The sequence below is a fragment of the Oncorhynchus gorbuscha genome, linkage group LG17 (genome assembly GCF_021184085.1).
Source record: "Oncorhynchus gorbuscha isolate QuinsamMale2020 ecotype Even-year linkage group LG17, OgorEven_v1.0, whole genome shotgun sequence".
Classification (NCBI taxonomy): Eukaryota; Metazoa; Chordata; class Actinopteri; order Salmoniformes; family Salmonidae; genus Oncorhynchus; species Oncorhynchus gorbuscha.
This window is the reverse complement of record NC_060189.1, coordinates 23611083-23683171: the sequence shown is the minus strand read 5'-3', so window position 1 is coordinate 23683171 and position 72089 is coordinate 23611083. Positions and strand designations below refer to the sequence as shown.

At 41.8% G+C, this 72089-nt stretch overlaps 2 protein-coding genes across 3 annotated transcripts in view; one reads left to right on the top strand and one right to left on the bottom strand.

The window, feature by feature from the left end:
• The window catches only part of LOC124002071 (visual system homeobox 2-like), a 7289-nt gene extending 6496 nt beyond the window's left edge, over window positions 1-793 (top strand). For both annotated transcript variants that reach the window (XM_046309323.1, XM_046309324.1), the window contains exon 5: window positions 1-793. This exon is cut by the window's left edge. The gene's annotated coding sequence lies outside the window, so the exon portion shown is untranslated.
• A 28244-nt stretch (window positions 794-29037) lies between these two features.
• On the bottom strand, window positions 29038-44338 carry LOC124001993 (synapse differentiation-inducing gene protein 1-like). The gene is made up of 4 exons (XM_046309192.1): window positions 43800-44338; window positions 41457-41959; window positions 30741-30878; window positions 29038-29867 (listed from the first exon to the last, which is right to left on the bottom strand). The coding sequence occupies exons 2-4, from the start codon at window positions 41886-41888 to the stop codon at window positions 29706-29708; spliced, it is 732 nt and encodes a 243-aa protein (XP_046165148.1). The 5' UTR covers window positions 41889-41959; window positions 43800-44338; the 3' UTR covers window positions 29038-29705.
• Between the last annotated feature and the right edge of the window lie 27751 nt (window positions 44339-72089).

Sequence of the window (72089 nt, the reverse complement as noted above, 5' to 3'; positions counted from 1 at the left end):
TTGCAGTGCCCTTGACTGTGCTCTAAACATCTGTATGGACTCAACTAGATTGATCAGTATTACAGTGTTCTCTGAGAGGTCTTTTACATGTTGAACATCCTAGATCTCTATTATACTGTTTTAAAATGACCTGCTTTATACTGGTCGTCCTATTGGAAAGATTACATATCTACATTTGTATTTTATTGACTAAGAAAAACCCCAATGCACTTTCTGTCTTTCTTACTCACGGACATTCATACAAATATTGATGCTTACATATTGTTGAAAATGGTTTCATATGGGGTTACCAGTCCATACAGATGTATATTGCTGACAACCCCTATAACTAGAAGACACCCACTTTACACATTTCTATCATTGAATATTCTTAAACTACTAATTCAGCGTGCAAAGTGCATACTTGTGTTTGTTATAACGAACCAATTAGGACATTTGTTGATATATAAGTTTGTTGATATATAAGTAGCCAATCTCGGAAACTATACTGTACTCTATATTGAATTCGCAGCATCCATAGTGTTGATGCTGACTGTGTTTCTTGTCTAGTCGCTCCACTGAAGCGACTAGACATCTGTGGGATGAGGATGTACGAAAGGGAAACCATTATTCCATTCATTTGGAACACACAATAATTGAAACGTTGTCTTACATTGTTCTTATGCTGTATATAATGGAGATAAAGACGGCTCACAAAGGCACTGTTAAAATATACTTTCGTGTAGTCTTTAAATGTTTGTGTTTTTGTTTCACAGTCTGTATAGTATGCAATACAAAGTATGAAACCATTGTTTATGAGGTCTGCTGTTACATTATTTTGTGTATTACCTCATCACAAAGCCAAGTGGCCAGGTGAACCTGCACGAGAGAAGCTGTAGGTCTATAATTATTGATATTCTTCACTACCTGGGCTTACTTATGATATTTACATCTTCCGTAAGCAGCAATAAGTAAGTCCTGGACTGCTGTACCAGACAAAGGATGCTCTAAAATCCACCAGAGTTGTCCTTGTTGTCATTCCCTGTGCATGATGCTCTGTTGGTCATGGTCATTAGAAGGTGGCTAGCTGGTCCTATAACTGAACGCTCTGCCTGTTCCCAGGGCAGCCATGTGTAGCACTGTGTTCTGTATGCAATCTGTTGCAGTTGAGAGACTTCAATCTCTCAAATTAAACTATGGGGCCGATGCATGAGGACCATATGGAAGAGCCAGTGAAACAGCCCAGATGAGAAGCTCTCAGCCTGTATTAAAGGCACCTGCTCTGATACTTACCAAGAACCTTATCAGGCTCTAGTAATGCTTTTTTATCCCTTCGTTTCAGATGTTTAGATCACTTATCCATCACAGCTTTTTTTATGTATGCACATACTGCTAGCTGCAAAGTTGAGCTAACGTATATACATTGGTTCACAAGTCAACGTGACGCAAGGGATTTAGATTCGATTTATTAAGAGTCGATGCAAGATGGGATCCATCAGATTGCATGTTGAATCAGATTCACTCCTCAGTGGCAGATGAGTGTCAGTAGGCATCAACACGTTTGCACGCCAGAATATTATAATAATCTTTGGCTACATTTACACAGGCAGCCCAATTCTGATCTTTTGTCCAATTATTGGCAAAATACCAATTAGTGGAAACAGATCGGAATTGGGCTGCCTGTGTCACATGTTAGGGGAAATACTGGAAATTTCTAACTGACAGAAACAAGCATACATAAATAATAATGATAAGGAAATAGCATTACTAGAGGCAGTATAATAGGAATATTAAAACATTCCAAATAAGTGTTGTATTTCATTTGGAATGTTAAGGATCTTGACCACTTTATAAATGGTATTAGGCCAACTGTAGTACTAATAGCCAGATGTGGGGATGCAGCCTGCTCAATACTAATCTCCTATAGTGTATCTGCAGCACTCTGTCCATCCTGAATCATCACTACTGGATCTTTGATTCCAGCTGCTCCTCATCATCATTGACCCTATATGGCTAGTGCCACTGTCATTAGATTTACACTGTTCATTTGACCCTAATTTAATTAAGTGTAATCAATTCAATGACATCTGGTGTGATAATGACTGATTTGTGTAAATAAAACACATGTTTTAGGAACATCGATTTCATTCATTGAGGGATATTCGCCACTATTGATTCAATGGTCCAGTTTATTAAAAATGCCGGAAATTTCAGATCACATAAAAAAAAGCCATTTACAGTGTACTCGGAAAGTATTCAGACCCCTTGACTTTTTCTACATTTTGTTATGTTACAGCCTTATTCTAAAATCAAATCAAATCAAATTTATTTATATAGCCCTTCGTACATCAGCTGATATCTCAAAGTGCTGTACAGAAACCCAGTCTAAAACCCCAAACAGCAAGCAATGCAGGTGTAGAAGCACGGTGGCTAGGAAAAACTCCCTAGAAAGGCCAAAACCTCTGAAGAAACCTAGAGAGGAACCAGGCTATGTGGGGTGGCCAGTCCTCTTCTGGCTGTGCCGGGTGGAGATTATAACAGAACATGGCCAAGATGTTCAAATGTTCATAAATGACCAGCATGGTCGAATAATAATAAGGCAGAACAGTTGAAACTGGAGCAGCAGCACGGCCAAGTGGACTGGGGACAGCAAGGAGTCATCATGTCAGGTAGTCCTGGGGCATGGTCCTAGGGCTCAGGTCCTCCGAGAGAGAGAAAGAAAGAATTAGAGAGAGCATATGTGGGGTGGCCAGTCCTCTTCTGGCTGTGCCGGGTGGAGATTATAACAGAACATGGCCAAGATGTTCAAATGTTCATAAATGACCAGCATGGTCGAATAATAATAAGGCAGAACAGTTGAAACTGGAGCAGCAGCACAGCCAAGTGGACTGGGGACAGCAAGGAGTCATCATGTCAGGTAGTCCCGGGGCATAGTCCTAGGGCTCAGGTCCTCCAAGAGAGAGAAAGAAAGAAAGAGAGAAGGAGAGAATTAGAGAACGCACACTTAGATTCACACAGGACACCGAATAGGACAGGAGAAGTACTCCAGATATAACAAACTGACCCTAGCCCCCCGACACATAAACTACTGCAGCATAAATACTGGAGGCTGAGACAGGAGGGGTCAGGAGACACTGTGGCCCCATCCGAGGACACCCCCGGACAGGGCCAAACAGGAAGGATATAACCCCACCCACTTTGCCAAAGCACAGCCCCCACACCCCTAGAGGGATAGCTTCAACCACCAACTTACCATCCTGAGACAAGGCTGAGTATAGCCCACAAAGATCTCCGCCATGGCACAACCCAAGGGGGGGCGCCAACCCAGACAGGATGACCACATCAGTGAATCAACCCACTCAGGTGACGCACCCCTTCCAGGGACAGCATGAGAGAGCCCCAGTAAGCCAGTGACTCAGCCCCTGTAATAGGGTTAGAGACAGAGAATCCCAGTGGAAAGAGGGGAACCGGCCTGACAGAGACAGCAAGGGCGGTTCGTTGCTCCAGAGCCTTTCCGTTCACCTTCCCACTCCTGGGCCAGACTACACTCAATCATATGACCCACTGAAGAGATGAGTCTTCAGTAAAGACTTAAAGGTTGAGACAGAGTTTGCGTCTCTGACATGGGTAGGCTCTATAGGAGAAAGCCCTGCCTCCAGCTGTTTGCTTAGAAATTCTAGGGACAATTAGGAGGCCTGCGTCTTGTGACCGTAGCATACGTGTAGGTATGTACGGCAGGACCAAATCAGAGAGATAGGTAGGAGCAAGCCCATGTAATGCTTTGTAGGTTAGCAGTAAAACCTTGAAATCAGCCCTTTGACAGGAAGCCAGTGTAGAGAGGCTAGCACTGGAGTAATATGATCAAATGTATTGGTTCTAGTCAGGATTCTAGCAGCCGTATTTAGCACCAACTGAAGTTTATTTAGTGCTTTATCCGGGTAGCCGGAAAGTAGAGCATTGCAGTAGTCTAACCTAGAAGTGACAAAAGCATGGATTAATTTTTCTGCATCATTTTTGGACAGAAAGTTTCTGATTTTTGCAATGTTACGTAGATGGAAAAACGCTGTCCTTGAAATGGTCTTGATATGTTCTTCAAAAGAGAGATCAGGGTCCAGAGTAACGCTGAGGTCCTTCACAGTTTTATTTGAGACGACTGTACAACCATTAAGATTAATTGTCAGATTCAACAGAAGATCTATTTGTTTCTTGGGACCTAGAACAAGCATCTCTGTTTTGTCCGAGTTTAAAAGTAGAAAGTTTGCAGCCATCCACTTCCTTATGTCTGAAACTCATGCTTCTAGCAAGGGCAATTTTGGGGCTTCACCATTTTTCATTGAAATGTACAGCTGTGTGTCATCCGCATAGCAGTGAAAGTTAACATTATGTTTTCCAATAACATCCCCAAGAGGTAAAATATATCGTGAAAACAATAGTGGTCCTAAAACGGAACCTTGAGGAACACCGAAATTTACAGTTGATTTGTCAGAGGACAAACCATTCACAGAGACAAACTGATATCTTTCCGACAGATAAGATCTAAACCAGGCCAGAACTTGTCCGTGTAGACCAATTTGGGTTTCCAATCTCTCCAAAAGAATGTGGTTGATCGATGGTATCAAAAGCAGCACTAAGGTCTAGGAGCACGAGGACAGATGCAGAGCCTCGGTCAGATGCCATTAAAATGTCATTTACCACCTTCACAAGTGCTGTCTCAGTGCTATGATGGGGTCTAAAACCAGACTGAAGCATTTCGTATACATTGTTTGTCTTCAGGAAGGCAGTAAGTTGCTACGCAACAGCCTTTTCTAACATTTTTGAGAGGAATGGAAGATTCGATATAGGCCGATAGTTTTTATATTTTCTGGGTCAAGGTTTGGCTGTTTCAAGAGAGGCTTTATTACTGCCACTTTTAGTGAGTTTGGTACACATCCGGTGGATAGAGAGACGTTTATTATGTTCAACATAGGAAGGCCAAGCACAGGAAGCAGCTCTTTCAGTAGTTTAGTTGGAATAGGATCCAGTATGGAGCTTGAAGGTTTAGAGGCCATGATTATTTTCATCATTGTGTCAAGAGATAATACTAAAACACTTGAGCGTCTTTCTTGATCCTAGGTCCTGGCAGAGTTGTGCAGACTCAGGACACCTGAGCTTTGAAGGAATACGCAGATTTAAAGAGGAGTCCGTAATTTGCTTTCTAATAATCATAATCGTTTCCTCAAAGAAGTTCATGAATTTATCACTGCTAAAGTGAAAGTCATCCTCTCTTGGGGAATGCTGCTTTTTAGTTAGCTTTGCAACAGTATCAAAAAGGAATTTCGGATTGTTCTTATTTTCCTCAATTAAGTTAGAAAAATAGGATGATCGAGCAGCAGTAAGGGCTCTTCGGTACTGCACGGTACTGTCTTTCCAAGCTAGTCGGAAGACTTCCAGTTTGGTGTGACGCCATTTCCGTTCCAATTTTCTGGAAGCTTGCTTCAGAGCTCGGGTATTTTCTGTGTACCGGGGAGCTAGTTTCTTATGAGAAATGTTTTTAGTTTTTAGGGGTGCAACTGCATCTAGGGTATTGCGCAAGGTTAAATTGAGTTCCTCAGTTAGGTGGTTAACTGATTTTTGTCCTCTGGTGTCCTTGGGTAGACAGAGGGAATCTGGAAGGACATCAAGGAATCTTTGTGCTGTCTGTGAATTTATAGCACAACTTTTGATGTTCCTTGGTTGGGGTCTGAGCAGATTATTTGTTGCAATTGTAAACGTAATAGAATAGTGGTCCGATAGTCCAGGATTATGAGGAAAAACATTAAGATCCACAACATTTATTCCATGGGACAAAACTAGGTCCAGCGTATGACTGTGACAGTGAGTGGGTCCAGAGACATGTTGGACAAAACCCACTGAGTCAATGATGGCTCCGAATGCCTTTTGGAGTGGGTCTGTGGACTTTTCCATGTGAATATTAAAGTCATCAACAATTATAATATTATCTGCTATGACTACAAGGTCCGATAGGAATTCAGGGAACTCAGTGAGGAACGCTGTATATGGCCCAGGAGGCCTGTAAACAGTAGCTATAAAAAGTGATTGAGTAGGCTGCATAGATTTAATGACCAGAAGCTCAAAAAATGAAAACGTCATTAAAATGGATTTTAAAAATGTTTTATCCTCAATCTACACAAAAGACCTCAAAATGAGAAAGCAAAAACAGGTTTTGGGCAATTTTTGCAACTGTCTAAAAAAATCAAAACAGAAATAACACATTTACATAACTATTCAGACCATTTACTTAGTACTTTGTTCAAGCACCTTTTGCAGCGATTACACCCTCAAGTCTTCTTGGGCATTAAGCTACAAGCTTGGCACACCTGGGTTTGGGGAGTTCCTCACATTCTTTTCTGCAGATCCTCTCAAGCTCTGTCAGGTTTAATGGGGAGCGTCGCTGCTCAGCTAGTTTCAGGTCTCTCCAGAGATGTGAGATCGGGTTCAAGTCCGGGCTCTGGCTGGGTCACTCAAGGACATTCAGAGACTTGACCTGGTGCGACTCCTGCGTTGTCTTGGTTGTGTGCTTTGGGTCATTGTCCTGTTGGAAGGTGAACCTTTCATCTGACCAGATAACCTTGTTTCTCATGGTCTGATAGTCTTTAAGTGCCTTTTGGCAAACTCCAAGTGTGCTGTCATGTGCATTTTACTGAGGAGTGGCTTCTGTCTTGCCACTCTACCATAACGGCCTGATAGGTGGAGTGCTGCAGAGATGGTTGTCCTCCTGGAAAGATCTTCCATCTTCACATAGAAACTCTGGAGCTCTGTCTGAGTGACCATCAGGTTCTCGGTCACCTCCATGACCAAGGTCCCTCTCCCCTGATTGCTCAGTTTGGCCGGGCGGCCAATTCTAGGAAGAGTCTTAGTGGTTCCAAGCTTCTTCCATTTAAGAATGATGGAGGCAACTGTGTTCTTGGGGATGCTGCAAAAATGTTTTAGTACCATTCCCCAGATCTGTGTCTCGACACAATCCTGTCTCAAAGCTCTACAGACAATTCCTTCGACCTCATGGCTTGGTTTTTGCTCTGACATTCACTGTCAACTGTGGGACCTTCTATAGACTGGTGTGTGCCTTTCCAAATTAATACATGCCATTTTGCAGACGCTTTTATCCAAAGCGACTTACAGTCATGTGTGCATACATTCTACGTATGGGTGGTCCCGGGGATCGAACTCACTACCCTGGCGTTACAAGCGCCCTGCTCTACCAACTGAGCTACAGAAGGACCACAAATTATGTTCAAATTATGAACAAATTATGTTCAATCAATTTGAATTACCACAGGTGGACTCCAATCAAGTTGTGGAAACATCTTAAGGGTGATCAATGGAAAAATTATGCACTTGAGCTCAATTTCGAGTCTCATAGCAAAGGGTCTAAATACTTATGAATAAGTTATTTCTGTTTTTTTAATGTTTTGTACATTTCCAGGTATATACGTCATCAGATACATCATCAGAGAGTGCAACAGAACATTGTACTGTCTACACTCGGTTTGTTGTTTATATTTAAACATTTTCATTAAATCGACTAAAGTCAAACTAAAGTTTTGTTCCTAAAGATTCCACGACGTGGTTAGCCTTTACGGCTGAGTATGCAAGTTTGTGTTCCTGTTTTTTTGTGAGGATTCCGCGAGTTCTAGCTGGCTGTGCTACAGACACCTGTCATCGTCGTGGGAAAGACTCATTGTTATCTTATCGTAAAAAAACTGGTTCCAGTAAGGATCCAATTTGGATACTAAAGGAGATCCTGAGGGACATTGATGAGTACCAACAGCTTTGTGCTATGGAGGAACAACATACTCCATCATGGAAAGATCCGACCACCTCACAAAATAACTTTAAACCTGACAAAAAAAGAAAAACACATTACCATTGAGGTAGAGGCTGGTGCTCTGGCTGGAATCCATGCAACACTGGAAACATTTGTGAGGAGGCAGCAGGGCTGAGGGGGAGTTTGGAATTCAGCCAGAGTGAAATTCTCACGCTCCAAAGAGATAACAAGACACTCACAGCCAAGGTAAAAATATACGATCTCAACATGGATTGTCTACTCAGGGAAAACAGGGCGATGAAGGAGTCGCTACTAGACATACAAAGTTGTAGCATGCGTGAAAATATTATTTTTCTGGGATTCCTGAGGACGCATCCAATAATCCAGAGGGCGCAATTAGAGAATTCATGCAATCCGCCTTGAAACTTCCTCTAGAGACTGTAAACAAGGTGGCTTTCCACCGAGTACACAGACTTGGTGCTGGGAGTGACAAGACCAAGGGTCCCCGACCGATCATCGCAAAATTCGAACACTACCAACAAAAGGAGCTGTTCAAAAGCAGGGGAAGGGAGCTTAACCTTTCTAGGGCAGGCGTTCCGCTAGCGGAACCCCTCGACAACTTTCCGCTGAAAAGGCAGCGTGCGAAATTCAGAAATATGTAACTTTCACACATTAAGTCCAATACAGCAAATGAAAGATAAACTTCTTGTTAATCTACCCATCGTGTCCGATTGCAAAAAGGCTTTACAGCGAAAGCACAACATATGATTATATTAGGTCAGAGCCAAGTCAAAAAAATACACAGCCATTTTTCCAGCCAAAGATAGGAGTCACTAAAAGCAGAAATATAGATCAAATTAATCACTAACCTTTGATGATCTTCATCAGATGACACTCATAGGACATCACGTTACACAAGACATGTATGTTTTTTTCAATAATGTGCATATTTATATCCCAAAATCTCAGTTTACATTGGCGCGTTACGTGCAGTAATGTTTTGATTCCAAAACATCCGGTGATTTTGCAGAAATACGCATAATAAACATTGATAAAAGATACAAGTGTTATTCACATAATTAAAGATAAACTTCTCCTTAATGCAACCACTGTGTCAGATTTTTTAAAAAACTTTACGGAAAAAGCATACGGCGCTCAGAGCCCAATCCAGCCAAATAAATATCTGCCATGTTGGAGTCACCAGAAGTTAGAAATAACATTATACAGATGTTCTCTTTTCCGTTTCATCCTTTCCCACTGAATTAAGATTATGGTAAGGAATTCTTTCCAGATAATATAAAAAATGGAAAATGAACAAATGTACAGAAAGATCAGTGCGAAGGCCAAATTACAGAGGAAGAACTTTCTGAGGCGATTAAATCCTTTCAGTCTGGAAAAAGCCCAGGGCTTGATGGCATACCGGTAGAGGTATATCAAGTTTTTTTTTATATACTAAAAGCTCCATTGTTAGATTGTTTTAACTACTCCTATAGAAATGGTAGTCAGTCAGGTACTCAGCATGATGGTCTGATTTCTCTTTTATTAAAACAAGACCCAGATGGCAAATATGAAGACCCAGTCTATCAAAAAAACTGGAGGCCCCTTACACTTCAATGTTGTGATGCAAAAATACTAGCAGAATGCAGAGCATTCAGAATTAAAAAGGGTTTTACCAGGTATTGTTCATCCTGATCAGACAGGTTTTTTACATGGACAATACATTGGAGATAATATTCAACAACTACTAGAAATAATAGAACATCATGAAACGTGTAAGAAGCCAGTAATGGTATGTATAGCGGATTTTGAAAAGGCATTTGATAAAGTAAGACTGGATTTTATTTATGAATGCCTGTATTTTTTCAATGTCGGTAATTCTCTTATAAAATGGGTAAAAATATTGAATAGCAACTCCAGGTGTAAAATAGTAAATAACGGCTAAATAACAGCTCAGAGAGTTTTGAATTGTCAAGAGGAGTTAAACTAGGGTATCCACTGTCACCATATCTATTCGAACTGCTAGCTATTAAAATCAGGTCCAATAACAACATTTGAGGATTAGAAATCTAAGGCTTAAAACAAAGGTGTCCATGTACGCCGATGACTTAAGTTTTATATTAAGTCCGCAAGCTACATCCCTGCAATGTCTCATTGAAGATCTAGATAACATTTCTGTACTCTCTGGACTAAAAACCTAATTATGATAAGTGTACAATATTACGTATTGGATCCTTAAAAAATACAACTTTTACATAACCCTGCAGTTTACCTATAAAATGGGCTGATGGTGAAGTAGACATAGTTGGTATTCATATCACAAAATATATAAATAAGCTCTCCACAATGCATTTCAATAGAAATCTTGTAAAAATAGACAAGATCCTGCAACCATGGAGAGGTAAATACTTGTATTTTTATGGAAACATTGACCTGATTAACTCCTTAGTCATATCTCAGTTTACTCACTTACTTAAGGCGCTGTCTACTCCTGATGATTTGCTTCTCAAATCTTATGAGCAAAAACTATTTTGCTTTATCTGGGACGCTAAACCAGATAAAATAAAACGTGCCTATCTCTATAATGAATATGAATTGGGTGGGTTGAGATTATGAAATATAAAAGCACTAAACCGCTCTCTAAAAGCTTCACTCATTCAAAAGTTTTATTTGAACACTAAATGGTTCTCAAGTAGATTACTAAGAAAAGCTCATTGTTGGCCTTTTTGTCTTTGTGCAGATTGCCATGTCTCATTTTCGATTAATTACTTAATTAAGTATCTCTCTTTTTCAAACAAGCATTGCAGAGGTGGCTACAATTTCAATTTCATCCCCTGAAAAGACAGAACAAATATTACAACAAATATTATGGCTGAACTCAAATGTGCTGGTTGATAAAATACCTGTATTTATGGAAAAGATGATTGAAAAGGGCATTTTGTTCTTAAATTATATTGTAAATTGGAATGGTAGAGTTATGTCCTTCATGGAGTAATCAGAATTGTATGGAAAGGTCTGTTCAATCCAAGAGTAGAACCAATTGATTACAGCATTACACCAAAAAGGGAGGAGGCGGGTGGCAGCGGGACCAGGCAGGGAACTGGTCTGTCTGCCCAATATAAAGGATCAAAACTGGAGGAGGCAGGTGGAAGTGGGAGGAGGCAGCGAACTGGTCTGTCTGCCCAATATAAAGGATCAAAACTGGCGGAGGAATAAAAATAGCATAAATAGGAAAGTTTACCAGCTTCATTTGAGGACCAGGATATTGACAACTGTGCCATACAGATTGTATTTATTTTCAACTCGCAATCTGTGGATTCTATTCGATTAGATAGATTGAAATTGTACGTTAAACATCACAGCATAGTTGAAAGATATGTGTTGCGTAGAAACCCGAAGTGGGTGGCCAGCAGAGATAGATGGGATGGGCTGAGGGAAGCTGGTATGTGGAATTGGAGACAAGTGGTAGTTGCTGTGGTCAAAGATAAAAGTTTAAAAAATTTAAATAATAAAGTCTAAATAAAACATAATAAAAAGTCCATTTGAATGACACTAAGTGGCAGTGTTTTTACAACTAATGCCAGTTTTCCTGAGGCTGATGCTGTGCAGGTGTTTGTACACATGCATATATACACACTCTCCTTTAAATAAAGACATACAAGAACACACACATACATGTAATAGTGCCAGACATGCACACAAACATATACAGTTGGCATTGATGTTATGATTTTAGTTGTCCTTGATGTCCTTTGTTTTAAATGTATTATTTTATATATATATATTGCATTGTTGTTTGCTGTTTTCTTCTGTCTTTTCATTTTTTCTCTTTAGTTCATTCTCTTGGTTGTTGGTGCATTGGGGGGTTCTTGGGGGTGGGGAATAGAATTAATTGTATTTTTTATTTTTTATTTTTCTTCCTGGGGGGGACTGTGGGAAGGGTCTCGAATGGTTGAGGGACAGCTATTGGGGAACTGTGGGGGGACCTTGGAGGGTTCGGGTTCACGTTTTTTGGCCTGGTGGTAGATCGGTCAACATGCCCTTGAGCAGGGCATTGACCCTGGATGCTTCTGTGTGTCGCTCTGAAAGGGAATCTGTTGGATGACTGGTATGATGTAGTTGTTGAGCGGCTTCACTGCAAGTATATTGTATGTTTAGAATATTCAATAAAAAAAAAATTAAAAAATATTTCTGTTTTTTCATTTTTTATACATTTGCAAAAAATTCTAAAACCTGTTTTTACTTTTTCATTTTGGGGTATTGTGAAGATTGATGGGGAATTCTTTTGAATGTAACACATTTTAGAATACGGCTTTAATGTAACAAAATGTGGACAAAGTCTAGGGGTCTGAATACTTTTTTAAGCACTGTATACACATCTAAACCGTTGTAATACTTTGAATCTTAATATCCACTCTGGTTTATGTTTGGTGGATCAAAAATAATAATCTCACAGGGATAAACAAAATGAAGTAGGCGTCCTGAATTATAAAACTAGGCAAAGAAGTTAATGGGTAAAAGTTTCATAATTTCATTTGAACATCTGCTGTAGAAATGAGACTTAGCTGTTTGAGAAGATATTTGTCTGTCAGAAACATTATACAGCTTTGTTGTTGAGTTATCCTTACAGTTTAGAGGGACAAATGTGTAATGCCACGTTGTGGATCCTCGGAATCCTGACAGTATAGCAAATAGTGAACTGGACCCTTAGCCACAATACATAAACTCACAAATTAAATTACTTGGGCCAAATCATATGCAGAGTGAAGATTATTCATCTAAGTGCAAAACTATTTAATCCTCTGAACATGGAATGGATGCCTCCGAGGGATCAGATTTGTTGATGAGCAAGCTGTTTATATTAGTTATGAGGAGGTAATTCAACATATTTCTTCTGATGGACAGATCAAACTCTTTAAACTGTAAGATAAGAGGTTTATGTAAAATAGTCTTCTTAATACAACATTTAGAGTGATTGTCTTGGTCAAATAATGCATAAAGTATAAGATTTTTTTGTTAGTAAATCTATGAGATGAGGCAGCTGAAGCTCATAAACCATGTTACTAACAGCAGATTAGGGTCAATTGAAGATGTAACACCAACATCATTTCCTATGGCAACAGCTCAGAGCAGTGGCAAATGAAAGTGACCATCGCAAGATCATTATACATGTCAATAACCCATTTCCAGTCCACCTTCTCATTCCATCAGTCTGTTCATTTCAGAGGCAAACTGCACTGCAAGTAGAGGACTAAAAACTATGGATCCTGGTTCATCACAAGAGCAATTCAGACCTTACTATCTGTATATCACTGCCTTTATAGTCAGCAGCTGATGCCAAATCAGCAATTGATCTGTTAATAGTGGTTACATTACTGGGACCTCCATTTAGGGGTACTTTAGAAAGTCCTTTTATGGTAGTCATAGTGAATTTAATTAATAAACGAACGTAAACTTTATAGAAACATTGCTATATATGTGCATTATATTTTTCAATAGATGCAGTTGCTTGTAAATTGACATAATTTGACAGCAGCCGTGCAAATGTAGTGTTGTTCTGCCATCTGTTGGCCACTCCAGGGAATGCATCTAAAGCAGTGTTTCACTGATGGTGAGATGATGGGTTTTGAGGACTAGAGTTTTTATACTCTTGTAGTTACTACAGTTAACTCCCAAAATTAAGGAAACACTTGAGTAAATGAGGGATACAAAGTATATTGAAAGCAGGTCCTTCCATACAGGTGGGGTTCATTAGTTAATTTAGCAATTAACCTCCCATCATGCTTTTGGGCTCCCGAGTAGCACAGCGGTCTAAGGCACTGCATCTCAGTGCAGTGCCATAGGGCTGCACACATTGTCCCATTGTCCCAGCATCGTCCAGGTTTGGCCGGTGTAGGCTGCCATTGTACATAAGAATTTGTTATTAACTGACTTGCCTAGTTAAATAAAGGTTAAATATATATATTTTTAACGTAGGGTCATTTATAAAAATGCCCAGTTGACCATTATTTTGTCTACAATGGCTAGAAGAAATCTCAGTGACTTTGATAGAGGGGTCTCAAAGGAGCATAGGGGGTTTAAAGGGTGTGTGTGTGAGTGTGTGTGTGCTTGTGTGTGTCTCAGTCACCAGATCTCATCCCAATTGAACACTGGGATGAGATCTGGTGACAGCGTTTTCCACCACCATCAACAAAACACCAAAATATGGAATTTCTCGTAAAAGAATGGTGTTGCATCCCTCTAATTGAGTTCCAGACACTTGTAGAATCTATGACAAGGTGCATTGAAGCTGTTCTGGCTGTTCGTGGTGCCCAACGCCCTATTAAGACACTTTATGTTGGTGTTTCCTTTATTTTGGCAGTTGCCTGTATATGTATGTCTGTCTATGGTCAATATGCTCCAGAGGGAGCAGAAGAATAAAGTCAAACTAGACATTCAACCTCATGCATACTTTGAGTTAGTTATGAATTTTAACCTACTAGCTTGCCGTTCTTTGTTTGCTTGTTGTTTTCAACACTGTTGAGATTAACCACAAAAATAATATGGAGAAATGTGGTGCTGACTTCTTCTATTATTGTTCTCCTCATACCTTGTCATGCTGTCCATCAGGGGGAATATACTGTAGCAGGAGAAAATGGACCGTAGAAAGGAAAGGAGGGCTTGAATATGTGGCATTTACCACTAGATGGTCATCTTGAATATATGGCATTCACCACAGGATGGTCATCTTGAATATATGGCATTCACCACAGGATGGTCATCTTGAATAAAAGCGTATGGCATTCTTGAATATATGGCATTCACCACAGGATGGTCATCTTGAATATATGGCATTCACCACAGGATGGTCATCTTGAATATATGGCATTCACCACAGGATGGTCATCTTGAATATATGGCATTCACCACAGGATGTTCATCTTGAATATATGGCATTCACCATAGGATGGTCCTCTTGAATAATATGTGGCATTCACCACAAGATGGTAATCTTGAGCTTTACATGAAATTCAAAAGGAAAATAGAATTTATTACATAATACAGTAAACACAACATTTGAGAACCTGTCTTTGGAAACTGTTTATGCCTGTAAATGGTATTATTGTAATTACTATATTGCATTTACTCATTGTTACACTGTAGGGTAAGGCCGGGATGTAGAAATGAAACTAATATACTAATGAATGAATGAACGTGATACTCCATGAAGCTAGGGTTATGGTTATGGTTGGGGTTGAACCGGGGTGAGGAAATGAATCTAGGGTTTGGGTTATGGCTAAGGTTAGGGTTGAGCTGGGGTGTGGCCATGAAGCTACGGTTAGGCCTAGGGTTAGGGTTGAGCTGGGGTGTGGACATGAAGCTAGGGTTAGGGTTGAGCTGGGGTGTGGACATGAAGCTACGGTTAGGCCTAGGGTTAGGGTTGAGCTGTGGTGTGGACATGAAGCTACGGTTAGGCCTAGGGTTAGGGTTGAGCTGTGGTGTGGACATGAAGCTACGGTTAGGCCTAGGGTTAGGGTTGAGCTGTGGTGTGGACATGAAGCTACGGTTAGGCCTAGGATTAGGGTTGAGCTGGGGTGTGGACATGAAGCTACGGTTAGGCCTAGGGTTAGGGTTGAGCTGTGGTGTGGACATGAAGCTACGGTTAGGCCTAGGGTTAGGGTTGAACTGTGGTGTGGACATGAAGCTACGGTTAGGCCTAGGATTAGGGTTGAGCTGGGGTGTGGACATGAAGCTACGGTTAGGCCTAGGGTTAGGGTTGAGCTGGGGTGTGGACATGAAGCTACGGTTAGGTCTTGGGTTAGGGTTGAGCTGGGGTGTGGACATGAAGCTACAGTTAGGCCTAGGGTTAGGGTTGAGCTGGGGTGTGGACATGAAGCTACGGTTAGGCCTAGGGTTAGGGTTGAGCTGGGGTTTGGACATGAAGCTACGGTTAGGCCTAGGGTTAGGGTTGAGCTGGGGTGTGGACATGAAGCTACGGTTAGGCCTAGGGTTAGGGTTGAGCTGGGGTGTGGACATGAAGCTAGGGTTAGGGGTTGAGCTGGGTTGTAGATGTGAAGCTCGTCTTAGGGCAGGGTTGATCTAGGGTGTAGATGTGAAGCTAGTGTTAGGGTTAGAGTTGATCTAGGGTGTGAACATGAAGCTAGTAGGGTTAGGGTTGATCTAGGGTGTGCACATGAAGCTAGTAGGGTTAGGGTTAGGGTAGGGCTAGGGCTAGGGTTAGGGCTAGGGTTAGGGTTAGGACTAGGGCTAGAGCTAGGATAAGGGTTAGGGTTAGGGTTAGGGTTAGGGTTAGGGTTAGGGTTAGGGTTAGGGTTAGGGTTAGGGTTAGGGTTAGGGTTAGGGTTAGGGTTAGGGTTAGGGTTAGGGTTAGGGTTAGGGTTAGGGTTAGGGTTAGGGTTAGGGCTAGGGCTTAGGGTTCTTCATGTCATAGTATTCAATAGAGGAAGTGAGATGGAGATCAGGTGGATAACTGTTTGGGTTAGGGTTAAGGTTAGGGTTAGGGTTAAGGTTAGGGTTAGGGTTCTTCATGTCATAGTTTTCAATAGATGGTTAGAGTTAGGGTTCTTCATGTCATAGTTTTCAATAGAGGGTTAGGGTTAGGGTTCTTCATGTCATAGTTTTCAATAGAGGGTTAGGGTTAGGGTTCTTCATGTCATAGTTTTCAATAGAGGGTTAGGGTTAGGGTTCTTCATGTCATAGTTTTCAATAGAGGGTTAGGGTTAGGGTTCTTCATGTCATAGTTTTCAATAGAGGGTTAGGGTTAGGGTTCTTCATGTCATAGTTTTCAATAGTTAGGGTTCTTCATGTCATAGTAGGGTTAGGGTTAGGGTTCTTCATGTCATAGTTTTCAATAGAGGGTTAGGGTTAGGGTTCTTCATGTCATAGTTTTCAATAGAGGGTTAGGGTTCTTCATGTCATAGTATTCAATAGAGGGTTAGGGTTAGGGTTCTTCATGTCATAGTTTTCAATAGAGGGTTAGGGTTAGGGTTCTTCATGTCATAGTTTTCAATAGAGGGTTAGGGTTAGGGTTCTTCATGTCATAGTTTTCAATAGAGGGTTAGGGTTAGGGTTCTTCATGTCATAGTTTTCAATAGGGGTTAGGGTTAGGGTTCTTCATGTCATAGTTTTCAATAGAGGGTTAGGGTTAGGGTTCTTCATGTCATAGTTTTCAATAGAGGGTTAGGGTTAGGGTTCTTCATGTCATAGTTTTCAATAGAGGGTTAGGGTTAGGGTTATGGGAGGGTTAGGGTTCTTCATGTCATAGTTTTCAATAGAGGGTTAGGGTTAGGGTTCTTCATGTCATAGTTTTCAATAGAGGGTTAGGGTTAGGGTTCTTCATGTCATAGTTTTCAATAGAGGGTTAGGGTTAGGGTTCTTCATGTCATAGTTTTCAATAGAGGGTTAGGGTTAGGGTTCTTCATGTCATAGTTTTCAATAGAGGGTTAGGGTTAGGGTTCTTCATGTCATAGTTTTCAATAGAGGGTTAGGGTTAGGGTTCTTCATGTCATAGTTTTCAATAGAGGGTTAGGGTTAATAGGGTTCTTCATGTCATAGTTTTCAATAGAGGGTTAGGGTTAGGGTTCATGTCATAGTTTTCATAGTTTTAGGGTTCTTCATGTCATAGTTTTCAATAGGGGGTTAGGGTTAGGGTTCTTCATGTCATAGTTTTCAATAGAGGGTTAGGGTTAGGGTTCTTCATGTCATAGTTTTCAATAGAGGGTTAGGGTTAGGGTTCTTCATGTCATAGTTTTCAATCAATAGAGGGTTAGGGTTAGGGTTCTTCATGTCATAGTTTTCAATAGAGGGTTAGGGTTAGGGTTCTTCATGTCATAGTTTTAGAGGGTTAGGGTTCTTCATGTCAGTTTTCAATAGGTTAGGGTTCAATAGAGGGTTAGGGTTAGGGTTCTTCATGTCATAGTTTTCAATAGAGGGTTAGGGTTAGGGTTCTTCATGTCATAGTTTTCAATAGAGGGTTAGGGTTAGGGTTCTTCTTCATGTCATAGTTTTCAATAGAGGGTTAGGGTTAGGGTTCTTCATGTCATAGTTTTCAATAGAGGGTTAGGGTTAGGGTTCTTCATGTCATAGTTTTCAATAGAGGGTTAGGGTTAGGGTTCTTCATGTCATAGTTTTCAATAGAGGGTTAGGGTTAGGGTTCTTCATGTCATAGTTTTCAATAGAGGGTTAGGGTTAGGGTTCTTCATGTCATAGTTTTCAATAGAGGGTTAGGGTTAGGGTTCTTCATGTCATAGTTTTCAATAGAGGGTTAGGGTTAGGGTTCTTCATGTCATAGTTTTCAATAGAGGGTTAGGGTTAGGGTTCTTCATGTCATAGTTTTCAATAGAGGGTTAGGGTTAGGGTTCTTCATGTCATAGTTTTCAATAGAGGGTTAGGGTTAGGGTTCTTCATGTCATAGTTTTCAATAGAGGGTTAGGGTTAGGGTTCTTCATGTCATAGTTTTCAATAGAGGGTTAGGGTTAGGGTTCTTCATGTCATAGTTTTCAATAGAGGGTTAGGGTTAGGGTTCTTCATGTCATAGTTTTCAATAGAGGGTTAGGGTTCTTCAGGGTTCTTCATGTCATAGTTTTCAATAGAGGGTTAGGGTTAGGGTTCTTCATGTCATAGTTTTCAATAGAGGGTTAGGGTTAGGGTTCTTCATGTCATAGTTTTCAATAGAGGGTTAGGGTTAGGGTTCTTCATGTCATAGTTTTCAATAGAGGGTTAGGGTTAGGGTTCTTCATGTCATAGTTTTCAATAGAGGGTTAGGGTTCTTCATGTCATAGTTTTCAATAGAGGTTAGGGTTAGGGTTCTTCATTTTCAGAGGGTTAGGGTTAGGGTTCTTCATGTCATAGTTTTCAATAGAGGGTTAGGGTTAGGGTTCTTCATGTCATAGTTTTCAATAGAGGGTTAGGGTTAGGGTTCTTCATGTCATAGTTTTCAATAGAGGGTTAGGGTTCTTCATGTCATAGTTTTCAATAGAGGGTTAGGGTTAGGGTTCTTCATGTCATAGTTTTCAATAGAGGGTTAGGGTTCTTCATGTCATAGTTTTCAATAGAGGGTTAGGGTTAGGGTTCTTCATGTCATAGTTTTCAATAGAGGGTTAGGGTTAGGGTTCTTCATGTCATAGTTTTCAATAGAGGGTTAGGGTTAGGGTTCTTCATGTCATAGTTTTCAATAGAGGGTTAGGGTTAGGGTTCTTCATGTCATAGTTTTCAATAGAGGGTTAGGGTTAGGGTTCTTCATGTCATAGTATTCAATAGAGGGTTAGGGTTCTTCATGTCATAGTTTTCAATAGAGGGTTAGGGTTAGGGTTCTTCATGTCATAGTTTTCAATAGAGGGTTAGGGTTAGGGTTCTTCATGTCATAGTATTCAATAGAGGGTTAGGGTTAGGGTTCTTCATGTCATAGTTTTCAATAGAGGGTTAGGGTTAGGGTTCTTCATGTCATAGTTTTCAATAGAGGGTTAGGGTTAGGGTTCTTCATGTCATAGTTATTCAATAGAGAGGTTAGGGTTCTTCATGTCATAGTTTTCAATAGAGGGTTAGGGTTAGGGTTCTTCATGTCATAGTTTTCAATAGAGGGTTAGGGTTAGGGTTCTTCATGTCATAGTTTTCAATAGAGGGTTAGGGTTAGGGTTCTTCATGTCATAGTTTTCAATAGAGGGTTAGGGTTCTTCATGTCATAGTTTTCAATAGAGGGTTAGGGTTAGGGTTCTTCATGTCATAGTTTTCAATAGAGGGTTAGGGTTAGGGTTCTTCATGTCATAGTTTTCAATAGAGGGTTAGGGTTAGGGTTCTTCATGTCATAGTATTCAATAGAGGGTTAGGGTTCTTCATGTCATAGTTTTCAATAGAGGGTTAGGGTTAGGGTTCTTCATGTCATAGTTTTCAATAGAGGGTTAGGGTTAGGGTTCTTCATGTCATAGTATTCAATAGTATTCAGGGGTTAGGGTTCTTCATGTCATAGTTTTCAATAGAGGGTTAGGGTTAGGGTTCTTCATGTCATAGTTTTCAATAGAGGGTTAGGGTTAGGGTTCTTCATGTCATAGTTTTCAATAGAGGGTTAGGGTTAGGGTTCTTCATGTCATAGTTTTCAATAGAGGGTTAGGGTTAGGGTTCTTCATGTCATAGTTTTCAATAGAGGGTTAGGGTTAGGGTTCTTCATGTCATAGTTTTCAATAGAGGGTTAGGGTTAGGGTTCTTCATGTCATAGTATTCAATAGAGGTAGTGAGATGGAGATCAGGTGGATAACTGTTTTAATTTCCATCAATACATTAAAACATGATCAAACAAGGCTATGTCACACCTGAATAAAGATGATTTCATACAGATTTGTATTAAAACCTTAATTTTCATGTTTTTCATTTACTGTGGCCAGCTGTAACACACATCATTACATTTAAAAACAATCATATTTAGCCTATCAGTACTTTCGATTAGAATCTTTATGATAGAAATTACTATAGATTATAAAAGGAGAAGGAACATAATAAGAAGGAAGAGAAACAACAACATTTTGCCACTATATGCAACTCAAACATGTGAGTAACCCTAAGCAGTGTCAACAGAAAGAGGGGAGGTATGCTTTAGTCTACTTATGGAGCCATGAACTTCTCAGCCAGTGGTTCTTGATGTTGCGTTATTGCCATGCTATGGAAGTTGAATGGATAAAATCACTCTAATCTAGTCATGGGGTAATCTTTGAGTTGAGAGTAGGGCTTCTGTCCCTGGTAACCTTCACTTCCACTACACAGCTCTGCAGGACAGAAGAGACTTAATAATTGTTGCCTGGCCTGGCCAACACTTTAATACTGAAAATATCTTGTACAGTTAGCATTGACAGCATGGTCTAGAAAGATTTATGATGTGTGGCAAGACACCAGCAGCCCACCCCCTGAGCTGTGTATTTTCAGCAAGCCATCTGTGGACAGTTTTGGGTGCCAGTTCTCATCTGCCAGACTAAAATAACGTTATTTCCAGTTCACTTCAATAATACCTTAAAAAAAATCACCCGTCACATGATCCACCAGACCAGCGTAATGTTGACCTGATGTGTGCTGCTAACTCAAATGTAGTGTTAGGGTTAATAGTAGTAGCTAATTAGAAACGTTCCCATTTGTCTGTCCCTCTTATCGCTCAGCTGCATTAGACTCAAATCACTCCACAGCTGGCACAAGACAGCAGTTTTGAGGGACGTTCAGAGCACAAAAGTGTCCAGTCACTGTTTATCATGGAAAGGAAAATAAGCGAAAAGAGATAGAGTTTCCTTGTTGCCTGGGAGAGATAAGTCAAGCCCAAAATGTGCTGCCTGTTATCATCCCAGAGAGTGTTCTGGCAAATGCTGTTGCCGTGGAGAGGAAGATGTTGCTGTGCAGCTAAGGTGTGAGGGCAGATAAGCATGCTTGTGAACAGGTTCAAAGACGCACTGGACTCTGAAGTGAAGCTGTGGCTCTTGAAAGAAGCTGGGCTTTATTAGAGATTGATGCTGATGGCTAGGCTGCTGAATCTGTATGTCTTCGTTTCTTTTTTTCTAAAGAAGATAGTGTGTTTTGGAAGCACAGATTTGGCTTCAAAACCAAAGACAATCCTTGAGTTGTAAAACAAATACTGGGGCCACAGTGAAGCTCTATATGAGTTCCCCTTTTATTTAGATTTCTGTCATTAAGAGGCCAGCAATATGAGTTGCCAAGGACTTACCACGACCGAAGACATTTTATTAAGTTTATATCAAAACATAAGAGGTTTGATTTGAGTCTAGCTGGTATAAAACAGTTCATTGACAACTGAAAGCATTGGGGTGCTAAATGGGTCATATTCCAAAAAAAAACATTTTGGTGAATTTAAGTCATATTATATCTTTATTGTATCCTCAACGATAACGTAAGTATATTAGTATAAAAGACGGCTATCCAAATCATGAAAATGGATGTTAACTATTACAATAACTTTAACATTGTCTTTGGTCTGCTCATCCCAGATGATCTGTGGAAGGAATATTATAAAACATTACAATAGTGATATTGAATGTGTAAAGAAACATCATATAATTGCAGATGACACCTACGACATATTCAAACGACCTCAGTGCAAGATCCGTCCTTACACTTTGACCTTTAATGTCCTACTGTGTAACATTAATGTCATAATTAAACGAATATAAAATAATCATCTCTGGATGAACATCAAACTGCATTAGAGCATCTGTCATCTACACAATTGACTTTGAAGCTCCAATTTGGGACAATTCAAAGCTGTGGTGCAGCATAATAAGGGTTGTGCAGTTTTGTCACCAATAAGACACAGTATTTCACAATTCACCCTTTTTTCTTACATAGTCTATTCTGTAGGAGGATGTTTTCACAAGGGATATGTCCTTATGCTGTTGCCACAGAGATGAAGAGTTAGCTGCTACAATTTGTTAACGGGGAAACTTAGTCAGGTTTTCCCGATGTTGCAGAAACCCGTCCTCTACACTAAAAAGGCCTTGGGCAGGTAACATGCCTCTGGTAATAATATAACATAGTGCCTGAAGAATTCTTTTCACAGAATGAGCTATACTCCTATAATAGCTAATAAAACAGACCGGAGAACATTGACCCTCTCACCCAACACTGCAAATATTCGCTCAAGATAGCAGAATTTAGAGTTATACATGGCAATTAGATCATTTAGATCAGCATTTCTTTCAGACTGTTGTTCTTTAACTAAAAAACAAATATCTTCACTGCAGGTAATCTTGAAATGGTTTTAATGCACTGTGAAGAATAAGACATTGGCAATCATGTAAATACATAGGGAAATGCATGACCACAGCTAACTAACGTCAGAGTAAGATACATTGTCTCATCTTGCTATCAGGAACATGCTAGTAATATTGTAATATATTGTAATATATGCCATTTAGCAGACGCTTTTATCCAAAGCGACTTACAGTCATGTGTGCATACATTCTACGTATGGGTGGTCCCGGGGATCGAACCCACTACCCTGGCGACAGAGGATATCATTTGCAGGCAATTGTGACAGGTACTGTAGGGATAGCATAGTGTAAATGGGGCATGGCTGTATGAACGTTCAAATCTTAATATACATAGTGGCTCTCTAATATTTATTTTGTCATTCCACTCCTTTACAGTTCCTTATCCATGTTGTTCTCTTCCATTTCCTCCCTCAGTTCAATGTGGATATGCCCCATTCCATTTCCTCCCTCAGTTCAGAGTGAATATGCCCCATTCCATTTCCTCCCTCAGTTCAGTGTGAATATGCCCCATTCCATTTCCTCCCTCAGTTCAGTGTGAATATGCCCCATTCCATTTCCTCCCTCAGTTCAGTGTGAATATGCCACATTCCATTTCCTCCCTCAGTTCAGTGTGAATATGCCACATTCCATTTCCTCCCTCAGTTCAGTGTGAATATGCCCCATTCCATTTCCTCCCTCAGTTCAGTGTGAATATGCCCCATTCCATTTCCTCCCTCAGTTCAGTGTGAATATACCCCATTCCATTTCCTCCCTCAGTTCAGTGTGAATATGCCCCATTCCATTTCCTCCTCAGTTCAGTGTGAATATGCCCCATTCCATTTCCTCCCTCAGTTCAGTGTGAATATGCCCCATTCCATTTCCTCCCTCAGTTCAGTGTGAATATGCCCCATTCCATTTCCTCCCTCAGTTCAGTGTGAATATGCCCCATTCCATTTCCTCCCACAGTTCAGTGTGAATATGCCCCATTCCATTTCCTCCCACAGTTCAGTGTGAATATGCCCCATTCCATTTCCTCCCTCAGTTCAGTGTGAATATGCCCCATTCCATTTCCTCCCTCAGTTCAGTGTGAATATGCCCCATTCCATTTCCTCCCTCAGTTCAGTGTGAATATGCCCCATTCCATTTCCTCCCTCAGTTCAGTGTGAATATGCCCCATTCCATTTCCTCCCTCAGTTCAATGTGGATATGCCCCATTCCATTTCCTCCCTCAGTTCAATGTGGATATGCCCCATTCCATTTCCTCCCTCAGTTCAGAGTGAATATGCCCCATTCCATTTCCTCCCTCAGTTCAGTGTGAATATGCCCCATTCCATTTCCTCCCTCAGTTCAGTGTGAATATGCCCCATTCCATTTCCTCCCTCAGTTCAGTGTGAATATGCCACATTCCATTTCCTCCCTCAGTTCAGTGTGAATATGCCACATTCCATTTCCTCCTCAGTTCAGTGTGAATATGCCCCATTCCATTTCCTCCCTCAGTTCAGTGTGAATATGCCCCATTCCATTTCCTCCCTCAGTTCAGTGTGAATATACCCCATTCCATTTCCTCCCTCAGTTCAGTGTGAATATGCCCCATTCCATTTCCTCCCTCAGTTCAGTGTGAATATGCCCCATTCCATTTCCTCCCTCAGTTCAGTGTGAATATGCCCCATTCCATTTCCTCCCTCAGTTCAGTGTGAATATGCCCCATTCCATTTCCTCCCTCAGTTCAGTGTGAATATGCCCCATTCCATTTCCTCCCACAGTTCAGTGTGAATATGCCCCATTCCATTTCCTCCCTCAGTTCAGTGTGAATATGCCCCATTCCATTTCCTCCCTCAGTTCAGTGTGAATATGCCCCATTCCATTTCCTCCCTCAGTTCAGTGTGAATATGCCCCATTCCATTTCCTCCCTCAGTTCAGTGTGAATATGCCCCATTCCATTTCCTCCCTCAGTTCAATGTGGATATGCCCCATTCCATTTCCTCCCTCAGTTCAGTGTGAATATGCCCCATTCCATTTCCTCCCTCAGTTCAGTGTGGATATGCCCCATTCCATTTCCTCCCTCAGTTCAGTGTGAATATGCCCCATTCCATTTCCTCCCTCAGTTCAGTGTGAATATGCCCCATTCCATTTCCTCCCATTTCCTCAGTTCAGTGTGAATATGCCCCATTCCATTTCCTCCCTCAGTTCAGTGTGAATATGCCCCATTCCATTTCCTCCCTCAGTTCAGTGTGAATATGCCCCATTCCATTTCCTCCTCAGTTCAGTGTGAATATGCCCCATTCCATTTCCTCCCTCAGTTCAGTGTGAATATGCCCCATTCCATTTCCTCCCTCAGTTCAGTGTGAATATGCCCCATTCCATTTCCTCCCTCAGTTCAGTGTGAATATGCCCCATTCCATTTCCTCCCTCAGTTCAATGTGGATATGCCCCATTCCATTTCCTCCCTCAGTTCAGTGTGGATATGCCCCATTCCATTTCCTCCCTCAGTTCAGTGTGAATATGCCCCATTCCATTTCCTCCCTCAGTTCAGTGTGAATATGCCCCATTCCATTTCCTCCCTCAGTTCAGTGTGAATATGCCCCATTCCATTTCCTCCCTCAGTTCAGTGTGAATATGCCCCATTCCATTTCCTCCCTCAGTTCAGTGTGAATATGCCCCATTCCATTTCCTCCCAGTCAGTTCAGTGTTCAGTGTGATATGCCCCATTCCATTTCCTCCCTCAGTTCAGTGTGAATATGCCCCATTCCATTTCCTCCCTCAGTTCAGTGTGAATATGCCCCATTCCATTTCCTCCCTCAGTTCAGTGTGAATATGCCCCATTCCATTTCCTCCCTCAGTTCAGTGTGGATATGCCCCATTCCATTTCCTCCCTCAGTTCAATGTGGATATGCCCCATTCCATTTCCTCCCTCAGTTCAGTGTGAATATGCCCCATTCCATTTCCTCCCTCAGTTCAGTGTGAATATGCCCCATTCCATTTCCTCCCTCAGTTCAGTGTGAATATGCCCCATTCCATTTCCTCCCTCAGTTCAGTGTGAATATGCCCCATTCCATTTCCTCCCTCAGTTCAGTGTGAATATGCCCCATTCCATTTCCTCCCTCAGTTCAGTGTGAATATGCCCCATTCCATTTCCTCCCTCAGTTCAGTGTGAATATGCCCCATTCCATTTCCTCCCTCAGTTCAGTGTGAATATGCCCCATTCCATTTCCTCCCCATCAGTTCAGTGTGAATATGCCCCATTCCATTTCCTCCCTCAGTTCAGTTCAGTTCAGTGAATATGCCCCATTCCATTTCCTCCCTCAGTTCAGTGTGAATATGCCCCATTCCATTTCCTCCCTCAGTTCAGTGTGAATATGCCCCATTCCATTTCCTCCCTCAGTTCAGTGTGAATATGCCCCATTCCATTTCCTCCCTCAGTTCAGTGTGAATATGCCCCATTCCATTTCCTCCCTCAGTTCAGTGTGAATATGCCCCATTCCATTTCCTCCCTCAGTTCAGTGTGAATATGCCCCATTCCATTTCCTCCCTCAGTTCAGTGTGAATATGCCCCATTCCATTTCCTCCCTGTCATTTTTTAGAGGGAAATGAAAGCTCTTTTGATTTGACACTCATTTTCATGTAGACACAGTCAAGCAGCAGTGATAGGATTCTGTCTGAATCAGAAAACGTTACAATGTCTAGACTGGAAAGGTGTTTTAGACCAAATAAGAAATACAAAGTGCATAAAAATACAGACAAATGTATGATTCTCAAATAATATATCTGCCCTGTTCTGCATATTTATTCTGCTCAAAAGAAGGGAATTAACCAAATACAATAATGAGTTACCACAGTTCAAACACATCCTGCAGTTATTTACAAAGTTGTATTCCAAGTGGGGTGGATGACTTACAGTAAACAGTATGAATCAGTTTGCTTCTGGTGGTCTGAGCTTTCCTCTCTATTGAACAGAGAACACATGCTGCACTCACTCACTCACTCACTCACTCACTCACTCACTCACTCACTCACTCACTCACTCACTCACTCACTCACTCACTCACTCACTCACTCACTCACTCACTCACTCACTCACCCACTCTCACCGACCTTCAACACCCCATACAGAATTCCTTGATGAGAGGAGCTCTTTTGACCCCATCCTCTACGCTGGGCCATTCCCTCCATTATAGTCCTGAGCTACTGAAAAGGGAGTGGGGCTGAAAAGGGAACAGATGAGGTCACATTTAAACCTGCACACTTCCTTCCCCCGAGCCATTTACCAGGTCTATATCTATTTCCCACCTTGAATGAAAGAGCACCAATGCCACTTTCCCATAATGGTGGTCAATGGTCTCCTTCATCTCAAAGTAGAACGGTTAACATTAGCTGTTTGCTGTGACTGCTTCAACAAGAATTCAGCTGGAGGTGCCCTTGACAGGTAGGTAGGTAGTTATCTGCATACGTCATTTCTATTCATCACTGTGCATCACTGAGTTCAAAGATTATATCATATCCTGTGGTTCATGTTCTTATTCAAACTCACAAAGAGGGAACTCAAGGACATGTTAAGAGTTAAGAACGTCTCCCGTGTATTTGGGTCATTATGCTGGCGTTGAAAGAGAGTGTGAGAGAGAGCAGGAGAGAGATACATATATACCGTAGAGAAGGGGGGGAGGAGAGAGAGAGAGAGAGAGAGAGAGAGAGAGAGAGAGAGAGAGAGAGAGAGAGAGAGAGAGAGAGAGAGAGAGAGAGAGAGAAAAGATGGGCTTGATGGCTCTCCAGTCTCCAGGTGAATAAAATACTGCACTCGTTTTGTTCTGACATCCTGACTCCAGAATGTATTCTTTGTGCCTGAGCTTTCAGCTTCTTGGCAGAGTCACCTCATGAGAGATGCCAAACGCAGATAACAGAATAAGCCATGCCAGTGTGGGGAGAAGCTGGGAGGTGAGCAAATTGACTAAATACAGTACCAGTCAAACGTTTGGAAACACCCACTCAAGGATTTTTCTATGAAATAGCACGTGGAATCATGTAGTAAATTACCAGTATTTAATATATGAGATTCTTCAAAGTACTGTAGCCACCCTTTGCCTTGATGACAGCTTTGCACACTCTTGGCATTCTCTTAGCCAGCTTCATGAGGTAGTCACCTGGAATGCATTTCAGTAAACAGGTGTGCATTGTTAAAAGTTAATTTGTGCAATTTCATTCCTTCTTAATGCGTTTGAGCCAATCAGTTGTGTTGTGACAAGGTAGAGGTGGTATATAGAAGATGGCCCTATTTGGTAAAAGACCAAGTCCATATTATGGCAAGAACAGCCCAAATAAGCAGAGAAACAACAGTCCATCATTACTTTAAGACATGACGATCAGTCAATCCGGAAAATTTCAAGAACTTTAAAAAACAATTCAAGAGCAGTCGAAAAAAGCATCAAGGGCTATGATGAAACTGGCTCTCATGAGGACTGCCACAGGAAAGGAAGACCCAGAGTTACCTCTGCTGCAGAGAATAAGTTCATTAGAGTTAACTGCACCTCAGATTGCAGGCCAAATAAATGCTTCACAGAGTTCAAGTAACAGACACATCTCAACATCAACTGTCCAGAGGAGACTGCATGAATAAGGCCTTCATGGTTGAATTGCTGCAACGAAACCACGACTAAAGGACACCAAAAAGAAGAATAGACTTGCTTGAGCCAAGAAACAAGAGCAATGGACATTAGACCGGTGGAAATCTGTCCTTTGGTCTGATGAGTCCAAATTTGAGATTTTTGGTTCCAACCGCCCTGTCTTTGTGAGACGCAGAATAGGTGAATGAATGATCTTCCCATGTGTGGTTCCCACTGTGAAGCATGGAGGAGGAGGTGTGATGGTGTGGGGGTGCTTTGCTGGTGACACTATCAGTGATTTATTTATAATTCAAGGCACACTTAACCAGCATGTCTACCATAGCATTCTGCAGCAATACGCCATCCCATCTGGTTTGTGCTTAGTGGGATTATCTTTTTTTTTTCAATAGGACAATGACCCAAAACTCACCTCCAGGCTGTGTAATGGCTATTTGACCAGGAAGGAGAGTGATGTTGCTGCATCAGATGACCTGGCCTCCACAACAACCCAATTAAGATGGTTTGGGATGAGTTGGACCGCAGAGTGAAGGAAAAGCAGCCAACAAGGCTCAGCATATGTGGGAACTCCTTCAAGATTGTTGGAAAAGCATTCCTCATGAAGCTTGTTGAGAGAATGCCAAGAGTGTGCAAAGTTGTTATCAAGGCAAAGGGTGGCTACTTTGAGGAATCTAAAATCAAAAATATATTTAGATTTGTTTAAAAAAAAATTGGTTACTAAATTATTTCATGTGTTATTTCATAGTTTTGATGTCATCACTATTATTCTACAATGTAGAAAATTGTACAATAAAGAAAAACTGTTGAATGAGTAGGTGTGTCCAAACTTTTGACTGTTACTGTAACTCACATTGTTCAACAGTGCATTCTGATGTCCCTCTATTACACGGTCAGTGATGCCTCTCTCCACAGAGGAAGACAGGAAACAGAAAACTCATTATTCAATGTATTTATTCTGACAGGATATACAGTGCACAATAAACACAGTTTTCTTTGTCTAGAGTCTATTAAGGGATGGCAGTTGATTCTCCTGGACTGGACTGGCGAACAGTTTGATGAATAATCATGAAAGTACGCCTTCTTGGTTTTGCATTTCAGACACAATGGCAGGTTCATTATAACTCACTGTGGCATGAAAATCAATACGACCAAAAACACCATCTGCACAATAAGTATTTACAGAGAACAGCTACAAATATGGACGAGGCCTCCATGATCACAATGCAGATCAGTGAAGGTGGTTAGCTCTGGAATTTAGGTAGTACTGTATCATCACATCTACTTCACTATCTTTCATCTCATTCATGTAGAGGAGCAGAACAGTCATTGTGGGACAATAGTTCTTCTTTCCTTTAGGGGTTTTCCCCCATTATTTTGTGATCCTCAAAAATCCTTACCAGGTAGATAGACCTAGAGAAAAGTGGCTGTCTCTCCCCCTGGTCCTTCTTGTCCTCCTCCTCTCAGCTGCTCCAAAACCAAAACATCCCTGCAGAGCCAAATGTAGACTGGTGCTTCAGGGTTGCCATAGCAGGGAAGATTTCCCAAGCACTCTCCCCTGTAGCCCTGGTCCTGCTCCTATATGTGTCCCCTAGACTTGGACAGGTAGGCTACAAGGGCCACCACCACCCCCACGTACATCCCTGCCCCAATGGTGATGGAGAGAGCAGCGAGGAACAGGGCTCTTCTGGAGCTACGGCCTGCCCTAGAGAAGTCTCCCTTAGCCATGGCCTTGCTAGTCTGAGACAAAGGAGAGAGAAATTAGTCATGATTTCATATGACTGAGAAAAATTTGAGTAGGTGTAAATTCACTGTAGGGAGAGAAAACAATACATTTCCCGGGGAGCCATTAGTTGCTATGGCAATTATGTCACTACCATTTTGACAGTAACTAATGTGTTGTTTAGATGTTTTTGGATCCCTCTGAAAAAGACTGGCCCATAACCCATTTGAATCCTTTATTAGGGTCATTTTGCATTTTAATTGTCTTTGCAATTAGTTTGAGAGGTGTTGCGATCCACTGAGATATATTGTAGTTGGATGAAGGGGCAGGAAGGGGACCTGCTGCATTCAGGACCTGCTCACTAAAGTGCTGCTATTTATAGATAGACCCGGGGTTCAATATAATCACAATGTCACAATGGCGAGAGAGTCCCAGGGGAAGCAGATCATGTCTATTCATTATCTACTGAAAAATACATGTAGCTAGATAGTCTCTGCTAGACGGTCATGTGGGCAATGTATTGCTAACATAAAATAACATGTATTATGAGGCTTTTGATTGACTAAATGACAATAAAATAAAACATACTGCATATGTGGCACAGTCAACCTTTAGTTTTAACTGTACACAGTTTACATTTCTCTCTCAGTGGTATTGCTGCTTGTGTTCACAAGAGTAAAAGAGGACAGAACCTATGCGGTTTACGCAGTCAATGGTCTGCAATAATTGGTAGAGGGCGGCGGGTGTAGAAAATGGGCTGTGTTAGCACTTGAGAGACAGAGAGAGCACTTGTGCCTACTGACCTTCCAGAGAGTCCTGGGGGATAATTAGCATTAATAACAGGGTAGTAGCTATAAAGGGGTGAAGTGGGGCCTGGGTCCTGGACTCACCCTCTGGGAGAAGTAGAAGGCAGCGATCCCTAGGGGCCAGAAGCAGCAGAGCATGGAGAAGATGGCCAGGCCCAGGTGGTCCCGAGGGGGCAGCATGATGAAGTTGTCCTCACTCTCAGTGTCACTGGAGCTGTCGCTCTGGGAAGGAGAAAAGGAGAGAGGGGGGACCGGACAGGCCTGGTATGTGAGCTACTCGTGTCATATTCTACTGCCACAATTGGATGCGTTCTCAGTATAGTTTGTGCTGTGAGTAAGCGTGTCCCACCAATAGGGGCACATCACTTTTATTTATAAAACAATACTTAGCAAGGTGGTAGGATCAGATTAGAGAACATTGTTCCATGGACCTGAATCCGACTCTGCACTATAGAGATACTGTCAATAATGTGTGATCCCACACCTTGCTGTTACCGTTGCTGTAACACCTAACAGTTTGACATCAGATGACAAGAACCACCAGGCAGATCTGCCCTTGTTCTGCTTACATGTAGGACATGATGGGCTCAGTCAGGCAGAGAAGATTTGTATTTCTATCAACACCCATGAGCGGCATGACAGATAACACTGGATTAACAGATTGTTTCATCCCCACCAGATGACAGGAGAAACAGGAAGAACACATTGCCATTTATGTGCTAAATTGCCTCCCTTTCTCCACACGCACCCCACCACCCCTCGTCAATTTGCCCGTCTTGCTTGAAAGGCTGTGAATGTTCTGAGGGCCAGTGTGGTCTCTTCCCATACTGTACCTTGATTTTCCTCAGAGGCCCCTGGGTAGCTGAGGGGCTAATGAATAGGACAGTCAGACGCTGCTGTGGGCACTCTGGCACGGGGACAAAAGTGAATAGCAAAACACGAGGAGCCACATCACTGGGATGACCTTTAACAAGAGATGGCCTCACCTTTGCAGTTCTCCCAGAGCGGGAGCTGCTGTTTGTTTAAATGAATGTCCCTCCATCAGGATAGGATTCATTTGTTAGTCTTGTTACTAACAGGGATCAAACAAACCTGTGGGACTGAGGGAGGATAGAAAATGGAAATGGATGTTCAGGGCTGAAAATAAATGAGCCAATTTAAAAAGGACGAGAGGAGAGAGGAAGAGGCATGGAGAGTGCGTAGACAAAGTGGACATAGCAGCAAAACCCTCATCTCACCCTCTCACCCATTGGCAAACATGATAGAGAGAGGGATAAGCATTTTGAAGTGTCCTTGCATTGTGCATGAAATGCTACAAGTACTGTGCTTGTAGAGAGAAAGTGACAGAGGGCCTAAAAGGTATTACATAATACTTACCATATATAGCCACGGAAGCTATGGCAATTATGTTAGAAGTTACACACAGAGACCCACATGCATAACCAATGTTCATGAGACTTTTTCCCACAATTGGCATTTGAAATTATCTATATCATTCCTGGTGTACACCTGAAGCACCAGGTGAGATTCTCCACATCCAAGCACATTTATAATGGATTCCCATGCTCCAGTGGACACATTTGTAGACTGGGGCCTAGATTCAACTGTGTACTGGGAAAAGGCTGGCCTGGGGGCCGTATGTGGCCCGCGACCTGATTCAACACAGCCCGTGGAATCATGCTCAGATCACATAAAGAATTTGCGATGAGAAAGTTTTGAAAAACATATTTGTAATTCAAATGAAAAGCCCAATGTGTAATGATTTAACTCCCACTACTTGTGGGTCAATTATTTGGAAGGCACGTATAAATAATAACTGCACGAGGACAGACAGTGACTGGCAGGCTGACACACACGTCAAATAGCAGCTAGCTAGAAATTGCTCAAAAATGGGTTTTTCAAAGATTTCAAAGAAAAGGAAAGTAGACCATGTGTAGACATCAACATGTTTCTTTATTGAGGTATCAGGGAAAGCTGCGTGCTTAGTGTGCAAAGAGAGCATCACTGTCCTGAAAGACTACAACTTGTCCCGACACTTCCAGGCGAAGCACGCAGAGAAATATATCAGTGTCTTCTGAGCAGAAGGCAAGTGCATCGAAAGAGTTGCTTTCTCAGTTGCAAAAGCAGCAAGGACTTTTCACAAAATTGCATTCACCAAAGACGGAATGGCGAGAGCTAGCTATGCACTGTCCCACAAAATTGCTAAACATAACAAGTCATTCGCTGAGGGCAAATTCATGAAAAAAAAATGTATTGACTGCAGCAATACTTTGTCCCGACAAGAAAGAGCTGTTTGAAAATATTTCCCGGGCAAGACGAACAGTGACGGCGTGTTGAGGGCATCGCAGAGAATATGGAACAACAGTTGAAAGACTGGATTTCACCTATTTCTCCTTGGCCCTGGATGAGAGCAGTGATACACATGACACGGCGCAGTTGTTGATATTCTTATGAGGCATAACCCCAGACTTTGAAATTACAGAGGAGCTCGCTTCAGTGCAGTCAATGAAGAGCACAACCACAGGGAAATATTTATTGGAGGTTAATAAGTGTGTAGGCAAAGCTGGGAGTTTTGAAAGTTATCCAGTGTGACCACTGATGGGTGCCCAAACTTGACAGGAAAAAACGCTGGCCTTTTGAAAATGATACAAGATCAAGTAGCTGAGCTGAACCCAGATCAGAAAATAATTTTCCTGCATTGCATTATTCATCAGGAGGTGCTCTGTAAATGTGTTCTGAAATTGAGCCATGTTGTGGATACAGTCACTCAAGATGTAAACTTCATAAGAGCAAAATCTTTAAACCACAGGCAGTTTGTCTCACTTTTGGAAGAGACAGTCGGGTCATGCAGATCTACCCTACCACACAAACGTGAGATAGCTGATTTTGGGGCTGATTTTGGGGAAGGTGCTTAAAAGGGTGTGGGACCTGAAGTCGGATATTGCTGAGTTTCTGCAAATGAAAGGAAAATATGTGGATTTCCCTCAAATTCAAGATAAAGAATGGTTGGCTGATTTTGCCTTCACCATGAACATCATGGCCTTCATGAATGAACTGAATTCCAAACTACAAGGGAAGGGCCTTTTTGCACATCTGATGCACAACCTTGTCAAAGCCTTCAAGGGAAAATTACTCCTCCTCACCAATCAAGTAGAAGCCAACAATCTCACCCACCTTCTGACACTACTAGTCTGTTCCCTATCAGATGACACTACTAGTCTGTTCCCTATCAGATGACACTACTAGTCTGTTCCCTATCAGATGACACTACTAGTCTGTTCCCTATCAGATGACACTACTAGTCTGTTCCCTATCAGATGACACTACTAGTCTGTTCCCTATCAGATGACACTACTAGTCTGTTCCCTATCAGATGACACTACTAGTCTGTTCCCTATCAGATGACACTACTAGTCTGTTCCCTATCAGATGACACTACTAGTCTGTTCCCTATCAGATGACACTACTAGTCTGTTCCCTATCAGATGACACTACTAGTCTGTTCCCTATCAGATGACACTACTAGTCTGTTCCCTATCAGATGACACTACTAGTCTGTTCCCTATCAGATGACACTACTAGTCTGTTCCCTATCAGATGACACTACTAGTCTGTTCCCTATCAGATGACACTACTAGTCTGTTCCCTATCAGATGACACTACTAGTCTGTACCCTATCAGATGACACTACTAGTCTGTACCCTATCAGATGACACTACTAGTCTGTTCCCTATCAGATGACACTACTAGTCTGTTCCCTATCAGATGACACTACTAGTCTGTTCCCTATCAGATGACACTACTAGTCTGTTCCCTATCAGATGACACTACTAGTCTGTTCCCTATCAGATGACACTACTAGTCTGTTCCCTATCAGATGACACTACTAGTCTGTTCCCTATCAGATGACACTACTAGTCTGTTCCCTATCAGATGACACTACTAGTCTGTTCCCTATCAGATGACACTACTAGTCTGTACCCTATCAGATGACACTACTAGTCTGTTCCCTATCAGATGACACTACTAGTCTGTTCCCTATCAGATGACACTACTAGTCTGTTCCCTATCAGATGACACTACTAGTCTGTTCCCTATCAGATGACACTACTAGTCTGTTCCCTATCAGATGACACTACTAGTCTGTACCCTATCAGATGACACTACTAGTCTGTACCCTATCAGATGACACTACTAGTCTGTACCCTATCAGATGACACTACTAGTCTGTACCCTATCAGATGACACTACTAGTCTGTTCCCTATCAGATGACACAACTAGTCTGTTCCCTATCAGATGACACTACTAGTCTGTTCCCTATCAGATGACACTACTAGTCTGTTCCCTATCAGATGACACTACTAGTCTGTTCCCTATCAGATGACACTACTAGTCTGTTCCCTATCAGATGACACTACTAGTCTGTTCCCTATCAGATGACACTACTAGTCTGTTCCCTATCAGATGACACTACTAGTCTGTTCCCTATCAGATGACACTACTAGTCTGTTCCCTATCAGATGACACTACTAGTCTGTTCCCTATCAGATGACACTACTAGTCTGTTCTCTATCAGATGACACTACTAGTCTGTTCCCTATCAGATGACACTACTAGTCTGTTCCCTATCAGATGACACTACTAGTCTGTTCCCTATCAGATGACACTACTAGTCTGTTCCCTATCAGATGACACTACTAGTCTGTTCCCTATCAGATTACACTACTAGTCTGTACCCTATCAGATGACACTACTAGTCTGTTCTCTATCAGATGACCAGCGGGAGAAGTATACATCCCTGCTGTGTGCTTTGAACAGTGAGTTGTCTTCTTGTTTTGAGGATTTCAAAGTGTTGGAAAATGACATGCTGTTGGTTTCCTCTCCTTTCACCTTCAATGTGGATAACGCTCCCACTGACCTGCAACTTGAGCGTATCGATCTTCAGTCTGATGCTGTGATTGGAGAACTAGTGAGGTTCTATGCATCTCTCGATGAATTAAACTTTCCAAAGATTAGGAGCCAGGCTCAGAGATGTTTGTACTGTTTGGGTCAACCTCCTGTATGTATGTGAACAGACATGTAATGTTGAGCTCCCTCTCTTTCTTGTGTTTTTGTACATGCCCGTTAACAAGAGTTCTCTCCGTGGTGCTGAAAGCACAATGTATCTTTTTCTCCGTGTAGTTTATTGCATGTTTAATAATGAAAATACCTACCAGAAAGAGAACATTATTTGTGGTTTATTTCTGTGCATGTTAAAAAGTCAAATAAGTAGCATATCTGGACATGATTTACAGTAGATATATGTCAACACAGTCAAACACATGATGTATAATCCTGTAATATGATTCTGGCCCACGATGGCAGAAATATATTCTAATGTGACCCTCCATGGAAAATAATTGCCCAGGCCTGGTCTAAACTCTAGAACCTAACCCGCTTACCCCTTCAATGTATCAGGATACATATGGAAATAAAAGATGACTGGTCATTGGTCAGAATAATCAGATCCGATCGGGATGTCATGGTCTGGGCCAAAAAATCCATCAGGCTGAAATGTGGACCACCACCCAGGACAGTGGATCTAATCCCAGGAGCTAACCCAAAACAATGGCGCCGCAGTAGCGACAACTGGAGTGGCAGACGGAGTGGCCTCCTTGTCAGGCTCCGTAGACATGCACATCGTCCACCGCTCCAGAGTATACTACTCGTCAATGTCCAGTCTCTTGACAACAAGGTAGATGAAATTCGAGCAAGGGTTGCCTTCCAGAGAGACATCAGAGATTGTAACATTCTCTGTTTCACAGAAACATGTCTCTCTCTCTCTCTCTCTCTCTCTCTCTCTCTCTCTCTCTCTCTCTCTCTCTCTCTCTCTCTCTCTCTCTCTCTCTCTCTCTCTCTCTCTCTCTCTCTCTCTCTCTCTCGATATGTTGTCGGAATCGGTACAGCCACCGGGCTTCTCCATAACATCGCATCAACAGAGATAAACACCTCTCTGGGAAGAGGAAGGGCGGGGGTGTATGCTTCACGTTTAACGACTCATGGTGTAATCATAACAACATACAGGAACTCAAGTCCTATTGCTCACCAGACCTAGAATTCTTTACATTCAAACGCCTGCCATATTACCTCCCAAGAGAATTCTCATCAGTTATCGTCACAGCTGTGTTCAAGATTGTTCTGATCACACGGACTGGGATATGTTCCAGTCAGCCTCAGATAACAACATCTATCTATATGCTGACTCGGTGAATGAGTTTATAAAGAAGTACATTGGAGGTGTACCCACTTTTACTATTAAAACCTACCCTAACCAGAAACCGTGGATGGATGGCGACATTCACGCAAAACTGAAAGCGCAAACCACTGCATTTAACCATGGAAAGAGGTCTGGGAATAAGGCTGAATATAAACAGTGTAATTGTTCCCTCCGCAAGGCAATCAAACAAGTGAAATGCCTGTACAGAGACAAAGTGGAGTCGCAATTCAACGGCCCGTATGTGGAAGGGTCTACAGGAAATCACAGACTACAAAAAGAAAACCAGCCACATCACAGACACCAACGTCACATTTCCAGACAAACTAAACACTTTCTTTGCCCGCTTTGAGGATAATACAATGCCACCGTCGCAGTCCGCTAACAAGGACTGCGCCCCCCCTCCTCTCCTTCTCCATTGCCGACATGAGTAAAACATTTAAACGTGTTAACCCTCGCAAGGCTGCTGGCCCAGACAGCATCCCAAGCTGCGTCCTCAGAGCATGCACAGATCAGCTGGCTCGTGTGTTGTGTGTTTACGGACATATTCAATCGCTCCCTATTCCAGTCTGCTGTCCCCACGTACTTCAAGATGGCCACCATTTGTCCTGTACCCAAGAAGGTAAAAATAACTAAACTAAATGACTAAACTAGCACTCACTTCTGTCATCATGAAGTGCTTTGAGAGACTAGTCAAGGGTCATATCACCTCCACCTTACCTGCCACCTTAGACCCACTTCAGTTTGCATACTGCCCCAACAGGTCCACAGACGATGCAATCGCCATCACACTGCACACTGCCCTATCCCATCTGGACAAGAGGAATACCTATGTAAGAATACTGTTCATTGACTACAGCTCAGCATTCAACAGCATAGTACCCTCCAAGCTCATCACCAAGCTGGAGACCCTGGGTCTCAACTCCGCCCTGTGCAATTGGGTCCTGGACCTTCTGACGGGCCGCCCAGGTGGTGAAGGTAGGAAACAACATCTCCACTTTGCTGACTCACAGCACTGGGGCCCACAAGGGTGCATAGACAGCCCCTCCTGTACTCCCTGTTCACCCTTGACTGCGTGGCCATGCACGCCTCCAATTCAATCATCAAGTTTGCAGATGACACAACAGTAGTGGGCTTGATTACTAACAACAATGAGACAGTCTACAGGGACGAGGTGAGGGGGGTGAGGGGCAAACTACCTGCCCTCCGTGACACCTACAGCACCCGATGTCACAGGAAGGCCAAAAAGATAATCAAGGACGACAACCACCCGAGCCACTGCCTGTTCACACCTCTACCATCCAGAAGGCAAGGTCAATACAGGTGCATCAAAGCTGGGACCGAGAGACTGAAAATCAGCTTCTATCTCAAGGCCATCAGACTGTTAAACAGCCACCACTAACTCAGAGAGGCTGCTGCCTACATTGAGACCCAATCACTGGCCACTTTAATAAATGGATCACTTGTCACTTTAAACAATGCCACTTTAAATAATTCCACTTCAATAATGTTTACATATCTTACATTACTCATATCATATGTATATACTGTATTTTATACAATCTATTGCACCTTTCCTATGCTGCTCGGCCATCACTCATCCATATATTTATATATACATATTCTCATTCACCCCTTTAGATTTATGTGTATTAAGTAGTTGTTGGGAAATTGCTAGATTACTTGTTAGATATTACTGCTGTCGGAACTAGAAGTACAAGCATTTCACTACACTCGCATTAACATCTGCTAACCATGTGTATGTGACCAAAAAAAATGTATTTGATTTTATTTGGGAGCCGCTTGTGGATTTGACAGCTCTAACTCAGTTCCACCTCCAACACCGCAAAAACAACTGCTTTGCAGGTGTCGGCTTACGCGTATCTGATACAATCTAGCCCCTAGGTGTGGGCAAACTGACAGACACTGGTGCATTACACTAACACCCAATCTGAGAGCCAGTGAGTCAGCCAGTGAGCCAGTCAGCCAGTAGTGGCAAGCTGAGCTACCAGTGCGTTTTGAGGCCAGTGTAATTGATGAGACTCCTCCACTGCCCTGGTCTGTTAATTATCCTCAGGCTGCTCTACCAGAAGGCTTGTTAATGACAGCAGAGGACACTGGGCACACCTTCAGGGCACACAGTGACGGCCATGGCCCATGTCACTAGGCACTGGCATCATCCACCCACACCTAGGTCTAAATCTCATTTTGATACAACAGTAGCTAAGATGGGGAGAAGTCTGTCCATAATAAAGGGCTGATCTACCTTCTTAACAGCACTATCAACAAGGCAGGTCCTACTTGCCCTAGTTTTGTCGCACCTGGACCAGTCGACCAGTTGGCTCAGAACAGGGCAGCACGGCTGGCCCTTGGATGTACACAGAGAGCTAACATTAGTAATATGCATGCCACACACACGCACACACACACGATAACATACGCATTATACACACACGTACACATGGATTTTGTATTGCAGATATGTGGTAGTGGTGGAGTAGGGACCTGAGGACACACAGTGTATAGTGAAATCTGTGAATGTATTGTAATGTTTTTACATTTGTATAACTGCCTTCATTTTGCTGGACCCCAGGAAGAGTAGCTGCTGCGATTGGCAGGGATGGGGATCCATAATAAAGACAAATACAAATATAAAACATTGCCAGAGAGTTGACCAAAACAAAATAATTGAAATAGGTGCCATTGAGGCCATGGTCCAGTCATGTGTTATCGTGTGGAATAGTTAAATCCATCATATCCCTGTATTCCTACTGAAAACCATGTCTTGTCTGTATACAGATGCAGGGTTTCCGGAATCATTTATGATGAACACAAACACGTGTAGAATAACTAATCGCAGATATTGGCTTTGACATGTAAGATCTATCATCTGGCTCTTTCCCTCTTGTCTTAGTGTGCTGAGAGCATGTTCACTTTAAAAGACTTCTGCAGAGCTCTGATCTCCACCTGGCTGCCACACTCACTCCATCTCCAATTCCTGGAACTACATCTACCAACACACAGTGTACCACACACATGCATGCACATGAACGCACACGCACACATACACACACGCACACACACACACACACACACACACACACACACACACACACACACACACACACACACACACACACACACACACACACACACACACACACACACACACACACACACACACACACACACACACACACACACACACACACACACACACACACACACACACACACACACATGTATACACACACACAACTGCTTCGAACAGAGGGGTAAACCAAGAGAAGCAGCTGCCAAAGAAAAGTCTTAAAGTTTGTAATGGGAAATGTTTATTTTATGTGTCCACATAACTGAGTATGTGACTAACCTTGTGAAACTATGTGAATCTGTCTGACTATAATATCCTGTTCTTGGGAGTATCATCCTGCATCCTTGTATAGATAAAGTAACAGGAAACTATATAGATATACGCTTATCATCCAATGCTTCGGAATTCAGACTGTCTACAGTGCGCTATGTAAATCTGTTACACTCTGAGCTCAGAAATAAAGAATCTTGGTTTGATTTGGACTCCAGCAGATCCTTATTTTCTATATCAACCACAAGTTAAAATGACTAAATGGTGAGCCTATCATTAGCTGATGTATTGGTGACTAAACTAAATGTGCTCCTGTTATTTCACGGAAAACATTGATTTTGCATAAAGGACTCAGGGGTGAAAGATGTGTGAAACCCCAATGAATGCGCAATCATACCACTTACATCTGAAAAATGTGCCAAAATGCTTGATTTTTAAATTTATCAGATGAATTTGTTCTGTGAATCGACCTGGAATAACTGATCTGCTGAGTTACCTGTGTCTGGGCCATGTTTCAGCCCAGTCTCTACTTAATAATACTTTCAAAGCACTGCATTCTGGCATTAATCAATGTATCTTCTGTGCGTCTATCCATCTGCTAGTGACAGGAGCTGGACCGATGGTAAGACCAGTTAGGGATCCCTCCCCTGCTGCCAACTCACAGCACTGGGTATTTCACAACCCTACTGCATGAAATTAGATGTAGCCACTTTTCTAAAGAAGTTGCTCTCCCACTGTCACCCTTTTTATTTGCAGTGGTTAGCAGAAAAACAGAAAAACTATCGCTCTATTGGATTTGTAAGTGCTATAAAATACATAAAATTTTCCATTTAGTGAACAGACGGTTAGATGGAACAAATAGGCATGAATCATGCTCGCAGCTTTAACAGCCTATTAGCAAGAGGTAGGGAGCTTTGTTAATTAACATGAACAGTATTGAGTGCCCTGACCGATTATTCTGTTAATATACATCCCCTACAACTAATAAAATACACACAATTTGAGGTAACCTTGATATTTTATTTGTCCTATTCGTTTTCTATGTCCAACTGCTCTCCACTAATGAAAAAAAGCCTTTTGATTTGAACAACGCTCAATGTTTTGCCTGTATGAGCATCATCACATCCCAAATCCAAAGTTCTAGCCGGTCACTTATAGTTGGTTGCCCTCTGTGTGAACTCTCACCTCATACTCATGTCCCTCCTCCTCCACCTCATAGGAGACTGTTTGGATCTTCACATCCTTCTCTCCCAGTAGTTTGTCCTGGGGGTCCTCTATGGGGGCTCCCTCCACTCCCACTACACTGTCCTTGTTCTCTGTGAAGGTGGTCTCAGAGCTCTCGCTCCTAGAGTCCTTGCTCTGGAGGCTGACATCGTCCTTGTACAGGATTAAGTTGGGCCTATAGAAGGCCTCCACTGCCAGGTGCAGAGAGGTGGCATCCAGGAACTGCTGGGCCTTAGTCTTGCCGTTGCTCCCAGTGACGAAGTAGCCAATGATGTTCTCCTGGCACTGACGGTTCGGGTAGTCGCCCTGGTAAGCCTGGTAGTCGTTGTGGACCATGTGTCTGCTGCTGGTCTTATCTAGGAGCGGGTTCTGCAGCTCACTCAGACTCTCCATGGTGGGGGACAGAGAGGGACTTCAGGGAGATCAGAGTGGATAGACTGCAAACGTTGATAACAGGCTGGGAGCTAGAAAGGACAAGACAGGTATATTTATGGAAAGTGGGATGAGGTATGATACGTGATGACATTCAATTGTACGAAACTCTCACTGATGCATTTACAATAGAATCAGCTAAATGCATCTATATAGGGTGTTGATCAGAAGAAGCTGATGCAGCACACGTAGATTGGAGACATGGTTTCTGGGCTGGGAATATTCTTCACACAGTATTACACCTCACATGGCATGAATCACCATATTACCATCTGTCACTGTTGCACATTTCATGCCGCTGAATTCATATACAAATGGTGGTAAAAAGTCCACCGTCATTTTCCAAGCTCCCTCCATACCAACAAGTGAGATGAAGACAGATGTTGGAGGATTTTTTAATGCATACTGATCATAGTGCTAAGATACCCTCTATGAACTAGTTATCTCTTTAGCGTTGGAGTACCCAGTTCTAGAAGTGGAGGGAAGCCTCTCATAGGTCATGAGTAAGCTGCAGTTATGTTGACTGTTGAGACACTTGACTTTTAAAAAGCTAAACAAAGCACGAAAGGAAATAGCAATGGTATTTTCGCGGTAAGTGTCTTCTCAGGATGTTATTTCAATAATGTCAGTAACAGCGCCAGGGGAGCGTGTCGCCAGGGTAACATGTCCTCCTGTGAGGTAGTTTGTTGTTTTAAGCAGTATGATTCATGCGCTCTGAAATGCTGGGAAAACTCACCACTATTCCCTCTCTCACTAGCAGACAGGGAAATTAGCATAAATAGAACTAGTAGCCAACGAAAGCGTATCAGCTCAGTCCCAGAGGAGGTCAATGAGATGACCTTCTTGTACAGCTAATTAATCTTTCCACCCAAGCTTACTCACTGAGGCTCTGATGAGAGGGGAGCATATAAGCTTAATTTTCTCTCACGCATCTCAGGCAATGACAAAACCCAGTGAGCATATATCCCGTATCCTATAGCATAATCACTGCATCTTATATGTCTTATATGGAAGGATGGCATTAAGATGGCTATGTCAGATTAGTCATCGTGTAGCTGTTTCTGTGTGGAAGAAGAAGGCTTGGCGGGACGGAATTCTAAGTATGAATTTATCCTTCATTCTAGGAAATGTTTTGGGGGATTCATGAGCAATATCACAGAACATGTACATTACGGAGCTTATCTAAGGGATGGAGAAATAATGTCATTTCAGCCTGGACCTTTGACTCTATGCAAAATCATGTCCATGTGGGAAGATTCCCACAGCACGCAAGTGCCTTCTCTGCATGTCAAGGCAAAGCATCAATTATGGTTTGTGTCTTTTCAGTGTGCTGCCTTCGCTTTAGAATTACAACGTGATTCTCATATGCCTTTGAGGATGCATCTCTGTTGCTTTTCAGAAAAAAAGGAATGTTCCCTTCACAGTACATTACACAACAGAGAGCATATTTTATGTCCACTAATAATTCATCAGACAGACAGTGACATGCACTTATGTTTATATGAGTCTCTGGTTGGAGAGCTCAGTTTAGTAAGCGTGAAGGGGGCTCATGAGCTGCTCTCTCTCTCGTTGATTAATGTGAGTAGAATACATTTTTGAGAGGTGACAACAATGATCTGAAATGACAAATCATTTCTAGCAGTCTTTTACAGTGCTTAGTCCAATTTGGAAAACAACTATGGCTAATTGAATGGCCAATTCTGAAATGTCACACATTCATTCCTATTCCACACGTTCATCAATCGCAGTCTGTCTCTATAAATACGTTATTACATTAATTATTCATATCTAATGGAATTGAAAATGCATGACAGTATGTAATGCAATTAATTCAAGGCAATTCAAGGTAATCAATTAGTCCATCGATCTTACCTATTCTACAAGATCCTGCCACGGACTGCCTCAATAGCATTCCCGTTTTACTGTTGTCCAGGAGCTGATGGAAGGGGAATGGGGTTCCAAATCATACCCCGGCAACTATGTTGTTCACATAACATTGGAGACATTGATAAAAGACAACGAGGACCAATGTGCAGGTAACTTTCAGTCTCTGCTGGAGCATGCAATGACGAACCGCGCTCTCTGTGCTGACAAGACAGACCGCTGCGTATTGGAGAGGTGTTGATTACGCACACTCACCACATAGTTTCACTTCCGCAATAACTCTCTAAATAACTATCAATAATAGCTAAAGCTCATATAAAGTACGCTGAATATATGTTTTCCATCCACTGCGATAGGCTACAAAGTCGGTTGTAGCCTAGTCTACTGAGTTTGCTTTGTCGTAAAATCACCGCTGCTCATGTGTTTCAGTGCGCGGTGCCGGTGATGATGCCTCCAGCCGCAAGCATCATCGTATGGACAGACACTCTTGATGTTCTACATAGTATCGACTGACACAGACTTCTATGTTCCTTTTCTCTCGGCGGGTGACTGAGTATGACTGTAGTTTCAGTAGCCTACTCATTTTACTTCTAACTTCTCTGTACTCTTTTTCTTGTTTTAGGCATAACCTCCCCCATACTTTTTCTTGTTTAGGCATAACCTCCCCCATACTTTTTCTTGTTTAGGCATATAACATACTTTTTTCTTGTTTAGGCATAACTACTTTTTCTTGTTTAGGCATAACCTCCCCCATACTTTTTCTTGTTTTAGGCATAACCTTTTTTTCTTGTTTAGGCATAACCTCCCCCATACTTTTTCTTGTTTAGGCATAACCTCCCCCATACTTTTTCTTGTTTAGGCATAACCTCCCCCATACTTTTTCTTGTTTAGGCATAACCTCCCCCATACTTTTTCTTGTTTAGGCATAACCTCCCCATACTTTTTCTTGTTTAGGCATAACTCCCCCATACTTTTCTTGTTTAGGCATAACCTCCCCCATACTTTTTCTTGTTTAGGCATAACCTCCCCCATACTTTTTCTTGTTTAGGCATAACCTCCCCTTTTTCTTGTTTATACTTTTTTTCTTGTTTAGGCATAACCTCCCCTTTTTCTTGTTTATACTTTTTTTCTTGTTTAGGCATAACCTCCCCCATACTTTTTCTTGTTTAGGCATAACCTCCGCCATACTTTTTGATGACATCCTGCATTTCTACACAATCCAACATGCCGTCTCTATTTAGAACAAAAAGTAAGCAAAAATGCCCACAGCAATCAAGCTAGGTAAGAGATCATTATTACATATGTTTAAGTGATTAATAAGACTGAACTAGATCAAAGGTAATTCAATAATCCATTTTGTGTTGTACCTTTAACCAAGAGCCTAACAAATGAACAACTCTTTAAACAATACAAAGACCTTAGATTGTCTTTATTAAAACATCAAATTTCTAATTTCAGCCAGACTGACCAGCATCCCGAGCAGCCTCCCCACCAGTCTAGTCAATATCTCAACTCTCTAACAACACAATTTCCTTCCCAGTTCACAGCTTAAACAAAATGTATTCCCAAGAGAACGGTTTGTAAAACAACAAAAAACACAAACACCTCAAATAAAAGAAACGTCCCTTTTTCAGGTCCCTGTCTTTCAAAGATAATTAGTAAAAATCTAAATAGCTTCACAGATCTTCATGGTAAAGGGTTTAAACATTGTTTCCCATGCTTGTTCAATGATACATAAACAATTATGAACATGTTGTTAGTGTCTTAACAACCGTTCAGCAGGTGCATGTTCATAATTGTTTATGTATCATTGAACAAGCATGGGAAACAGTGTTTAAACCCTTTACAATGAAGATCTGTGAAGTTATTTAGATTTTTACTAATTATCTTTGAAAGACAGGGTCCTGAAGAAGGAACGTTTCTTTGTGTCATTGGGAAAAGGCTCTCTCAACCCTTGATACAGTTTTGAAATCAACTTTGTTAGACTGCCTTAAAATAGCACCTGGCTTGTCCAGTGTTTGCTGCACAGAGAGAATAAAGTGTTGTATCCGATCGGTAGTTTTTCAGTTCCACAGACTGGTCTTCCCTGACTGCCTGACGCTGCTGAGACCCCTGTCACCATCTGATCCTCCTAAAACGAGGCATGACAAAGAATGACATTCATATTATTCAAGAATAGAATCAATGGTTCAATAATTTAAATGACCATTATTCCCAGATCCCAGACTGTAGCTTTAAATTGCTGTCCTGTAACTACAGTAGGTTTACCCATCAATTCAAGATGGAACATTTTATCATTCACTGATATTTTTAATATAGTGCAAAATTCACCTGAGCTCTATAGATAGACTGGTCTTCCCTGACCGTCTGACCCTGCTGGGACCCCTGCCACCATCTGATTCTGCTAAGACATGATGGGCAGTGTTGTGTACTGACTGTGCACAAGAGGGCTGACTGTGCACTAGAGGGCTGACTGTGCACTAGAGGGCTGACTGTGCACTAGAGGGCTGACTGTGCACTAGAGGGCTGACTGTGCACTAGAGGGCTGACTGTGCACCCTACAGAGATCATTGCGGCGTGGTTGTCATTTTGTATGCTGCCGGCAGTCAGACAGACGACTTCGGGATGAAGATATTTTTGTTGTCCCACAGATTATTTGGAAATGGTCCTCTTTCTGCTTTGTCTGCGTTAGCCTACCTATTTTATTGAAAACACATATTTTTTTCGCATTATTCACTACTTCAACAGTAGCCTACCTCTCCTAGTTGGGAGTTAGAGTTCAAGTACACCTAGTAGGACTATGTGTGGTCTCATTGAAATAGAGGAGGCTGCAAACCTGGGTGGAAAATCACGTGGCAGTTAACTTAAATAGGAAATTAACTTAAATATGATTTGACTGTAGTTTACTCCAGTGTCTGTAAATAAATAGGCTATTGATAATGGAAAAAAGTGGAGGGCGCTCAATCAACATGATTCATAGTGTAATCAAAATGTTTCATCAGCAATGAAAAGGAAAAGGCACAACGCGCACATAGGTTGTGTCCTTTCATTTTTAAAAAGTATTGATTACTATTTTTTTGTTGTCTATACCTAAAACAAGGTATGCTATATTCTATAGGCCTATACAAAATATACCAAGTGTCACTGTCATCATTTTTACTGCTTCAAGTTCAGTAGCCATACCTGCTAACATATTGATACAACAGTAGCTAGGATGGGGAGAAGTCTATAATAAAGTGTTGCTCTGTATTCTTAACAGCACTATCAACAAGGCAGGTCCTACAGGCCCTAGTTTTGTTGCACATGGACTACTGTTCAGTCGTGTGGTCAGGTCCCACAAATAGAGACTTAGAAAAATTGCAATTGGCTCGGAACAGGGCAGCACGACTGGCCCTTGGATGTACAAAGAGAGCTAACATTGATAATATGCATGTCAATTTCTCCTGGCTCAAGTGGAGGAGAGATTGACTTCCTCACTACTTGTATGTGTGAGTTATTGACATGTTGAATGCTCCGAGCTGTCTGTTTGAACTATTGCCACACAGCTTGGACACCCATGCATACCCCACATGACATGCCACCAGAGGTCTCTTCACAGTCCCCAAAGTCCAGAACAGACTATGGGAGGTGCACAGTGCTACATAGAGCCATGATGACATGGAACTCTATTCCACATCAGGTGACTCATGCCAGCAATAAAATTAGATTTAAAAAACAGATAAAAAAAGACTTTATGGAACAGTGGGGACTGTGAAGCAACACAAACATAGACACATGCATACAAACACAAGATAGCATACACACATGTACACATTGATTTTATGTTATAGACATGTGGTAGTAGTGTAGAGACCTGAGGGCACACACTTAATATGTTGTGAAATCTGTTATGAATGTATTGTAATGTTTTAAACATGTATATCTGCCATAAATTTGCTGGATGCCAGGAAGAGTAGCTGCTGCTTTGGAAGCAGCTTACGGGATCCATAATAATAGAGTAGGCAATGGCCTATGCATGGGCAGAGATGTTCTCCTTTCAAGGGGCCTAAATATTGACACCCATATTTCTCAGTCTGAAAATCTTCCCACTCCTAAAAGGTAGGCTATAAAATAGGTCACGAGAAAGTGCAAGTCTCTCCTACTGTGCTCTCTTCAAACTACATCTAGCATATTGGCTGACACAGCCCAGTAATACTAGCCTAACATAAAGGCCATATGAGAATCTCTTGTAATTTAAACTATTTCTTAAGTTATTTTTGTGCATTTGATATTGCCTATAGGGGCAAAATTGCTGGAACCATAGCGGTCAAGTAAGCTGTGCTTCACGTACGCCTAAAATAACATTGCGGGAAAATAACATAGCGGGTGAAAGTCTGACAGAAAGCCAGCAGGTGTGCGGATGGGGCAAGGGAGTGGGATTCTTCATCCCGCGCAGACCTTTACTGTGCACCATGACAGTGAAGCCTGTAATGTTAGAGCTGTTTAATTACTGTGTTGGTTTGAAACGTAGGGAATTAGCTGGGGAAACAGACAGATCAATAACGTTTGGAGAATCTATTAGGCAATGACTTAAACATTTACAGGATGCAAATAGCTAAATCCAACCACATCCGCAACAGAAGTTGCTTAGTGCCAATAAATACACTACATGACCAAGAGTGGCTGCTGCCAACACACTGACTCATCTCCAGCCACTTTAATAATGGGAATTGATGGGAATTGATGTAAAATATATCACTAGCCACTTTAAACAATGCTACTTAATATAATGTTTACATACCTTACATTATTCATCTCATATGTATCCGTATATACTGTACTCTATATCATCTACTGCATCTTTATGTAATACATGTATCACTAGCCACTTTAAACTATTCCACTTTGTTTACATACCCTACATTACTCATCTCATATGTATATACTGTACTCAATACTATCTACTGCATCTTGCCTATGCCGCTCTGTACCATCACTCATTCATATATCTTTATGTACATATTCTTTATCCCTTTACACTTGTGGTTATAAGGTAGCAGTTTTGTAATTGTTAGTTAGATTACTCGTTGGTTATTACTGCATTGTCGGAACTAGAAGCACAAGCATTTCACTACACTCGCATTAACATCTGCTAACCATGTGTATTAGACAAATACATTTGATTTGATTTGATTTAGTTGCATTGCCATACGGACTAATAAAAACTCACATTGCACTGAAAAAACGTCAGAATATTGATCTTCAATCATTTGGCTGATGGTTTCATCATTTGATTCAGGTCTAGTGTGATTGAGGCAAAAGGAATAGCTAACAACAGACAATGTTTGGCCAGCTCTCTCTCTCTAATGGTACATCATTTACCAAAATAAAATAAAAAATATATTATAAAAAAAGAAAAAAAAGTGAAAGCTAGCCAAATTCCTTTACTTTTGTTGAAACATGACAAAACAAAGGCTACAAAACATTTCCATACAAACAACTTCTCTTAGACAGTAATAATAGCCACCTCATATCCATATGAACAGATAGCTAGAGGCTAGAGCTGACCTGGCTGTGATAGCTACTAACTAGCGTAGCTAATTAATTCAGTCTACAGTGGATGAAACATTAGCTAACATTAAATGTCAGTTACAATACTAGTTCAGCCCTGCAAATAAACACTCGTTTAGTTTTTTTCTGTTAAGTTAAACAGTAGGTACCTTGTCAGGTACATCAGTCAGCTAAAGAGTAGCCAGTTTCTGCTCTGCTTGCCTTTACAACTTGGTGAAAGAGCGCAACACATACACATTGAACTACTGTATGCTCATGTCTCCCATCCAGCCAGCCAGCCTTCCAGAAGCTTTGCCTTCAGATAGCCTGTCAGCCCGGTCCTAAATCCAGCTAGCAGAACACTCCAAACAGCCTACACGACTGCTCGGAGGCGTCTGCATGGTCCTACACACACTGTTTCTGCTGTATCAAATTAAAATAATAAAACTGGGGGGGGGGGGTTCAATTTAAGAATGTGTCTGGGGTGTTTCACTACCCAGTGATAGTGTATTTTAAATTTCCTCTGTTTCTGTAACAGTGCCTTACATAATCTACCATGCAAATGGTCTATGTCTGAGTCTGAGTCTGAGCTCAAGGACATGGGCAAACTTAAAATAAATCAAACCCTAACATTCAGGTGCTGTGCATGAGAAACACAATAATACTTTTAAAATCACTGCATTTACATTTGATACATTTTTTAGATAAAACTCATGCATTTATCATAAGCCTGCCAATTTGGTTGTCCTTTATGCCCTCATAAGCGTCTTAAGATGTCATGCCTTTAATTTATCATTGTAAATAGTGTTGACATAACATTAATATAGATGGGATTTGAATGCAAGCATAGCAAAACAGTGACGTGATACATTCTGCACACTGGAATTAAGCTTTAATACTTTTGACATGTCACCAGGAGAATCTATTAGGCAATGACTTAACAGGATGCAAATAGCTAAATCCAACCACATCCGCATCAGAAGTTGTTTAGTGCCAGTAAATACACTACATGACCAAAAGTATGTGGACACATGGAAGGCTGTCCAATAGATGTTGGAACATTTCTGCAGGGACTTGCTTCCATTCAGCCACAAGAGCATCAGTGAGTTTGGGCACTGATGTTGGGGAATTAGGCCTGGCTCACAGTCGGCGTTCCAATTCATCCCAAAGGTGTCAATGGGGTTGAGGTCAGGGCTCTGTGCAGGCCAGTCAAGTTCTTCCACACCAATCTAGACAAAGCGTTTCTGTATGGACCTCGCTTTGTGCATGAGGGCATTGCCATGCTGAAACAGGAACAAGCCTTCCCCACATTGTTGGTAGCACAGAATCGTCTAGAATGTAATTGAATGCTTTTGGTTAAAATTTCCCTTCACTGGAGCTAAGGGGCCTAGCCCAAACCATGAAAAACAGCCACAGACTATTATTTCTCTCCACCAAACTTTACAGTTGGCACTATGCATTGGGGCAGGTAGCGTTCTCCTGGCATCCGCCAAACCCATATTCGTCCATCGGACTGCCAGACGGTGAAGCGTGATTCATCACTCCAGAGAATGCGTTTCCACTGCTGCAGAGTCCAATGGTGGTGAGCTTTACACCACTCCAGCTGACGCTTGGCATTGCACATTGTGATATTAAGCTTGTGTGTGGCTGTTTGGCTATGGAAACCCATTTCATGAACCTCCAGATGAACAGTTCTTCTGCTGACGTTGCTTCCAGAGGCTGTTTGGAACTCTGTAGTGAGGGTTGCAACTGAGGACAGACCATTTTTACGTGCTTCAGCGCTCAACTGTCCCGTTCTGTGAGCTTGTGTGGCCTACCACTTCACGGCTGAGCTTTTGTTGCTCCTAGACGTTTCCACTTCACAATAACAGCACTTACAGTTGACCGGGGCAGCTCTAGCAGAGCAAATATAATGAACTGATTTGTTGGAAATGTGGCATCCTATGACGGTGCCACATTGAAAGTCATTGAGCTCTTCTGTAGGGCCATTCTACTGCCAGTGTTTGTCTATGGAGATTGCATGCATGGGTGCGTGCTCAATTTTATACACCATTCAGCAATGGCTGAAATAGCTGAATCCACTCATTTGAAGGGGTGTACACATACTTTTGTATATATAGTGCATATTTCTGATCGTCATCAAACTAACTAAATACACAAGTTACTAGACACAAAAATTGAATAATTTTCCTAATTCAGAAGCCAAGCTATCAACATATTGCTTGTTTTCTTTCAGTGCCTTGCATGATAGAAGCTAGGGGTTGTTTCCAGCTCATGACTATAGTCTCTCTTTAGTAGCTTATTTTCCATAGAAAAACAACCACATTCTTTACAATGTGTGTCTCTATGTCTGCCTCTCCTCTGTCAGATGCGCTGGGTGAAGCAATAACATTCTGATGGGGACTTTATGAGGGAAACATGAGGCTGCATTTACAAGCCTGTGGTCTCTGATGAGCTGTGTCTGTCACAGAGTCACCTTGTGTTTAGATGGACGAGGCGATGGGGCAAAACCAAACAAGCCCCCCCCCCCTCAAATTACAAACCCTTTGCACTGTAGAAAAATGCATACTCTGCCCCATAATAGAGTTAACTGAAAATAATGTTTAGGACCACAAATAACAATAACCGTAATCGTTCATAAATGTGGACATCGACTTTGTCACTTCAGCATGCTTTTTATGGCACTGTCGATGTCACGTAGCGCTACTGGCCAGAAGGTTGGGTTCGCAGACTACCATGGACAGTTCACTCTCCCTGCCTGTTTTACTACATTATGATCAGAGCCGGCTGCACATAATGATCAGCTATGTGTAAATCAGATGTAAATCAAATTTTAAATATGTGTTTATATTTAGAATTATATTAAATATATCCAACGTATTTTCCACCAACTGGTTTCTGTGCCAATGCACCACACAACCAATATGCAAGGCATACCGAGTTCGGGCGCTTTAATATCATGGTTTGCGTTTTCAACACTACAATCAAATAGACTATGTCAATCTCGACAAACAGAAAATACATCCATCCCTGTAGGTTTACACAGTTTCAAAGGCTTGTCTTGACAATCTCCGAATGTCATTAAACTGTTTGCAACAGATGTCTCTTTCCTTTCATCAAATGTTCAGATGTTCAGACAGTTTAGATGCTGGAATTATATTTTGGACGAACGTGCGCAGGCAGTCTACAGGATACTTTTGAAGTAGTCTAATCAGATGAAAACACTTTGACTGGTTGTGTTTATGACACATATAAAAGGTAGTGCATTTAAAAAGTTAAATGACAAATATTTGGGCGATATTGAAGCGTTCTAGGTGTGCGAGCCGCGAGGAATAGCCGCTACAATTGTAGAGGAGGCAGCGCGGGAAGCTTTCCTGAATAATTGGACCTGCCGGGAGCATTTGTGGCTTGTATGACGACCTGGGAGAATGATGATCTGCAACAGACAGCGCATCTCCGTATCAGAAGTAGAAATACAGCCAGACTCGCCTGCTATTGAGCCTTTATAGACCTTAGAAACTGTGGAGAGTAGACCCACATCTGATCCAAATGGAATGAAACATTCAAATCACAGGGATCTTCAAATGACATTTTCACTGCAGCCTATGAATGGTGGATAGAGGGCAGGATAGGCAGTTAGACTGGTAGACTATATTGACTTGTTGTATAGTAATAGTTAGCCAGCAGAATGTATAGTGCATAAGGGAAGCACCAAACACCTTGATCTAGGGAAGGCACATGCAAGCAGATGAGGAAATGTGGCTAGGATGGAAGAAATTATATAGTAAAACCTGCAAAAGGGTGAATATAAACCAGGGAAAAACACTGGTTTGGCAAAAATAATACGGTTTTTGACAATCCTCAGCTAAATTGTAGATTTAAAAAGTTGTCAATAAAAGACCCATTGCAGTAACACTTTGATAACTACATGGCAATATTTGTCAATTTATCCATAAAGTATATTAGTAGTTCAATCTTTGCCATCTAGGTATAGCTGGACACTTGTTTGTGAAAATGTATGGTGTTCAACCTTGGCCACCTTCTCTGTTCCATATTCTACATTTATGTCCTGTGTCACCGAATGCAATTTGTCAAACCAATGTTTATGGTCTTACCTTATTTCATAGTCTTCAAAGTAGGAAAATGGAGTTTGATTGGACCATGCTTTATAAACATTTTTCCTAGAAATAAACAAGAAAATTCAAGAATATTTCATTGAAGCTGTGAGGCTTAGGACCTACCATATACCGTGTTTGTTTGATAGTGAGGCATTTGCCCACCTCTCTTTGATTTCCCAGCCAACACTGAGACCCTGGGCTTGGAAGTCCTCCCTAACACCCATTAACGGGCTTTACTCATTTAAACACTGTTGGGAATTAATCGGCTTAATCCTCTTTGCAGAGGAAGTATTAAACCACTTAATTTGATCTGTTCTCGCCAGCTTTTGTCAAGAAAGGAGGGATTTAAGCCGCTTTCCTCAAGGATCATTCTGGGTATTATTTCCTCTGATTGAGCACTTTGACAAAGCACACCAATACCACCTCTGACCACTGAACCCACCTCAGGAATGGATAAAACAACCTACAGGATTGAAGAGCTTCTGTCAGGACCTGTTTAAATGGCCAGAATCAAGGTTGGGAAATATTAGCAGAAGTCTAATAGCGTATTAGTGGTATAATACATCTGTTACTGCATCTTCTATTCTAGAAACACCCTCAACTCATGTTCACTATATCAACTTCCTACCTTGGTACAAGTATCTCTGATCTATTTATCTCCTGGTGATCACTGTGAACATTAGACACTGTCTGACAATATGATCCATTAAAGTAAAGAGGTGTCAGCCCTAAGAGAAGGTTGTGATCAGACTCAGGCCTCAGCCAGCCACTGCTGCAAGATTACGGACATTTGGCAAATGAGAAGACGTTTTGGCAGGAACAAAGTTCATCTCTCCTTCCAGAACCAGAGTCACAAAACACAGCCACGCCCCTTAAAAAACACTTTCTGGTGAAGACTATGTCATGGTCAAGCGTATCCTCAGATGCTGCATCTGTCTATTGATTGAGGTACAATGAGAGGACCAGGAAGTGAATTCGTTTTCTGTCTAGGCATAAGCAGTGGAGGTAGAGTGAGCAGACGGTGATTGGAGGAAGTGATAAGTCAATAAGGATCATGGGTTGTCCAATAAATAACCTATCCAGCTGTTTTATGGCCAAAGTGACACTTTTCTCTTAACTAAGCAATAAATCTTGTTTGGGCATTGGAGCTGACAAACAAACAAAAAAAAACAAACCATTTGGAAGGATTTCTGAATGAAGGATAAACATTTAGTAACTTATGGTTGTGATAGTAAAGCCAACCTGCATGTAATGAATGAAGCTGCTATATGGAGCATTTAGATGGATGGATTTATGGGCCTTATAAACATGGCAAGGAAATGAGTGTGTCTCTCCAGCTGTCATAATGAGAATGTATGAGTCAGAGAATGCCCAAGTTTATGAGAAGCAATTTCATTTAGCATCTGAAAGTTGTACTGACTCTTCAAGGTCTTCTCCGAAAATTAAATCAAAGCATTTATGGTTCCGCTGGATGGGGGCCCATGCAGGCACTTGAGGAGTATGTGAGTTAGAAAATGTGTGGGGAGCAGAGAAGGAGCGGCAGAGGCCTTCGGCAATATAATTATCTCTCACACAAATGTATTAAGTGGTCCTGCAAGGAGAAAGCACTCAGAATCGAGGGGAAAGGTTGAGGTTTGTTATCCTGGATTTCTGAGAGGAGGACTGCTCACTAGCTCCTCTCATACAGTACCTGAGGCACATCCATATGGAGAGATGAGTCCAGACTAAGAGATAACACCCTGCCTGAAACGAATCAGTCCATCAAGGACAATTTTGGGTTGAGTCACTGACATGATCTTCCTGTATATATTTGAGTCCCCTGGATCTCGTGCAGTGGGGAGATCTTTGTGGGGTATACTCGGCCTTGTCTCCGGGTGGTAAGTTAGTGGTTGGTCTTAAATGCTCTTAAATGCAAGTAAAACTAAATGCGTGCTCTTCAACCGATCGCTGCCCACATCTGCCCGCCCGTCCAGCATCACTACTCTGGACAGTTCTGGCTTAGAATATGTGGACAACTACAAATACCTAGGTGTCTGGTTAGACTGTAAACTCTCCTTCCAGACTCACATTAAGCATTTCCTATCCAAAATTAAATCTAGAATCGGCTTCCTATTTCGCAATAAAGCATCCTTCACTCATGCTGCCAAAAACACCCTCGTAAAACTGACTATCCTACCGATCCTTGACTTTGGCGATGTCATTTACAAATAGCCTCCAACACTCTACTCAGCAAATTGGATGCAGTCTACCACAGTGCCATCCGTTTTGTCACCAAAGTCCCATACAGTATACTACCCACCACTGCGACCTGTATGTTTCATTTTCGTCGCCAAACCCTCTGGCTCCAGGTCATCTATAAGTCTTTGCTAGGTAAAGCCCCGCCTTATCTCTGCTCACTGGTCACCATAGCAGCACCCACCCGTAGCACGCGCTCCAGAAGGTGTATCTCACTGGCCACCCCCAAAGCCAATTCCTCCTTTGGCCGTCTTTCCTTCCAGTTCTCTGCTGCCAATGACTGGAACGAATTGCAAAAATCCATGAAGCTGGCGACCCATAACTCCCTCACTAACTTTAAGCACCAGCTGTCAGAGCAGCTCACAGATCACTGTACCTGTACATAGCCCACCTGTAAATAGCACATCCAACTACCTCATCCCCATACTGTTATTTTTTATTTTTTGCTCCTTTCCACCCCAGTATCTCTATTTGCACATTCATCTTCTGCACATCTAATTGCTAAATTGTAATTATTTCGCCACTATGGCCTATTTATTGCCTACCTCCCTTATCTTACCTCATTTGCACACACTGGTATATATACTTTTTCTCTATTGTGTTATTGACTGTATGTTTGTTTATTCCATGTGTAACTCTGTGTTGTTTTGTTTGTGTCGCACAGCTTTGCTTTATCTTGGCCAGGTCGCAGTTGTAAATGAGAACTTTTTCTCAACTAGCCTACCCTTTTTTTTAAATATCCCTTTACTGGTGTGGGGGCTATGCTTTAGCAAAGTGGGTGGGGTTATAGCCTTAGTCCCCAGTATCTATTCTGCAAGAGTCTATGTGCTGGGGGTCTATGGTCAGTCTGTCCTATCTGGGGTAATTCTCCTGTCTTATCTGGTGTCCTGTGTGATTTTAGGTATGCTTCCTAAAATTCTCCCATCTCTCTCCTCTCTCTCTCTATCTCCCCTTCCAGAGGACCTGAGCCCAAGGAACATGCCTCAGGACTACCTGGCCTGACAACTCCTGGCTGTCCCGATCCCCAGTCCACCTGGTCGTGCTGCTGATCCAGTTTCTGGTGTTCTGCCTGCCACTATGGAACCCTGACCTGTTCACCGGATGTGCTACCTTGTCCCAGAACTGCTGTTTCAACTCTCTCTCTCTCGACCTCCGAATGCTCGGCTATGAAAAGCCAACTGACAACCACTGTGATTATTATTTGACCCTACTGGTCATCTATGAACATTTGCTCTTTGGGGTTTTAGGCTGGGTATCTGTATAAGGACTTTGATATAACTGCTGATGTAAAAAGGGCTTTATAAAATACATTTCAATGATTGCTTGATCTTAATATAGGTTCATATGCAGTTTGTAGAGTTATTAGTCCAGTGAATGTAATCAAATATCTGGCTGTGGTGCAGTAGGAGTCCTGCCCTGGAGAATGGGATGAACACAGATTCATTATATTCTCTGTACTGAGAGTTGATCGTTTCATTAAAGGTGCGCCAGTGAGAATTTATTTGGACAGCAGAGCTTTTCGGCATGAATAATGTGGTGCCCCCTGGATCATCAGTATGATAAATTCCTCTAAATGCAGTAGCTAATGTCGTGTCAGCGACGCACTCGAAACACTATAACATTTGATCACATCTGATAAAATACCTAGGCCTACAGCCAAAAGTAGAATGTTATGGGTGATGTGTGAATATTTGAATGAAAGCAATTGAAGCCAGGTGTTTGACAGGGCTGTGCCCTCTTTCAGTCCAGATGTAACATGTGGGTGACCCAGGCCAAATCCCGATGCAGTCTCCACAGTGTGTATTCTCCTGACTAGGTCTAGTGCATCAGACCGACAGACGGGGCCACCCCTTCCACCTGGGCCTTGGTTTTATTCACAGCCCGAACTAATCAGCCTCAATAAAAACGGAAATTAAAGGTGCTCAGCCTTGTCAGAGCTGCTCTTCCTGATGTGTCATGGGGGCAGGCTGCATATGTAAAAGATTTTAGACAATAATAGAACGTATTGTCATGTGTAATACTGTGTAAGATAGCTCTCAGAATACTCTGAACAAAATTATAAACGCTAAATGCAACAATTTCAAAGATTTCAGTGAGTTACGTTCCACATAAGGAAATCAGTCAATTGTAATTCATTGATTAGGCTCTAATCTATGACTGGGAATAAAGATATGCATCTGTTGGTCACAGACACCTTAAAGAAAAGGTAGGGGCATGGATCAGAAAACCAGTCAGTATCTGGTGTGACTACCATTTGCCTCACGCAGTGGGACACGTCTCCTTCGAATATAATTGATCAGGATGTTGATTGTGGCCTGTGGACTATTCCCTCACTCCTCTTCAATAGCTGTGCGAAGTTGCTTGATATTGGCGGGAACTGGAACACGCTGTCATACAGTCGATCCAGAGCATCCCAAACATGCTCAATGGATGACAGGTCTGGTGAGTATGCAGGCCATGAAAAAACTGGGACATTTTCAGCTTCCAGGAATTGTGTACAGATCGTTGATGAAACATGAGGTGATGGTGGTAGATGAATGGCACGATAAAAGGCCATCACATAATCTCTGTGCATTCAAATTGCCATCGATAAAATGCAATTGTGTTTGTTTTCCGTAGCTTATTCCTGCCGATACCACAACCCCACCTCCACCATGGGGCACTCTGTTCACAACGTTGACATCAGCAAATCGCTCACCCACATTATGCCATACACGTGTTCTGGGGTTGTGAGGCCGGTTGGACGTACTGCCAAGTTCTCTAAAGCGATGTTCAATTCTCTGGCAATTCTCTGGTGGACATTCCTGCAGTCAGCATGCCAGTTGCATGCTCCATCAAAACTTGATACAACTGTGGCATTGTGTTGTGTGACAAAACTGCACATTTTAAAATGCCTTTTATTGTCCCCAGAACAAGGTGCACCTGTGCAATGATCATGCTGTTTTATCCTCTTCTTGACATGCCACACCTGTCAGATGGATGGATTATCTTGGCAAAGGAGAAATACTCACTAACAGGGATGTAAACAAATTAATGCTCAAAATATGGGAAAAATAATTGTTTTGTGCAGATGGAACATTTCTGGGATCTTTTATTTGAACTCATGAAACATGGGACCAACACTTTACATGTTGCGATTATATTTTTGTTCAGTATATATTTTCCACACACTGGACAATGGACTAAACATATTACAGTGGAAATTATTTTGGCATGAAAAGATTACGTTTGAAGGAGGGTCACAGTCAGCTTGTATAAGATTTGTTTAAGAATAGGGAAATCTGAATTTCGTGTAGAGTTATTTATAGAGGTCCTATGTGTTTTGGCTATCCTTAAAGGAGATTGGAGCACAAGAGCCCAGGTACATTGAGAAGGATGGCATGTCATGGGAAACTATTACTAGAGGCGGTGGAATAGCTGGCATGGGTCATAAATAAGTGAGCGTTTGGGGGGCTGCTCTGGGTCAGGCACACTGAGACACTCCCTGCAGGGGTGACTCATCACCCTGTCTATTTGAATCATGTCAGCTGCCTGGGTCTTTGTGTTCCCATGGATGCTCACCACCTCTCTCTCTCTGACTGTGGGGGTCTGCATCTTCCCCTGTCCACCTTAGTGTTGGGTCTAGAGAATATTTTTCAGACACCCTCTCACCCACCCACCCACTCAGTCCTCTCCTGGTAACTGAGTCCAAGACACATAATGCCTGTCAACTTTACGCGTGATGAAACGATCTATACGGTCAAGCAACCTGTCGGTTCCAAGTGGAAGAACACCTTTCTCCGTGCACTGTAATTTACCAATTGATATGAGTTAGGTCAATGAGTTAGCCATTTGGATAAGTGGATTGCTTTATGTCTGGATTTTAAAACGTGGAGACAAACGTGAAACCAGTCATATTGCAGCAAACTGGAAGCATGTCAAAATATCACCTTTTCCACAGTGAAGTTTATGAAATGGTGGCCTTATAATTTGTGAGGAAATTTGGAGTCATACGGAAATGACAATATAGCGCCAAACCTACCAAGTTGATTTATGATTTCTAGAATCATACATATTCTGTATTTTTTTTTAAACAATTTGTATCGTGTTAAGTATTAGACACTATCGGTAGCCACCGTCAGTTATAATCACATACATTAATAACTGTCACTGACTTGTGTTAGTTTCCTTACATTTTGCATCATTCTGATGCATCGTTAGTTTACCACACGCTTATTTGGTTGATCCTGAGGATCGCTAGCATTATCGGATCATATTGGACTAACGTATTACAAGTTATCCAATAATTAGGGACATGTAGCCTATTTGAATCATGATGGAAAGCAGACCACACGTAGCAGTTTAAACCTGGAGCCGGGCACACCGCTATCATCAGAGTTCCATGATTCGTGAGAATTAGGGTAGATTTATAGGACTGTTGTTCAACCCCGATTGTACACTTTTTTTCTACCTTCCAATATTTCATGGCTTAAACAGTTGAATATGGCAACTGTAAGGATGAATCAAACCACTGCATTTTTGAATCACCAATATATTTAATGCAGGCTCTGGGCACTATGCCTATCCCTGAGTCCCTTTACTCTTATCAGCAGCTTTGATTTGAAAGCAGTTTCAGAGACCTGAAGGATTTTCCATTTATGAAGCTTACGCAAAGTCAATGGAGGAGATGTAGAGAGTGCCATTACTTGACCAGCTGTTTTCGATCCAGACTGCCACTGTAGGTTGTGCTGTGACTAACAAACAGGGGAAGTGTCTCTCTCCATTCAAGGTTCACCATGGTGTTAGTACAGAGCAGCTACTTGTTAGTCTATTTATAAATATTGCGCATTCTCCATGCCCCATGCTACAATCCATTATTCCCAGAAACATATAATGGGCAACAGAAGATTTGCCCAGTTTCCACGGTGATGCTCCATTCTTTCTATAATGTTCACATCTAAAAATCCATGCTCTCTGTCACATGACCTTCAACTGTGTCAATACTAGCTCAGTCTCCCACGCAGCCACTCAACATGATCTCTGTATATTTGCTCAGGCTTTTAAAAAAAAATCTATAAACTCACATGCCCACAAATTGACCCCCCAGAAACAGATGTAAGCACTGGGGTCCCTGGTCAAAGAAGCTGGAGGCAGAGGAACAAAATTCTTAACTGCTCATCCATTTCAACAGGCTGGTCAAAACTCTGTAAATTATAACTCGGCCCTTTCATGTTCACATGTTCATCTGTCTGCAGACAGCAAACACTGCAGTTTATACTTTATATCTCAGAATAGGATGACAGCCACACTACGGGTGATAAAATATAGGGCTACTGTAGTCTTATGGCAAAATACTTATAGCCACAGTATTGGATGGAGAATTTATAATGGAGCTGCGGGCTTCACAGACTCTTTAAGACCAAACATAATAGGGAAAAATATTCATGTAATTTGGCAAAACAAAAGGTATCGGTGCACGTATCAGGTCTCAAGAGACTGATTACTGGAAGTGTCTACATGGTCTGAGTAGAGATGATGCTTGACAACATGTTATTGCTGTGCTTTGACACATCTTCCTGTTGTTAAACTGAATAATACATGTATTCTATGCATAATTCATTAGCAAAGGAAGGTTTGCAAATAAATGAATGTCTATATATACTGTATAAATAGCTCAGTCATTTGTCATTCTGTTTTCTGGAGTTTAGCGGTTGAGTTGGCGAAGCATCACTATTGATTGTTTATCTTCAACATGAGCAGAGCTACGGTCTATTGTCTGCCTCTGTGAGTGTTTAATAAGCTCACCACTTCATTTCACTGAGTGCATCCCAAATGACACCCTATTCCCTATGGAGTGTACTACTTTTGACAAGAGCCTGGTCAGAAGTAGTGCACTACAAAAGGTATAGGGTGTCACACCCTGATCAGTTTCACCTGTCCTTGTTATTGCCTTTACCCTCTCCAGGTGTCGCTTGCTTTCTCCAGTGTATTCAACCCTGTGTTTCCTGTCTCTCTGTGTCAGTTCGTCTTGTATGTTTCCAAGTCAACCAGCGGTTATCCCGTTTGCCTGCTTTTTGCATTCTCCTTTTTCTAGTCCTCCCGGTTTTGACCCTTTCCTGTTCTGGACTATGTGCCTCCCTGCCTGACCATTCTGCCTGCCTTGACCACGAGCCTGTCTGCCACTCTGTACCTCCTGGACTCTGATCTGGTTTTTACTTTTTTGCCTGTCCACGACCATTCTCTTGCCTACCCCCTTGGATTAATAAATATTGTAAGATTCCAAGCATCTGCCTCCTGTGTCTGCATTTTGGTCTCGCCTTGTGCCTTGATATAGGAACCAACTTGGGACAGATTTGTGTTATTGTGAAAATAATGTGACCCTGTTACGCTCAACACCTGGTGAAGTCCTCTGCAGCCAATGGTATGGTAGAGACAATACATCACTGTCCAATCACAAATGGACTGGCTTTTCATTTCAGTAGTGAGAAGTGAGATGAATACCTGTAACCAGAGTCTACGGAGGCTGATCAGGGTTTACAAATTGTAATAACTTCCCAGCTAATCCATAAAGATAAAAGACATTGCAGTCAAGTCCAGTCCAGTAGCACAGGGCCTGGTGAAAGTATACATATTTTATTGAAGTGTTCATTTTAGTGGTCAGCAAATTGAGTGATGGCTCGGCTAGAGATTTAATCAGCTCTTTTTTTTTAAATCTCTCAGTCACGGCATAATGCCATATTTCCTTCTTGACATTGACTTCTGAAATCCTAGTATGCCGTTATAGAAAAGTAAGGAAAATGTACATAATGTCCCTATTGACCCCACAGTTTTCACCCTATCACTGGCAATAAAGGGGGAACAGGTGTTTTATACAAGTTCGGAATCCACTCCTGTAACACCCAAGGACATTTATGCATTATTTATGGCAAGATCTCTCACCAGTTTTTAACCTCATACACACTCTGTTCATCTAACTATAGTAGAGGAAACATACTCTTGTAACTCAGGTTTCTATGTTAAAATAGTTTATTCACAATGTTAAAGAAATGTCAATCTCTTATTTTGATTATAGACCCACCGTACAAATTGGTCAGAACAATTATTTGCAACACCATTTCCCGGTGTTAATATCAGTTACATAACGGCTGTAACCGAGCAGCACCCACACACATCCTCCTGCAGCTGAAGTTGTGTGGTGCACTGTGCACTAATCTATGGGATGAAATAGTTTTCTTAAAATAGTATGACAAAGTGGGAGCTGTGGTTTCCATGGTTACCCAGTCTGTGGGAGAGGCAACCAAAACATTCAGTAGACCAACCTCGCCAGTAGAAGTTGGCCATCTGAATTACTACGGTATATCCACAATTATAGGAGACAGAATTATACTGGCTGTGTTGGCCATGTCTGTGTCCGATGTGACTAATACATGCTGTAAAATCACACAAGCTTCATCAGCAAACCAAGTAAACTAACTAAGCCAAATATGTCCTCCGATTTTCTATTTCCGAAATATCCGATGAGCTACATTCGGTGTGTATTGTCATTCTTTCCTTATGCTGGGTATTTGGAGCATTGGAGAGTTTAAGAGTTTGTGACATGCTAGGTGAGAGGTTTCCAGGCGCTGTTATCTATAAATAAAGAGCTGGGACTGCTGTAGCCAGAGCTGTCAACTCACATTACCTGTAGATTTCTTTCTCCTCAAATGCTCTTAGCACTTCTGATGGCAGGGGGTAAAGGTCATGATTGGCTCAGGCATTCATTTTACAGACAACCCTGATCAACAACATTTAGGACTGTGACTCAGACTCATCCAATAATGATGATAGAATGTTCTATGTATCCACTGCAACTGTTTTAAAAGCGTGACAATTGTCTATCAAGGCTATGATGGGAACGGTTTATTATCATGAAAATGCAGTATTTTTTCCCATGTCTCTATGATGTTACTGCTGGTATAATTTTCCTTGAGATCTATGCAGAGGGAGCCATCATGCCAAATTAAGGAGAACAGTTGGCATCTCCCTGTGGCTTGGAGGCTCACAGATGGCAGGGAGTTGTGTGGTGGTGTTTTAACTCCTTACTACTTGCCTCAAATTAACTTCGGTCCATCACGATGGTGACTCCAGGGATGTTTTTGACGTTCCTCAAAGATGAAGGAAAATAACAGAGAGGTGGGAAGCATATTTTTATGTCAACATGTCTGGTCGTGTTTTCTTTCCCTTTTTCTCTCAAGGTAGTGTTTTCTTTTTAACGACATAGGTACATGTCCATCACAGACCGATATGCCATGATGAGTCCACCCACTCATGCAATTTAGATCCCATAGTTCTCAATGGCCTAGGTATCTCTTTCCCGTTCAGGTGTGAATGTGTGGTAATGTCCTCTCCTGAGCAGTGATGGCACAGTCCTAGTGACAGTAACCCAAGGTAACGCCTTGGTTATGTTCCACTGTGGGCTGCTGTATTACTGCTGTCAATGTGCATCACCTTCCCTATGAATCAGGCCCTTTGAAAAACCCATGAGTTATTGTGTTGGAATGAAGTCGAAAATGAGGTCTTTATTTGGCTGGGGTTTGTCTGGGACTAGAAGGCCACATTAAAATACTCAAATACAGCTTGTTAGGGGAGATACTGTGGGCCTGATGAGCCTCCACAGAGCACCGGATTACACATGCTGAGGGGATGGAAGTGAATGTACAAAGTACAGTACAACACACAAGCTCATTTAACCCTTGTCTGTAATCATCACCTTTCTGTCACTCTCCCCATCATTCACTCTTCAGTAGTTTAATGTGATATGATGCTGATCACGTTCAGTTGCTTGCTGTTTCCTTTTTAACCCCTTTCAGTGAAGGACATCTGACCTTCTAGGACTAGAGATCCTATTCTGGATTCTACAACCCTACACACCCTACAGTCAAAATACCACATAGACTACTACATACCCTACATCTCATACAAACAGGCCGTGTCCTAGTTTGTGTCAGTAAAGAAGAGTAATTGCTTGCTGTATTTCATTAAAGGCCTGTGGCTATTGTAATCAGCCTCTGTGGAGAGGTGCTGTGCTGGGAAGTGAATGGCCTTCTCTCACCGTCCCCTGGAGAACTACCATGCCACTGAGACACCATGGAGCTGGAGCCTTATCTACTGGCCCAAGGTGGCACTGGGGCCAGCACTGCCCGTGGGTATAAAGAGGGCATGGGGACGTCATCAGCTGCTGCCCAGCTCAGTCATGTTCTGACCTGCATTGTCCAGTAGGTATTTTAGTAGCAATTTACATGTATATCATAGATTGGAGTGGCTTGGTCAGCATTACAGTTGTTGTTGTTTTGTAACTAATGATAATGATAACTAATGATAAGGGGTTGATTAATAGATTATTGTCAATCACACTTTGTTTAATTTGTTTTACTTATTTGACTTTGGAAATCCATTATTGCTGTCAATAAGTTGGCCTGGAACATTTTAAAACCATGAATTGTATTAAGCTACATGAATCTAAACATCTAAAGGGTTATTATGTAGGAACTAAAGTTCCAAGGGAGATATAATTCAAGATAATATGCAACTTGCTGCTGTGCAACATTTCACCTACTGTACTAAATTCAGACTCAAGTATTAAATTAACTCCAGAATCCATTTTGGTGCACATGCTACAGTTATTACAGATGATTCATTTTGTGTGGGAGCACATTATGCATAATGTATCCATATAAACACATAGTCAGGTAGTTAAGGAGTCTTGAGTTCTCCTTTTTCTATAGTTCTAAGGGACCCAGAGGCAATTACAGTGTGAGGCGGCTCTCTTGCTGTTGCAAACATGCAGATTTGCTCAAATTAAATATGAATATTTGAAATGTATGCTAGGTATGTACAGCTACTCAAACACAATTTGTCTTGGATCAGCTGAACATACCATGTAAATGTGCTGACGTTAAATATCCATGGAGAATAACCATTTGAAGCCCTCAGTCTCGGTTTTTATAAGAGAAAGCGCAGGTTGTATACTTGTAGTGCACAACAGTACACAACAGCAAGCCCAGTAAGTATGGAATGTTACAAAATGATTTGAGGACATATGGTTTACCAAAGGGGACTATGGCATACCTCTGTTCTGATAAACTGATCCACATAAATGTCAAATGATAAGATATGACACAGAAGCCGCAGGGCCAAGCCTAACAAGGACCAATAACAATGGTCCTGGGAGGTGATTGCTGGCTGAACCAGTCCATCGATTGCTGGGAAGATAGTATATTCAGCCACTTACTTCTGACAGCTCCACTGATTGTGTGGCTTTACGACCTCTGACACTCTGGGCCCAGAGCTCACAGTGCATCAATCCAGTGATTTCACATCAGTTTATTGATACTCAATCCCCTTCAATCAATTTCAGTCTCTTATATTTTTATTTTTTTATGCCTCAGCCAGGGACACACTTTAATCGCACCTGGAATCAAGCCATTTGTAAAAGGGATGGCTTCAGGATCAGATTAACACCTATTCCCATTAGCCACATCTCTTATGTGAGCTGAGCTTATTTGTAGAGTTGCTCTGCTGTCAGAACGCCAGCTACGACTAAAGCCTGTGTATGAGGTCACTCTGAGGGACTGTCATATCAGAGGAAATGTGTGAAAGACAGGGAGAGATATCCAGCTCTGACACCCTACTAGGACGTCTGAACTTTGGTTCAGAAATAAATTCAAACACAACGCATATTTCCACTATTTCCGATATAATGTTTCTGGTTGTTAACGTAGTGACACAGAAATGTTGATATTCTATCTCATAGCAGCACGAACATAAACACAATATACCTGCCATTCCATTTGGGAGCATTCTAGTGTATAGTGGAGGAATGAGAGTGTGAAATAGAACAATGAGACAACGAATGGGTGTAACTGTGAGGAGAATGTCAAACGGCTGTTTATAGCATGGTCTGAGGGGATATATCCAATCTCCATAGCTTCATGCAGGTGTCGTGTCTTTACTATCATTAAATTGAAGACTTTTAGTTTTTATCAAAGATTCTCTGTAATTAGTATTACGCGATTAAACTGATTAATCATGTAACTGTAATTAACTAGGAAGTCGGGGCACCAAGGAAAATATTCAGATTACAACGTTATCATTTCCTAATATAACTCTTCAGATATTTTATATCTGATCATTTTAGTCTTCGAATTCATGAATTATTTACTTTACCTCACATTAGTCTCATTCCAAACGTTGTAAATTGTTGGTTATCTGCACGAACCCAGTCTTCACTATGAGTCATCCATACACAATTCTCTTAAATCATTTATTTACTAACTAAGTATTTCACAGAAATGCATAAAAAAACAAACAAAGTAAAAATGTTTACAAGAAATGACAGGGGAATATGCCCTAGTGGGCTAAACCAGAATGGTGGCTTGTTGTACAAAAGGGAAGTGGGGGTCGATTGAGAAGACAACAGACAGTTGATAACTATAACAATTGAAATGCTAATCTTTTGCACATGAACGCTCACTCATTCGGGAACAATTGCAATCGATATATATATTTACTCTCAGTGTTTCGTCTTGATCGCTGTTGAAAAGTTTGTTTCTGTTGGAGAGTTCTCTCTCTCTCGCTCTCTCTCTCTGTCGTGGTTAGGATGGATTGTTCAGAGTGACATTCATTCAATTCGTTGTAGAATGAATGTTTCGGCGGTTGTCTTTCTTCGCGTTCAATGATACCGAATTCCTAGCTGCAGACTAGTAATTAATATCAAAGTTCTTATTCTGTCGGTATCGATAGTGTAAGAGTTTAACCATGTGGTATGGTCAAAAGATTCAGCAATGGTCTGCAACCTTTATCCTCTGGTAATGGAGAAAAACATGGTCTGTTGAGAACTTCTCAAAGTTGGAGTTTTATTCGGAATTGCAGAAAAGGGCCTGTCCCAGGATGCCCGACCCTAACTGGGCTCAGGGGCGGTCCTCTGATTTAGTTCAACTCAAAAGGGAATTGGAGTTTCCTTCATTAAACAGTCCAAAATCACATTATACAATTTTACGAACAATATCATCCTCACTCATTCATCTTATACAACAATTAGATGTAAACCTCAAATCTGAGGCTAGTATATAAACAGCGTTATGGTAATGTGGCCGCACCGAGCCTCACCAAAATGTAACAAACGGACCAGTTCGTAACTGGATTCTTCACAGATCTTTTATACCTTCTCCAGAACATAAATGTTGTTCGGACCTCAAGTTCTGTGAGGTGGAAGAAATAGTAGCGAGGCTATATACAGTAGCGAGGCTATATACAGTAGTGAGGCTATAAAAGTAACGAGGCTACATACAGACACCGGTTTGTCAGGCTGATTGATTTAGTATGTACATGTAGATATGGTTAAAGTGACTATGCATATATGATGAACAGAGTATCAGTAGCGTAAAAGAGGGGGTGGCGAGACACAATGCAGATAGCCCGGTTAGCCAATATGCAAGAGCACTGGTAAATTGAGGTAGTATGTACATGAATGTATAGTTAAAGTGACTATGCATATATGATAAACAGAGAGTAGCAGCAGCATAAAAGAGGAGGGGGGAGGCACACAATGCAAATAGTCCGAGTAGCCATTTGATTACCTGTTCAGGAGTCTTATGGCTTGGGGGTAAAAACTGCTGAGAAGCACAGAGCCACATCTAGTTAATCACTTGGTCTTTAGGTACTGCTCTTATGTTCTCAACATACTTACAGCTGCACTTTTGATCTGGACATCATGGATATTATGGACATTTGCCAACCCTGTTCTGGCCTGTTTAACTGCAAGAACTGAGGAAAATAAGAGACCTCTAAGACTATATAAGAGGGCTTTCGCGCAGACATTAGGAAATGAGAGGGAAAGGCCAGAAAGATCATGGGAGTGATGAGGTTTCTGCTCACTAACATCCACAAATGCCAATCTTCAATTAGAAAGACGTATGGGGCTTCACATGCATTCAACACTCTGCTCCTACACAGGGCTCCTTTGACCATCATTAGAACGTAATACGGTACTCTATATCCTAAGAATATTGTGGCATCCATCGTTTAAAATGTACCTTGATTGGGTGTGTTAATTCCTATGCTTTGATTTGGTTCTCAGTTTCCCACTCTTCTATAGGGACTATAATGGGATATTCCCACATCTTGTCCTAATTAGTTTCAGCTCCTGTTCGTTAGATCCACCTCGCATGGATCAATTCCCTGTAGTCCAATGATACCAGTGCCGTAAATCATCCGTGTCTCCTCGCCTGCCTGCCCGCCTGCCATGCCTCAACATATAATAAATCCTACCTCCTCCGTAGTTCAACTCTCATGCTTCTTAGCTTTTTGACTATACCATCTCATGGATGGAAGGATCTTACTGTGTATGAATATGTGTTATAGTTCATATTCAGTCTGAATTAGGTGGATGACACCAGAATAATGAACGACCCACTTTCCCTTTTTTTTTGTAGATTCTGTTGTTATGGCTGTCTTTGGGCTTCAACATTTCAATGTAATTAAAGATGCCTTTAACACTTAGAAAAAAGGTATTATCTAGAGCCAAAAGGTGTTCTTCGGCTGTCCCCATAGGAGAACCCTTTAAAGAACCCCTTTGGTTCCAGGTCGAACCCTTTTGGTTTCCATGTAGAACCCTTTCCACATGGAACCAAAAATAGTTTTACCTGAAACCAAAAATGGTTCTCCTATGGGGACAGCCGCAGAACCCTTTTGAAACCATTTTTTCTAAGAGTGTAGGCTACATGTTTTATTTTATTTGTCATCGGTGACTTCAATACATTAAAAACATCCCATTTCCAGACACGCTGTACTCTGAGTTTAATGAACTGTCTGTTAACTGTCCCTCTTTTTCCTTACCCAGCCATGTTATTGGAAATGATCGTGTGAGGAACCTGGGTGGGAGAATGACTGTGACTTTCCGTGAGCTGGGTGTCAAATATAAGAAAATTAACTGTCAGCAATGCTAAGCCTGCAGGCTGCACCGTCTCAGACTGCTTTCTCCACACAAAGCAGCTGTAGTCAGGATTGGAACTCCTCTGCATGTGTTTGTGCAAAGGAGTTAAGAACAAACCCGGAAGATGACGCCACAGCTAGCTTAGGCTTCCACTGGGGCACAGTGACACTGAGACTGGGGATACATACCTTTTTCTATGAACTCCAAAGACATTTGAGAGAAATGAATGCATCCTATTTGCTACGAACAGATGGAAGATATTTTCTTATTTTTAAGAGACATAATCGTCTGTGTTGTACTGTCTGTCCTCAGTAAAGGTGAAGCCAGATGATTTGGTCTGAGATATACAGTCAAAGTCAAAAGTTTACATACACTTAGGTTGGAGTCATTAAAACTAGTTGTTTAACCACTGCACAAATTTCTTGTTAACAAACTAAAGTTTTGGCAAGTCGGTTAGGACATCTACATTATGCATTCCAAAAGTAATTTTTACAACAATTGTTTACAGACAGATTATTTCACTTATTATTCACTGTATCACAATTCCAGTGGGTCAGAAGTTTACATACACTAAGTTGACTGTGCATTTAAACAGCTTGAAAAATTCCAGAAAATGAAGTCATGGCTTTAGAAGCTTCTGATAGGCTAATTGACATCATTTGAGTCAATTGGAGGTGTACCTGTGTATATATTTCAAGGCTAACCTTCAAACTCAGTGCCTCTATGCTTGATGTCATGGGAAAATCTAAAGAAATCAGCCAAGACCTCAGAAAATAAATTGTAGACCTCCACAAGACTGGTTCAGCCTTGGGAGCAATTTCCAAATGCCTGAAGGTACAACGTTCATCTGTACAAACAATAGTATGCAAGTATAATCACCATGGGACCACGCAGCCGTCATACCGCTCAGGAAGAAGACGCGTTCCGTCTCCTAGAGATGAAGGTACTTTGGTGTGAAAAGTGCAAATCAATCCCATGGCTCCAAAACCGCAATAAAAAAGCCAGACTACGGTTTGCAACTGCACATGGGGACAAAGATCGTACTTTTTGGAGAACTGTCCTCTGGTCTGATGAAACAAAAATACAACTGTTTGGCCATAATGACCATCGTTATGTTTGGAGGAAAAAGGGGGAGGCTTGCAAGCCAAAAAACACCATCCCAACCATGAAGCACGGGGGTGGAAGCATAATGTTGTGAGGGTGATTTGCTGCAGGAGGGACTGGGGCACTTCACAAAATAGATGGCATCATGAGACAGGAAAATGATGTGGATATATTGAAGCAACATCTCAAGACATCAGTCAGGAAGTTAAATCTTGGTCGCAAATGGGTCTTCCAAATGGACAATGACTCCAAGCATACTTCCAAAAAAAGATATATATCACATTTACATAAATATTCAGACCGTTTGCTATGAGACTCCAAATTGAGATCAGGTGCATCCTGTTTCCATTGATCGACCTTGAGATGTTTCAACAACTTGACTGGAGTCCACTTGTGGTAAATTTGGAAAGGCACACACTTGGCTATATAAGGTCTCACAGTTGACAGCAAATGTCAGAGCAAAAATCAAACCATGAGGTTGAAGGAATTGTCCATAGTGCTTTGTGACAGGAATGTGTCGAAGCACTGATCTGGGGAAGGGTACCAAAAAATGTCTGCAGCATTTTAAAATGTACCTTTATTTGACTAGGCAAGGCGGTTAAGAACAAAAATTCTTATTTGCAATGACGGCCTAGGAAGAGTGGGTTAACTGCCTTGTTCAGGGGCAGAACAACAGATTTTTACCTTGTCAGCTTGGGGATTCAATCTTGCAACCTTTCAGTTACTAGTCCAACATTGAAGGTCCCTAACAACACAGCGGCCTCTATCATTCTAAAATGGAAGAAGTTTGGAACCACCAAGGCTCTTCAAGATTCTCTGGTTTCATGAAACCAAGATTGAACTCTTTGGTCTGAATAGCAAGCATCATGTCTGGAAGAAACCTGGCACCATCCCTACGGTGAAGGTTGGTGGTGGCAGCATCATGCTGTAGGGATGTTTTTCAGCGGCAGGGACTGAGAGACTAGTCAGGGTCGAGGGAAAGATGAACAGAGCAAGGTACAGAGAGATCCTTTATGAAAACCTGCTCCAGAGCAGTCAGGACCTCAGACTGGGGCAAAGATTCACCTTCCAACAGGACAATGCACACAACCAAGTCAACGCAGGAGTGGCTTTGGGAAGGCTTGGAATGTCCTTGAGTGGCCCAGCCAGAGCCCCGACTTGAACCCGATTGTGGCAAAATGGCTTAAGGACAACAAAGTCAAGGTATTGGAGTGGTCATCACAAAGCCCTGAACTCAATCCCATAGAAAATGGGCAGAACTGAAAAAGCGTGTGCGAGCAAGGAGGCCAAGAATACCTGACTCAGTTACACCAGCTCTGTCATTAGGAATGGAACAAAATT

Excerpts from the sequence above, each read along its gene's own strand:
- LOC124001993 (XM_046309192.1), bottom strand. The coding sequence starts at position 41,888 with ATGGAGAGTCTGAGTGAGCTGCAGAACCCGCTCCTAGATAAGACCAGC. Across the intron at positions 30,879-41,456 it reads AGGAGGGACATGAGTATGAG|AGCGACAGCTCCAGTGACAC; the intron begins GTGAGAGTTCAC and ends TCTCCTTCCCAG. Across the intron at positions 29,868-30,740 it reads CCTTCTACTTCTCCCAGAGG|ACTAGCAAGGCCATGGCTAA; the intron begins GTGAGTCCAGGA and ends CCTTTGTCTCAG.